Here is a 71,303-nt window from a genome sequence, read left to right on the forward strand (position 1 = left end):
GTTTGATTTGATTTGGTAATTGGTGATTTGGTGTTTGCAAACCCCAAAGCCAGAGGATTCGTGTATTCATGAGACTATCGTAATCGATAATCCTTTGACGTTTGGATCTAGACTAGTGAGCGAAGATGCCTGGTTCTGGACTATTTGGTAGATTATTCTGTTTGGGTTGTGGAAAAGATTTCCAGCTAGAGGAATCATGTCCGGTTCCTCCGGTTGGAACTCCAACTTATGAGCTCTATGTGAAACATGGCGTAGGCCCCATTGCATATAACGAAGTGTGGATCCACTACACCAGGAAAGATGGTGTTTTAAAATGGCCCCAAAATGGTAGTTTTGATACTGATATTTTAGATAATCTGGAAATTAAATTGTTTAAGAAGAAAGCCCGGCCGGCGATGTTTGACTCTTTCCGCTTATGGCGAAAGGAAGCCAAACAGAAGGAAATTAAGTTAGCGAAAAAGAATAAGAGAGAGAGAGGTATGTCAGTAATGCAAACAGCTGTACAATTTAAAGACAATGAAGAGGAGCAAATGGATGAGCAATTGCACAGGCAGCGTAAGTTAGGGATTGACAAATGCTACCCAGCTTTGCCACATTCTAAGCAGGATGAGTCAGAAGAAAAGGAGAAAGATCCCCTGATGTCACATTTGTTGAGTTCGCCACCCCCGTATGCTCAAACTGCCACGACGCCTCCCCAGCTTGTAAATATGCCGCCTCCAGTGCATATACTGCAAGCCTTGCCGCAACCGCCAGTTGCTTTGCAACCAGTTCCTATTCCTGTAGCGCAGTCCTCTCAAGCGCCGCCAGTTGTGCTTCCAACTGCCCCCGCACTCCCTGCAACTTTGCCTAATCCAGTAACTGCCTCCCCTAACACTCTTCCTTCCACCACTCCAGTACCTGTCTCTACATCCTCTTTTCTTCCCTCTGTTTTTCCCCCTGTTCTCGCCTCAGCTTCTCCTTCAGCGCGACAGCGCTTAGCTAATGTGGTTACTACATTAATGTCTCCTCTCTTTGGGTCATCTGGTGCAACTCCTGGTGTACAGCGTAAGCAGTTGCGCAGCCAATTGCCTAACCCCGATGAGAAAAAGGTAATAGATCACATGGCGCGTAGATGGATCGTTTTTCCTTCACTGTATGATGTGGAATCGGTTGTTAACACTTTCCATCAATGGGATGCCCCGAAACAGAGATATGTATTTGAGAAAATGTGCGAAATTCTCTGTGAAGAATTGGAGGATAGTGGTAGAAATCCGAACCCGCAGGAATTGTGTAGAGTGAGGTTCGATTTTGGAACTGGTATAATTGTGGACCGCGAAGTAGATAAAGCAGTTGCGGTTGTATTGTCCTTAAGGAATGACGATTGCCAACAGTCATTGTTTGAACAAGAGGTCCTTGTGGGGAAAAAGGCAAAAGCGCGACAATACCCTATGAGAGAAGTTCCCCCGGTATGGAAGGAAGCGGTTGCAGCTGCCGGTGGTAACCCCGCTGTGGCAGCGCATTTCCAGCGTGTTTGGGTGCATGTTCCATGGAAGCGCTCTGAGGTGTTAGCGCTTAAGCAGTCCTTGCCTGATCCCCGTAAAAACCCAGCAGGTTATTATAAAGAGTTGTCACAGACGGCAGGGTCATGCATTATAAATCTGGCCGACATAGACATGTTGTTTGGTAATGTTGTTCCACAGCCTCTATGGGGATCAATTCGTAATGTAGATCACAATGCAGAACTAGGGGATACATGGGCTAACATTGTTGCTGCTGATGCTAGACAAACGGGTGGCGCGAAACCAGAACCTTTAGTAGCTGAATTGCCTGGTAGAATCATCACGTATATGAAGACAATAATGCCTGCGATGCGCGTAAATTGGGACAAGTTATCCGCATGTAAGCAGAAGAAAGATGAGACAGTGTCAGACTTCTTTACTAGGTTTGAAGAAACGTTTATTGACCACAGTGGGCAAGATATGAGTACTGAGGGTGGCCAACGGCTGTTTGTGGATAAGTTTGTGCAGAATTTACTTCCTGACCTGTGTAAAAAGTTAAAAGATTCAGAAAGTTCTTGGGCTGTTTCTTCTTCAGCGCAAATACTGGCTACTGCACAGTATTATGAAAATAGAGATAAAGACGAGAAAGATAGAACGGAGAAGAAAACGAAGGAACTAAAGACAAAGGTCCTTTTACAGCAGGCCTATCCGCCACGTGGAGGTGGTAATAATTATAGACAACCCCAAGGTGTCTATCACCAACCCCAACAGTTTCAAAACAATCAGCAAATGAACGGGTATTACCAACCACGTGTCCCTGTAGGTCCCAACCAATGTTCATACTGTAAAGAGGAAGGTCATTTTAAATACAGTTGCCCTAAATTAATGCAGCGGAACGGTAATGCGTATGGCGCAAAAGGAAGGGGTGGTCAGCAAGCTCCTAGAGGCCGAGGGCGTGGAAGTGTTCTCCAGAACGCGCGTCCTCTGCCGCCTCAAAGTACCATCAATAGCTTTGATCAGCAAGCTAACGCGATTAGCAATACGGCTCAGTATTATAATAATGATTATTATGCAGAAGACGGTGATGCAGAGAGTAATGATTACTAGGACAGCCATAGACAGAGAGAGGGAGTTGTTTCAGTGCCAGTGGATCAGAGTGGACCGTATGTTGAGGTGACTACAGCAAATGTAACGGAGCCTTTTCTGCTAGACACTGGTGCTGCAAAGAGTTCAATCATGCATTCAAAACTCCCTGGCGCACCTTTGTCTGGCGATATAAATGTTTCAGTAGGTTTTTCTGGCGCCCCAGTTAGGAACCCGATTTCCAGTCCCATGTCACTTTCTGTTGGACCTTGCGAGCTGAAAGCGCCCCTGATCCTGACAACAGGTTGTGGTGAGAATTTGCTGGGATTAGATTTGTTGAAAAGATTGCACGCTACACTGTATTGTTCTCCTTCAGGAGTACAACTTACATTAGGCAAGAAAGTGGTTTCCCCAATGTATTTGTCTAAAAACACGATGCCACCTGAATTGTCATCCCTTCCGGATGCCCTTTGGGCTACTGGTCCCAATGATGTGGGCCTCTTGGAAATACCGCCATATGTGGTGACTCTAAAGGCTAATGTCAGACTGCCACGTATTCCCCAGTACAAGATCTCTAATGAAGGGCAGAAAGCATTGTTAGACATTGTCAGCGACTTGATTAATAAGGGTGTGATCGAAGAGACAAGAGGCAACGTTTGCAATAGTCCGATTTTACCTGTCTTAAAACGAACGGACCCTTCACAGCCACCTGTTTACAGATTTGTGATTGATCTTAGAGAGGTTAATAAGATTGTTGTGCCACAGTTTCCGGTTGTCCCTGATATAACTGCCTTGTTAACGATGATTCCAGCCTCTGCTGCATGTTTTTCAGTGATCGATTTAAAGAATGCTTTCTTTAGTATCCCAATTGCAGAAGAGAGCAGAGATATTTTTGGTTTTAGTCTGGGAGGCCGAAGCTTCCGCTTCAAACGCGCTCCCCAGGGCTACTGTGAGAGTCCATCCATATATAGTCAGGCTCTGAAAGCGCAGCTTGATGCACTTGTTTTACCTAGTGGCGCTATCCTGATTCAATATGTGGACGATTTACTGATCGCCGCGGATACTGAGAAGATTTGTAAAGACGCCACATTGTCACTATTGCGTCATTTATCCGCTTTCCATCACAAAGTGTCTCTCTCTAAGCTGCAATATTGTCGACAAGAAGTGACCTACTTAGGTCATCTCTTATCGAAGGAGGGAAGGAAACTGACCCCAGAGAGAATTCAAGCTATTGCACAGTTAAGTGTGCCGAAAACACAGAGAGAAGTGCGTGCTTTCTTGGGCATCACTTCATACTGTAGGCATTGGATCCCTAGTTTTTCCTTATTGGCAAAACCTTTGTTAGCTTTAACATGCAAAGACACACCGAATCCTATCCCATGGTCTGAAGAGTGCCAGAGAAGTTTTGTGGAATTGCGTAATGCATTATGTTCAGCACCTGTGTTGGGTACTCCCGACTACAGTAAGCCTTTTACATTGTATGTTCACGAGAAAGACGGATGTGCGTTGTCAGTGTTAACACAGCCTTTTGGCGACAGACCGCGCCCATGCGCATATTTTTCATCTACCTTGGACCCTGTAGCAAGGGCATTGCCAAGCTGTCTGAGAGCGACAGCTGCTGCAGCGATGTCTATCCGACAATCTGCTGGTTTGGTAATGGACAACACATTGATTGTCATGGTTCCACACGCTGTAGACACATTATTAAATAGAACCAAGACACTACACTTGACCAGTGCACGATTATCGGGCTACGAACTTACACTGTTAGCTAATCACATACACATAAAGAGATGCAATACGCTGAATCCAGCTACATTGTTGCCAATTCCGGCAGACTCAGATGAGATTGAGCAACATGACTGTCTGTTCAGAACAGAAGAAGAGACGAAAGGGAGAGTAGATCTGAAAGATACTCCCCTGACTGAGTGTGATGGCACTTTATGGGTAGATGGGTCATGTTTCAAGCTCCCTAATGGTGACACGACTGCTGCATATGCTATCACGACTTTGCACACGGTCGTGGAAACTGCACGAGTGCCACATAATTCGGCCCAAGCAGCAGAATTAATCGCCCTCACGAGAGCATGTGTGTTGTCTGAAGGAATGAGAGTGAACATATACACAGATAGCCAGTACGCCTTTGGCGTGGCTCATAATTTTGGGCGTTTGTGGAAAGAGCGTGGGTTCCTGACGTCACATGGAGCTAAAATTCAGAATGGCAAGTTGGTGAATGATCTCCTTGAGTCACTGACCCTACCGTTGCAAGTTGCGATCATGAAATGTAGTGCGCACAGGAAAGTCACAGATGATGTTGGACGTGGGAATGCGTTTGCTGATGAGACCGCGAGAGAAACCGCACAGAATGTGAGGACTAGAATGTATGTTGCAGGTCCCGCAAGATGGGTTAATGATGTGGGAATGTGTGAGAACACAATAGAGAGTGTGAAGTCGCTTCAAGCTGAAGCCACAGAGGAAGAGTTAAGCAAGTGGAGAGAAAGTATGGGTAAGTTGGATGAGAATGGTTGTTGGACTCATCTGACAGAACATAGGCGATGGTTGTTGCCTGATGCATATGTGCTTCCAGTGGTTACTATGGCACATGGAATGGCACATATCAGTACGAAAGGTATATGCAAGTTGTTGGCTCCAGTATGGCAGAATGCTGGGATTCCCAAGTGTGCAGAGAACGTGGTCAAGAATTGCATAGTATGCTTGAAGTACAACCCTGGTAGGGGAACCCCAACTCCGGCTGGTCACTTTGCACCCCCATCATGTCCATTTGAAGTTTTGCAGCTGGACTTTATTCACATGGAAAGATGCAACAACCTGAAATATGTATTGGTGGTTGTTTGTGCTTTCTCAAAATGGATTGAGGCTTATCCTCTGAAAGATAATACTGCCCTATCCACAGCCAAAGCCCTTGTGAAAGAGTTTTTCCCTAGGTTTGGGATGCCAAGAATGGTGTGGTGTGATAACGGAAGTGAGTTTGTGGGTAAAGTGATGAAGAATGTATGTGAAGGGCTAGGGATAAAGCAGAAGTTCCACGCTGCAAATCACCCCCAATCAGCTGGATTAGTAGAACGCTACAATGGAGCCTTAAAGCTCAAGCTGGCTAAAATCCAGGCGAGCACTGGTCTTGAATGGCCTGACGCTCTGCCCCTAGCACTCCTGTCCACCAGAATGACCATACACTCACGAGTGGGACTTAGCCCTTATGAGGTCGTCTTTGGCCGCCCGGCTAATGTATGGGGCGTGCCAAGACCGGCGAAATTTAGCGAAATAGAGCATCCAGTACTGCTCGATTACCTGTATGATTTGACTGTTAAACTGCGTGTTTTGCACCAACAGGTACATGATACCCTTCCCCAAGCCTCTGAACCTCCTGGACACCCTATCAACCCTGGTACGTGGGTCCTGGTACGAAATTTCCAGCGCAAGAGCAACGACGAGCCTCGCTGGATCGGCCCTCATCTTGTTCTTCTTTCGACAAGATCAGCAGTGCGAGTGAAAGGGAAGAAACACTGGATTCATGGTACTCACTGCAAGGTAGTTCCCTTGCCTCTGCCATATGACCAGTGGGTCAAGGAGGGTATCGCCGACTCAGAGACAGACATTGTACCTCGCTTTGTACCATTCAGTGACGCACGCTTAAGAGGCACAGTTTCAGACCAAGAGAGTGACAATATTCTGCAGGAAGCTGTGCCACCATCAAGTCGACTGGACACCACTGAGCCTGAACTTTTGTTTCAAGACCAAACAGCACCTGGCCGTCTCCGCTATAATTTGAGACCTAGGCCCATGGACAAATAAAGATTTCCTCATTATTTCCCTTTTGACATTTTTTGCTCTCCCATCTGAAGGACTTTCTTGATTTTTGTTTTTCGAACCACCATCCGGGTTCTGCCGCAGGGTCGCGGTGCCAAGACTTTGGGGTACAGGCCGAAGACGCTAGGTCGACGGTTCTGGTTGGTCTAGGGCGTTTCCCTGGACTGACAGGCGTACTCCTTAGCAGAAGAAACTCATCCACCGCGAGCGGCCCGAGTAGAGGATGGAGTTTTGTAAGATGGAGAGACCGATTGAGGAAATGAACTTTAAAGCCAGGATGTGTAGAATTGTAAAAAGTAAATGTTTTGTCTTTTTGTGCTTTTTTACACTGTGTAGTATCATGATGTTTATTGTAGGGTTTGTGTTTTTCTCCGCTCAAAAGCCCATTGCACCCACTCAACAGCCTATATCTCTTTCTACTGCCTCCTCTCACTCTTTTCACCCTTTGCCTGAGCACGAACAGACCAGACGATCAGAGTTCGTAAATAACTCGTTTATCCAGCTCTTGCACCAGCACCAACTGGTAATGAATACGACCAATTGCTGGGTGTGTGGGTTAATGCCCCATACCATTAACAAGGGTATTCCCTACCTGGTGCTGCCGTACAGTTACAATGGATCGTCATGGGCATTCCAGACCATGTTTCTCTATGCTCTAGATACGTACTCCCCTCGCCAACCGCATTCCATCAGACCCATCACCAATAATAAGGCTTTGATGAAAGGAGTTGCCGACATGAGTAGAGATATTGACGCGTACTCATCCATTCCCAAAGAAGAGTTCAGACCTTATGTAGGATGGAACGCGACGGGGTATAGTATTAGTCTGGGTGAAAGACAGCGAAAAATCTCATCTCCAATCTGGGTCGTACCCCACATGGGTCGGTTCTGCTTACAGGGTAATGGTCAGAATCCTAGAGCTCAACTGGGAAGGAGTGACTGTACTGAAACGTACACCTTCCCGTCGCAGTTTTCCCCTGCGTTTTTGGCTGCTAAGGGCACATATTTCATCTGTCATGACCGAGCATATACGTGGTTGCCCCCTGATTTCTCGGGCACATGTTATATTGCGAACTTGCTACCGCCGACATTTACTGCCGCCTCTGACTATCACAAGACCAGAGTCGTGAGAGGTGTGATTAGTAAGGAGGACACTGCCGGTCAGGAAGCAGGAGACTTCTTCTTGGGTTTCCTGCCGTTTTGGGGACCTATGGTCAATAGTAGGAACCTGAGACAGCTGACTCGTGTGGTTGAATCCACTGTCAATGTAACGGCTGGTGCCCTTAGTAATTTGACAGCTGAGCTCCAAGCGGATCGCCTTATGACTCTGCAGAACCGCATGGTTCTAGACGTTATTCTTGCAGACCGCGGTGGGGTATGCAAGGTCATCCAATCCAGTTGCTGCATTTTCATACCAGATAATGCTCCAACAGTGTATCAAGCCATCTCCAAACTCCATAAAATATCTGAAGCCATACACGTGGATAAGGGAGATTGGTCACTGATGGGATGGTTCTGGGAACTGATATCTGCCTGGGGATGGAAAGTTCTGATGGTCATTGGAATGATCTTAGCCATTCTTTTCCTGTTCTGTCTGTGTATACAGTGTGCTCCCGCGATATGTGGCCTCTGTGCTACCTTATGTGTAAGGAAACCTGTATCGAGGGACGAGCTAAGTAATAGGATGATGCTACAGCAACATCTCCATGACTTCGTGAACATTGACCTAGACTCGGATTAAGATGAGTATAGTGATTGCCTATGTAAGGGCAAAAGGAGGGTCTGTCGTACTTTAATATTCGGGACCGCGTAGGGGACAGGGCCCTACCCCTGTCTATCTTGGTATTAGCGAACCGCAAATGGTAAATGCGGCATGTACGAGTGCTTTATAGATCGTTCTAGCTATAAACGCACTGTTTACACGTTATTCGGCTTCACTACGCGGGTTCCATTTTGGAAGCAGTGGCCATCTTGTCATTGCCCTCACATAGGCTATGATGGAGTTAATAAGGGCCTCACAGTACATGGGCTTTCCCTCTGACTTCTCTGTGACCTGGGCAGCCGGCTCTGCTGCCCCGGGTCAAACCGGTCTCACGAGCTCCCCTTCCTCCGTCCACCTGTGATTAGCATCAGGGCTCGACCCATCATAAAACCCTTCTCATCCTACACAAGCCCCCGGCTAATCTCTTCCACACCTGCTTGTTCCTGCTTTATGACTTGTTTCCCAAAACAGGAGATGCTCATGTTTATTGGGGGGGTCTATTTACTTCAAATGTGGGATCTGAACCTTACTGTGTAAATCATTGTGGGCTGGCCGAACTGGAATGTGGGATGGTCATCATGACTCTGCCTTTTCTTTGTAATGTACACTTGCATATTGCCGTATCATAAAACCTAGGAATGTATGCTTGAGGCAGGAAAAAGCGTATTTAAGATGAAGTCCGTTCCTATGATTTTCAGCAGTCTCCTGAGAACATACACGCTGTTGTACTTCTAGGATACCTGTCATTGGTCTGCAGCCAATAAACGATTCTTTGACTTCACCCAGAAGACTCTGTGTTTCTGTAGGTCCGGAACAGGGTGAACCCAGAAGTCATAGGGTGTGTGCCCCTGCACCGCTGGGTCTAAAATACCCAGTACTTCAGTAGGCCAGAGAAAGAGCTAAGACCTTAACCAGTAGGCCAGAGTAAGAGTTAAGACCTTAACCATTAGGCCAGAGTACGAGTCTAGACTTTAGCTATTAGGCCAGAGTAAGAGTTAAGACCTTAACCATTAGGCAAGAGTAAGAGTTAAGACCTTAACCATTAGGCCAGAGTACGAGTCTAAGACCTTAGCTATTAGGCCAGATTAAGAGTTAAGGCCTTAACCATTAGGCCATAGTACGAGTCTAAGACCTTAACTATTAGGCCAGAGTAAGAGTTAAGACCTTAACCATTAGGCCAGAGTACGAGTCTAAGACCTTAGCTATTAGGCCAGAGTAAGAGTTAAGACCTTAGCTATTAGGCCAGAGTAAGAGTAAAGACCTTAACTATTAGGCCAGAGTAAGAGTTAAGACCTTAACCAGTAGGCCAGAGTAAGAGTTAAGACATTAGCTATTAGGCCAGAGTACGAGTCTAAGACCTTAGCTATTAGGCAAGAGTAAGAGTTAAGACCTTAACCAATAGGCCAGAGTACGAGTCTAAGACCTTAGCTATTAGGCCAGATTAACAGATAAGGCCTTAACCATTAGGCCATAGTACGAGTCTAAGACCTTAACTATTAGGCCAGAGTAAGAGTTAAGACCTTAACCATTAGGCCAGAGTACGAGTCTAAGACCTTAGCTATTAGGCTAGAGTAAGAGTTAAGACCTTAGTTATTAGGCCAGAGTAAGAGTTAAGACCTTAACTATTAGGCCAGAGTAAGAGTTAAGACATTAACCAGTAGGCCAGAGAAAGAGCTAAGACCTTAACCAGTAGGCCAGAGTAAGAGTGAAGAACTTAACCATTAGGCCAGAGTACGAGTCTAAGACCTTAGCTATTAGGCCAGAGTAAGAGTTAAGACCTTAACCAGTAGGCCAAATTAAGAGTTAAGACCTTAACCAGTAGGCCATAGTACGAGTCTAAATCCTTAACTATTAGGCCAGAGTGAGAGTTAAGACCTTAGCTATTAGGCCAGAGTAAGAGTTAAGACCTTAGCTATTAGGCCAGATTACCAGTCTAAGAACTTTGCTATTAGGCCAGAGTAAGAGTTAAGACCTTAGCTATTAGGCCAGAATAAGAGTTAAGACCTTAACCATTAGGCCAGAGTACGAGTCTAAGACCTTAGCTATTAGGCCAGAGTAAGAGTTAAGACCTTAATCATTAGGCCAGAGTACGAGTCTAAGACCTTAGCTATTAGGCCAGAGTAAGAGTTAAGACCTTAACCAGTAGGCCAGAGTACGAGTCTCAGACCTTAGCTATTAGGCCAGAGTACTAGTCTAAGACCTTAGCTATTAGGACAGATTAAGAGTTAAGACCTTAACCAGTAGGCCAGAGTACGAGTCTAAGACCTTAGCTATTAGGCCAGAGTACGCGTCTAAGACCTTAGCTATTAGGCCACAGTAAGAGTTAAGACCTTAACCAGTAGGCCAGAGTACGAGTCTAAGACCTTAGCTATTAAGCCAGAGTACGAGTCTAAGACCTTATCTATTAGGCCAGAGTAAGAGTTAAGACCTTAGCTATTAGGCCAGAGTAAGAGTTAAGACCTTAGCTATTAGGCCAGAGTAAGGGTTAAGACCTTAACCAGTAGGCCAGAGAAAGAGCTAAGACCTTAACCAGTAGGCCAGAGTAAGAGTTAAGACCTTAACCATTAGGCCAGAGTACGAGTCTAGACTTTAGCTATTAGGCCAGAGTAAGAGTTAAGACCTTAACCATTAGGCAAGAGTAAGAGTTAAGACCTTAACCATTAGGCCAGAGTACGAGTCTAAGACCTTAGCTATTATGCCAGATTAAGAGTTAAGGCCTTAACCATTAGGCCATAGTACGAGTCTAAGACCTTAACTATTAGGCCAGAGTAAGAGTTAAGACCTTAACAATTAGGCCAGAGTACGAGTCTAAGACCTTAGCTATTAGGCCAGAGTAAGAGTTAAGACCTTAGCTATTAGGCCAGAGTAAGAGTAAAGACATTAACTATTAGGCCAGAGTAAGAGTTAAGACCTTAACCAGTAGGCCAGAGTAAGAGTTAAGACCTTAGCTATTAGGCCAGAGTACGAGTCTAAGACCTTAGCTATTAGGCAAGAGTAAGAGTTAAGACCTTAACCATTAGGCCAGAGTACGAGTCTAACACCTTAGCTATTAGGCCAGATTAAGAGTTAAGGCCTTAACCATTAGGCCATAGTACGCGTCTAAGACCTTAACTATTAGGCCAGAGTAAGAGTTAAGACCTTAACCATTAGGCCAGAGTACGAGTCTAAGACCTTAGCTATTAGGCCAGAGTAAGAGTTAAGACCTTAGCTATTAGGCCAGAGTAAGAGTTAAGACCTTAACTATTAGGCCAGAGTAAGAGTTAAGACATTAACCAGTAGGCAAGAGAAAGAGCTAAGACCTTAACCAGTAGGCCAGAGTAAGAGTTAAGAACTTAGCCATTAGGCCAGAGTACGAGTCTAAGACCTTAGCTATTAGGCCAGAGTAAGAATTAAGACCTTAGCTATTAGGCCAGAGTAAGAGTTAAGACCTTAACCATTAGGCCAGAGTACGAGTCTAAGACCTTAGCTATTAGGCCAGAGTACGCGTCTAAGACCTTAGCTATTAGGCTAGAGTAAGAGTTAAGACCTTAACCAGTAGGCCAGAGTACGAGTCTAAGACCTTAGCTATTAGGCCAGAGTACGAGTCTAAGACCTTAGCTATTAGGACAGAGTAAGAGTTAAGACCTTAACCAGTAGGCCAGAGTACGAGTCTAAGACCTTAGCTATTAGGCCAGAGTACGAGTCTAAGACCTTAGCTATTAGGCCAGAGTAAGAGTTAAGACCTTAACCATTAGGCCAGAGTACGAGTCTAAGACCTTAGCTATTAGGCCAGAGTAAGAGTTAAGACCTTAGATATTAGGCCAGAGTAAGAGTTAAGACCTCAGCTATTAGGCCAGAATAAGAGTTAAGACCTTAACCATTAGGCAAGAGTACGAGTCTAAGACCTTAGCTATTAGGCCAGAGTAAGAGTTAAGACCTTAATCATTAGGCCAGAGTACGAGTTAAGACCTTAGCTATTAGGCCAGAGTAAGAGTTAAGACCTTAGCTATTAGGCCAGAGTAAGAGTTAAGACCTTAACCATTAGGCCAGAGTAAGAGTTAAGACCTTAGCTATTAGGCCAGAGTAAGAGTTAAGACCTTAACCAGTATGCCAGAGTGAGAGTTGAGACCTTAACCAGTCAGCCAGAGTAAGAGTTAAGACCTTAACCATTAGGCCAGAGTACGAGTCTAAGACCTTAGCTATTAGGCCAGAGTAAGAGTTAAGACCTTAACCAGTAGGCCAGAGTCAGAGTTAAGACCTTAACCATTAGGCCAGAGTACGAGTCTAAGACCTTAGCTATTAGGACAGAGTAAGAGTTAAGACCTTAACCAGTAGGCCAGAGTAAGAGTTAAGACCTTAACCATTAGGCCAGAGTACGAGTCTAAGACCTTAACTATTAGGCAAGAGTAAGAGTTAAGACCTTAGATATTAGGTAACAGTAAGAGTTAAGACCTTAACCATTAGGCCAGAGTACGAGTCTAAGACCTTAGCTATTAGGGCAGAGTAAGAGTTAAGACCGTAGCTATTAGGCCAGAGTAAGAGTTATGACCTTAACCATTAGGCCAGAGTACGAGTCTAAGACCTTAGCTATTAGGCCAGAGTACACGTCAAAGACCTTAGCTATTAGGCCAGAGTAAGAGTTAAGACCTTAACCATTAGGCCAGAGTAAGAGTCTAAGACCTTAGCTATTAGGCCAGAGTAAGAGTTAAGACCTTAGGTATTAGGCCAGAGTAGGAGTTAAGACCTTAGCTATTAGGCCAGAGTAAGGGTTAAGACCTTAACCAGTAGGCCAGAGAAAGAGCTAAGACCTTAACCAGTAGGCCAGAGTAAGAGTTAAGACCTTAACCATTAGGCCAGAGTACGAGTCTAGACCTTAGCTATTAGGCCAGAGTAAGAGTTAAGACCTTAGCTATAAGGCCAGAGTAAGAGTTAAGACCTTAACCAGTAGGCCAGAGTACGAGTCTAAGACCTTAGCTATTAGGCCAGAGTAAGAGTTAAGACCTTAGCTATTAGGCCAGAGTATGAGTCTGAGACCTTAGCTATTAGGCAAGAGTAAGAGTTAAGACCTTAACCATTAGGCCAGAGTACGAGTCTAAGACCTTAGCTATTAGGCCAGATTAAGAGTTAAGGCCTTAACCATTAGGCCATAGTACGAGTCTAAGACCTTAACTATTAGGCCAGAGTAAGAGTTAAGACCTTAACCATTAGGCCAGAGTACGAGTCTAAGACCTTAGCTATTAGGCCAGAGTAAGAGTTAAGACCTTAGCTATTAGGCCAGAGTAAGAGTTAAGACCTTAACTATTAGGCCAGAGTAAGAGTTAAGACCTTAACCAGTAGGCCAGAGAAAGAGCTAAGACCTTAACCAGTAGGCCAGAGTAAGAGTTAAGAACTTAACCATTAGGCCAGAGTACGAGTCTAAGACCTTAGCTATTAGGCCAGAGTAAGAGTTAAGACCTTAACCAGTAGGCCAGAGTAAGAGTTAAGACCTTCACCATTAGGCCAGAGTACGAGTTAAGACATTAACCAGTAGGCCAGAGAAAGAGCTAAGACCTTAACCAGTAGGCCAGAGTATGAGTCTAAGACCTTAGCTATTAGGCCAGAGTAAGAGTTAAGACCTTAGCTATTAGGCCAGAATAAGAGTTAAGACCTTAACCATTAGGCCAGAATACGAGTCTAAGACCTTAGCTATTAGGCCAGAGTAAGAGTTAAGACCTTAATCATTAGGTCAGAGTACGAGTCTAAGACCTTAGCTATTAGGCCAGAGTAAGAGTTAAGACCTTAAGCAGTTGGCCAGAGTACGAGTCTAAGACCTTAGCTATTAGGCCAGAGTAAGAGTTAAGACCTTAACCAGTAGGCCAGAGTACGAGTCTAAGACCTTAGCTATTAGGCCAGAGTAAGAGTTAAGACATTAACCATTATGCCAGAGTAAGAGTTAAGACCTTAACCAGTAGGCCAGAGTAAGAGTTAAGACCTTAGCTATTAGGCAAGAGTAAGAGTTAAGACCTTAACCAATAGGCCAGAGTACGAGTCTAAGACCTTAGCTATTAGGCCAGATTAAGAGATAAGGCCTTAACCATTAGGCCATAGTACGAGTCTAAGACCTTAACCATTAGGCCAGAGTACAAGTCTAAGACCTTAGCTATTAGGCTAGAGTAAGAGTTAAGACCTTAGTTATTAGGCCAGAGTAAGAGTTAAGACCTTAACTATTAGGCCAGAGTAAGAGTTAAGACATTAACCAGTAGGCCAGAGAAAGAGCTAAGACCTTAACCAGTAGGCCAGAGTAAGAGTGAAGAACTTAACCATTAGGCCAGAGTACGAGTCTAAGACCTTAGCTATTAGGCCAGAGTAAGAGTTAAGACCTTAACCAGTAGGCCAAATTAAGAGTTAAGACCTTAACCAGTAGGCCATAGTACGAGTCTAAAACCTTAACTATTAGGCCAGAGTGAGAGTTAAGACCTTAGCTATTAGGCCAGAGTAAGAGTTAAGACCTTAGCTATTAGGCCAGATTACCAGTCTAAGAACTTTGCTATTAGGCCAGAGTAAGAGTTAAGACCTTAGCTATTAGGCCAGAATAAGAGTTAAGACCTTAACCATTAGGCCAGAGTACGAGTCTAAGACCTTAGCTATTAGGACAGAGTAAGAGTTAGGACCTTAACCAGTAGGCCAGAGTAAGAGTTAAGACCTTAACCATTAGGCCAGAGTACGAGTCTAAGACCTTAGCTATTAGGCCAGAGTAAGAGTTAAGACCTTAGCTATTAGGCCAGAGTAAGAGTTAAGACCTTAACCAGTAGGCCAGAGTAAGAGTTAAGACCTTAACCATTAGGCCAGAGTACGAGTCTAAGACCTTAACCATTAGGCAAGAGTAAGAGTTAAGACCTTAGCTATTAGGTCACAGTAAGAGTTAAGACCTTAACCATTAGGCCAGAGTACGAGTCTAAGACCTTAGCTATTGGGGCAGAGTAAGAGTTAAGACCGTAGCTATTAGGCCAGAGTAAGAGTTATGACCTTAACCATTAGGCCAGAGTACGAGTCTAAGGCCTTAGCTATTAGGCCTGAGTACGCGTCAAAGACCTTAGCTATTAGGCCAGAGTAAGGGTTAAGACCTTAAACAGTAGGCCAGAGTAAGAGTTAAGAACTTAACCAGTAGGCCAGAGTACGAGTCTAAGACCTTAGCTATTGGGCCAGAGTAAGAGTTAAGACCTTAGCTATTAGGCCAGAGTAAGAGTTAAGACCTTAACCAGTAGGCCAGAGTATGAGTCTAAGACCTTAGCTATTAGGCCAGAGTACGAGTCTAAGACCTTAGCTATTAGGACAGAGTAAGAGTTAAGACCTTAACCAATAGGCCAGAGTACGAGTCTAAGACCTTAGCTATTAGGCCTGAGTACGCGTCAAAGACCTTAGCTATTAGGCCAGAGTAAGGGTTAAGACCTTAAACAGTAGGCCAGAGTAAGAGTTAAGAACTTAACCAGTAGGCCAGAGTACGAGTCTAAGACCTTAGCTATTGGGCCAGAGTAAGAGTTAAGACCTTAGCTATTAGGCCAGAGTAAGAGTTAAGACCTTAACCAGTAGGCCAGAGTATGAGTCTAAGACCTTAGCTATTAGGCCAGAGTACGAGTCTAAGACCTTAGCTATTAGGACAGAGTAAGAGTTAAGACCTTAACCAATAGGCCAGAGTACGAGTCTAAGACCTTAGCTATTAGGCCAGAGTGCGAGTCTAAGACCTTAGCTATTAGGCCAGAGTAAGAGTTAAGACCTTAACCAGTAGGCCAGAGTACGAGTCTAAGACCTTAGCTAGTAGGCCAGAGTATGAGTCTAAGACCTTAGCTATTAGGCCAGAGTACGAGTCTAAGACCTTAGCTATTAGGCCAGAGTAAGAGTTAAGACCTTAACCATTAGGCCAGAGTACGAGTCTAAGACCTTAGCTATTAGGCCAGAGTAAGAGTTAAGACCTTAGCTATTAGGCCAGAGTAAGAGTTAAGACCTTAGCTATTAGGCCAGAGTAAGGGTTAAGACCTTAACCAGTAGGCCAGAGAAATAGCTAAGACCTTAACCAGTAGGCCAGAGTAAGAGTTAAGACCCTAACCATTAGGCCAGAGTACGAGTCTAGACCTTAGCTATTAGGCCAGAGTAAGAGTTAAGACCTTAACCAGTAGGCCAGAGTAAGAGTTAAGACCTTAACCATTAGGCCAGAGTACAAGTCTAAGACCTTAGCTATTAGGACAGATTAAGAGTTAAGACCTTAACCAGTAGGCCAGAGTACGAGTCTAAGAATTTAGCTATTAGGCCAGAGTACGCGTCTAAGACCTTAGCTATTAGGCCAGAGTAAGAGTTAAGACCTTAACCAGTAGGCCAGAGTACGAGTCTAAGACCTTAGCGCTATTAGGCCAGAGTACGAGTCTAAGACCTTAGCTATTAGGCCAGAGTAAGAGTTAAGACCTTAACCATTAGGCCAGAGTACGAGTCTAAGACCTTAGCTATTAGGCCAGAGTAAGAGTTAAGACCTTAGCTATTAGGCCAGAGTAAGAGTTAAGACCTTAGCTATTAGGCCAGAATAAGAGTTAAGACCTTAACCATTAGGCCAGAATACGAGTCTAAGACCTTAGCTATTAGGCCAGAGTAAGAGTTAAGACCTTAATCATTAGGCCAGAGTACGAGTCTAACACCTTAGCTATTAGGCCAGAGTAAGAGTTAAGACCTTAGCTATTAGGCCAGAGTAAGAGTTAAGACCTTAACCATTAGGCCAGAGTAAGAGTTAAGACCTTAGCTATTAGGCCAGAGTAAGAGTTAAGACCTTAACCAGTATGCCAGAGTGAGAGTTGAGACCTTAAACAGTCAGCCAGAGTAAGAGTTAAGACCTTAACCATTAGGCCAGAGTACGAGTCTAAGACCTTAGCTATTAGGCCAGAGTAAGAGTTAAGACCTTAACCAGTAGGCCAGAGTCAGAGTTAAGACCTTAACCATTAGGCCAGAGTACGAGTCTAAGACCTTAGCTATTAGGACAGAGTAAGAGTTAAGACCTTAACCAGTAGGCCAGAGTAAGAGTTAAGACCTTAACCATTAGGCCAAAGTACAAGTCTAAGACCTTAGCTATTAGGCCAGAGTAAGAGTTAAGACCTTAGCTATTAGGCCAGAGTAAGAGTTAAGACCTTAACCAGTAGGCCAGAGTAGGAGTTAAGACCTTAACCATTAGGCCAGAGTACGAGTCTAAGACCTTAACTATTAGGCAAGAGTAAGAGTTAAGACCTTAGCTATTAGGTCACAGTAAGAGTTAAGACCTTAACCATTAGGCCAGAGTACGAGTCTAAAACCTTAGCTATTAGGGCAGAGTAAGAGTTAAGACCGTAGCTATTAGGCCAGAGTAAGAGTTATGACCTTAACCATTAGGCCAGAGTACGAGTCTAAGACCTTAGCTATTAGGCCAGAGTACACGTCAAAGACCTTAGCTATTAGACCAGAGTAAGAGTTAAGACCTTAACCATTAGGCCAGAGTACGAGTCTAAGACCTTAGCTATTAGGCCAGAGTAAGAGTTAAGACCTTAGCTATTAGGCCAGAGTAGGAGTTAAGACCTTAGCTATTAGGCCAGAGTAAGGGTTAAGATCTTAATCAGTAGGCCAGAGAAAGAACTAAGACCTTAACCAGTAGGCCAGAGTAAGAGTTAAGACCTTAACCATTAGGCCAGAGTACGAGTCTAGACCTTAGCTATTAGGCCAGAGTAAGAGTTAAGACCTTAGCTATGAGGCCAGAGTAAGAGTTAAGACCTTAACCAGTAGGCCAGAGTACGAGTCTAAGACTTTAGCTATTAGGCCAGAGTAAGAGTTAAGACCTTAGCTATTAGGCCAGAGTATGAGTCTAAGACCTTAGCTATTAGGCCAGATTAAGAGTTAAGGCCTTAACCATTAGGCCATAGTACGAGTCTAAGACCTTAACTATTAGGCCAGAGTAAGAGTTAAGACCTTAACCATTAGGCCAGAGTACGAGTCTAAGACCCTAGCTATTAGGCCAGAGTAAGAGTTAAGACCTTAGCTATTAGGCCAGAGTAAGAGTTAAGACCTTAACTATTAGGCCAGAGTAAGAGTTAAGACCTTAACCAGTAGGCCAGCGAAAGAGCTAAGACCTTAACCAGTAGGCCAGAGTAAGAGTTAAGAACTTAACCATTAGGCCAGAGTACGAGTCTAAGACCTTAGCTATTAGGCCAGAGTAAGAGTTAAGACCTTAACCAGTAGGCCAGAGTAAGAGTTAAGACCTTAACCATTAGGCCAGAGTACGAGTCTAAGACATTAGCTATTAGGCCAGAGTAAGAGTTAAGACCTTAGCTATAAGGCCAGAGTAAGAGTTGAGACCTTAACCAGTAGGCCAGAGTATGAGTCCAAGACCTTAGCTATTAGGCCAGAGTAAGAGTTAAGACCTTAGCTAATAGGCCAGAATAAGAGTTAAGACCTTAACCATTAGGCCAGAGTACGAGTCTAAGACCTTAGCTATTAGGCCAGAGTAAGAGTTAAGACCTTAATCATTAGGCCAGAGTACGAGTCTAAGACCTTAGCTATTAGGCCAGAGTAAGAGTTAAGACCTTAACCAGTTGGCCAGAGTACGAGTCTAAGACCTTAGCTATTAGGCCAGAGTACGAGTCTAAGACCTTAGCTATTAGGACAGAGTAAGAGTTAAGACCTTAACCAGTAGGCCAGAGTATGAGTCTAAGACCTTAGCTATTAGGCCAGAGTGCGAGTCTAAGACCTTAGCTATTAGGCCAGAGTAAGAGTTAAGACCTTAACCAGTAGGCCAGAGTACGAGTCTAAGACCTTAGCTATTAGGCCAGAGTACGAGTCTAAGACCTTAGCTATTAGGCCAGAGTACGAGTCTAAGACCTTAGCTATTAGGCCAGAGTAAGAGTTAAGACCTTAACCATTAGGCCAGAGTACGAGTCTAAGACCTTAGCTATTAGGCCAGAGTAAGAGTTAAGACCTTAGCTATTAGGCCAGAGTAAGAGTTAAGACCTTAGCTATTAGGCCAGATTAAGGGTTAAGACCGTAACCAGTAGGCCAGAGAAATAGCTAAGACCTTAACCAGTAGGCCAGAGTTAGTGTTAAGACCTTAACCATTAGGCCAGAGTACGAGTCTAGACCTTAGCTATTAGGCCAGAGTAAGAGTTAAGACCTTAACCAGTAGGCCAGAGTAAGAGTTAAGACCTTAACCATTAGGCCAGAGTACGAGTCTAAGACATTAGCTATTAGACCAGAGTAAGAGTTAAGACCTTAGCTATAAGGCCAGAGTAAGAGTTGAGACCTTAACCAGTAGGCCAGAGTACGAGTCTAAGACCTTAGCTATTAGGCCAGAGTAAGAGTTAAGACCTTATCCAGTAAGCCAGAGTAAGAGTTAAGACGTTAACCTGTAGGCCATAGTACGAGTCTAAGACCATAGCTATTAGGCCAGAGTAAGAGTTAAGACCTTAGCTATTAGGCCAGAGTAAGAGTTAAGACCTTAACCATTAGGCCAGAGTATGAGTCTAAGACCTTAGCTATTAGGCCAGAGTAAGAGTTAAGACCTTAACCAGTAGGCCAGAGTAAGAGTTAAGACCTTAACCATTAGGCCAGAGTACGAGTCTAAGATCTTAGCTATTAGGCCAGAGTAAGAGTTAAGACCTGAACCAGTAGGCGAGAGTCAGAGTTAAGACCTTAACCATTAGGCCAGAGTACGAGTCTAAGACCTTAGCTATTAGGACAGAGTAAGAGTTAAGACCTTAACCAGTAGGCCAGAGTAAGAGTTAAGACCTTAACCATTAGGCCAGAGTACGGGTCTAAGACCTTAGCTATTAGGCCAGAGTAAGAGTTAAGACCTTAGCTATTAGGCCAGAGTAAGTGTTAAGACCTTAACCATTAGGCCAGAGTACGAGTCTAAGACCTTAGCTATTAGGCCAGAGTACGCGTCAAAGACCTTAGCTATTAGGCCAGAGTAAAGGTTAAGACCTTAACCAGTAGGCCAGAGTAAGAGTTAAGACCTTAACCAGTAGGCCAGAGTACAAGTCTAAGACCTTAGCTATTAGGCCAGAGTAAGAGTTAAGACCTTAGCTATTAGGCCAGAGTACGAGTCTAAGACCTTAGCTATTAGGCAAGAGTAAGAGTTAAGACCTTAACCATTAGGCCAGAGTACGAGTCTAAGACCTTAGCTATTAGGCCAGATTAAGAGATAAGGCCTTAACCATGAGGCCATAGTACGAGTCTAAGACCTTAACTATTAGGCCAGAGTAAGAGTTAAGACCTTAACCATTAGGCCAGAGTACGAGTCTAAGACCTTAGCTATTAGGCTAGAGTAAGAGTTAAGACCTTAGTTATTAGGCCAGAGTAAGAGTTAAGACCTTAACTATTAGGCCAGAGTAAGAGTTAAGACATTAACCAGTAGGCCAGAGAAAGAGCTAAGACCTTAACCAGTAGGCCAGAGTAAGAGTGAAGAACTTAACCATTAGGCCAGAGTACGAGTCTAAGACCTTAGCTATTAGGCCAGAGTAAGAGTTAAGACCTTAACCAGTAGGCCAAATTAAGAGTTAATACCTTAACCAGTAGGCCATAGTACGAGTCTAAAACCTTAACTATTAGGCCAGAGTAAGAGTTAAGACCTTAGCTATTAGGCCAGAGTAAGAGTTAAGACCTTAGCTATTAGGCCAGATTACCAGTCTAAGAACTTTGCTATTAGGCCAGAGTAAGAGTTAAGACCTTAGCTATTAGGCCAGAATAAGAGTTAAGACCTTAACCATTAGGCCAGAGTACGAGTCTAAGACCTTAGCTATTAGGCCAGAGTAAGAGTTAAGACCTTAATCATTAGGCCAGAGTACGAGTCTAAGACCTTAGCTATTAGGCCAGAGTAAGAGTTAAGACCTCAACCAGTAGGCCAGAGTACGACTCTCAGACCTTAGCTATTAGGCCAGAGTACGAGTCTAAGACCTTAGCTATTAGGATAGTGTAGGAGAGTGGAATCTGACTAATGGTTGCCCCCAACTTTTTGCCTGGTATTTAAGTGGTTTTTGACTAGTCTGGCTGGGATCCTGCTATCCAGGACCCCAGCCTATCTGCTTTCTCCCTAAAACTGTTGTGAGTACTCTAGGTACAAACATAATTGGATGCTGGGCATGCCCTTCCAGTCCCTTGTAGATGGTACCCTAGGTACCCAGGGCATGGGTTCCCCAGTAGGCCTACCAGGGCTGCAGCACTGATTGTGCCACCCTGGGACAGCCACCCAAACTGACACCACCAGGCCACTACTGTAGCCTGGGTAAGGTGGTGCTAGCACCCCTTACAGGGATGTAGGTATCCTATGTCCCATACCATTACAACACATAGACTCTCATAGGTCACCCCTATGGCAGGCCCTGGTAATCCTACAGGGCTGGGTGCTGAGGTATGTGTGAGGGGGGACCCCTACAGGAGTAGGACCTCCCTGCAACCTTCGTAAAACCGTTACTGGGTTGTTTGTAGTGTAGCCATACCATATACTCTTACCGCATTATAAGTTATTGCGTCATCGCTATAACTTGGGACTGGCTACACAGAACCATATCGTGTTTGGTGTCAAACATGAAGGAATCATACCCCCAGTCCAGCCATGGGCATGGGGGCACGATTCCCCCTTGCTAGGAGGGTGATATGGGAAAAGCGGTATATTTTAGACACCAATTTAAAAGTGCACGTGTACCACAAAATGGCTACTGTTCGCCACCTACACGACTCTGGCTGGCTGTTGCTGGGGAAAATCCCAGCCTCGCCAGCTGGACAATAGGGCTCCTGTGGCAGGGAGGTGCCAGCACCTCCCCAGACAGGATAATGTGGATTGGAACAGGGTGGGTGCACCAAATGTTCATTCAGAGTTGCACGTAGGCAGCTGCAGAGCCCCAATTCTGCATACACCGCCTGGAACCGGTTCAGGGGCATCCTGCCCCTCGGCCAGGCGGGAAACACACAAAGGGGAGTGGGTGTAGCCACCCTTTCCCGCCTCTACTCTGATTGGCAGGCGCTATTTTGGACCATCCCCTAATCTTGGGGATATATGGGAATAACTTTGCCCTAGAGCATTAGATTCGTACAGGACTTCACAGAACTGACCTTCGACGAGCTGCTGCCCAGCTGACTGAAGAAATCTCCCTTGGGATAAAGGAGTTATCCCCCTGCTTGGCAGGCACCTAAAAGACTACAAGATACCCGGTTGGAACTTCGTTGCTCTCACGACCTTCGACGCCTTCCAGCAACCTCGAGGTGGGTCTCCAGTGCATCCCAGCGTCCTGTGAGCGTGCCCAGCAAGTCTGAGCACCCTGGACCACGTGGGTGTCGAGATCCCCGCATACCCCGAGACACCGGCCACCTCTTGTCCAGCACACGACACCGACCAGTGGGGAAGTTGTGCTTTGGCCCATTCTTGAGCCAACCTTCAAGCAGCATTTGTGCCGACCCTCAGCTCCCTGGCCCGCTCCGGTGGCCCGTGGGAGCCCTTTTACGCACTCCATTTTGCTGCCTTCCGCGGTCCCTTGTCTCTCGACTTGTGGGCCCTGACGGAGGACAATCTTCTTTTCTAAGAGTTCCCCTGATTGCTCCAGGCCTGCTCTACGCTCCCTGCAAAGGAGAGCACCCTCAGACCACGTGGGTCTGCACCAGCAGCTGCTTTGTTCATCTTGCGTGGGTTGCGGTTGCCAATGCTTAGTGGATCCAATCGGGACACTAACACCGCAGCGACCCTCAGCCGACGTGGGACAGTCGCCCTCCAGAAGCTGGCCTTCCTTGAAGCCTCCCGGAGCCCGTGACTGCAGAGCCCAGCTGTACCTTCCACACCTGAAGCACCCGACATCCACGAGCTCCTTCCTGTGAGCTCCCTGGTCACTGTGCTGTGACCCAGACTCTGTCCCCTCTGCTTTCAGGTTCATCTTTGTCTTTTCTTCAACTTCAATCTTCACGACTTCAGCGACACTTCCAGCTAGCAGCAGTTTGGACTCCTTTTCCATAGAAAATCAGCCCGCGACCCGACACCAGAATCGACCTATGCACCCGGCTTCCCTGGGGCAGGTAACAGTGGTACTTCGGTACTTCCGTGGTGGTGGGCTCTCCAAAGCCTTAAGTCTCAAGCCTTAACTTTGTACTGTTGTTAGAAGTGTCCTTAAACCTTAATTATTCAACCGCGACATTCTCCATAGGCTAACATTGCGATCCCGACAGCAGCTTCTCGCACTGCACACGCCTCCCGTGGGTCCCCTTCCTCTTAACTGTGGGTGGATTCTTAAGGGGCCAGCGATCCTGAATGCCCTAGGCATTGCCTGTAGAATTGTCGTGGTTCTTATACCACTATTTTAGTATATGGTTTGGTCCCCCCCTGGGGCCCATTGATTTCTGTGCTATTTATTGTGTTTAGAAATGCTTGTTTGAATTGTAACTTTGCCACTAGCCACATAAAGTGACTGTGGGATTCTGTCTAGAATAAATACATATATTTTATATATATACCTGTGTGGGCTACTCTTTCATTTGGTTATTCAAGAGGTTATTATGGTAAAACAATAAGCTTAACACTCCTTCAAGACTTAGCCTGAAGGCTGCTCTCCACAGCTACCACTAGGATAGCTTTCTTTAAAGGTTGTCTTAAACCTACCATCAATAGGAGTCGAATTGGACTGGTGCAAGGTGTCCCTATAACTAGGAACAGCATATGCCAGGCCAACTTCTCACATTGGTGTGCAGCGGTTGGATTCAAGCTTGCCATTGTTTTACCAGATAACACATTGAATTTCTAAAGTGAAAGCCACAAGGTACCAAAGGTACATATAAATTCAAGCTAGAATACAATAAGTTCTACTGAACTTGGAGTTGTGTGTAAAGGGTCTAGCACACCTTGACTACAACTCAAGAGAGGGTTCAGTAGGCCACACTTAGTGTAGGTAGATACATCACTACACTAAACATGTCTTCAAGTGGCACTAAGGCTATGGAAGGACCCCAGAGGGTCCCAGTAGATAAGTATGATAATTTCACCTTTGCTGAGCTCAGGGAAATGTGCACCCTTAGGAGACTGAAGACAGAAAGAGGTGCCAACACAAAACGTCTCAAAGAGATCCTGCTCATAGCAGACTTTATGGAGTCCATAGGATCCAGAGGGACGGACAACGTGGGTGGGCACCCCTCAGAAGAGGACACTCCCAGAGTGGAATCTGAAGAGGAACAGGAAGAGGATGAAAATCCTGACCTGGAAGACACAAACCACTCACAGCATGGAGGTGGTGGCCCAAGAGGCACTCCCTCCACCCTTAAAAGGAGAGTGGTGGACCCCAGAAGGAACAGATCCCCCTCAGTGGGATCCAACCATTCTAAGGGATCCAAAGGGTCCTCTGCCTCTTCTCAGAGAAGAGAAACCTCTCATGAGAGGAAATGCAGACTGATCAAATTTGAGCAGGCTAAGCTTGAGCTTAAAAGAGAACAGTTAGCATTGGACAGGGAAACCCTGGAGCTTCAGAAAGCTTCAAGAAAGTGGGGTCTAGAGATCCCTGGTGGCAGTAATGAAACCCCTAGAGTTAGAGAGAGAGTCCCTGACAATAGGAACCTCCACAAGATTGTGCCCCCTATCAGAATGGGGATGATATCCACAAATGGATATCTGCTCTTGAAAGGGCCTGTAGAGTACAGAGGGTCCCTGTAGAGCAGTGGGCAGCAATCCTGTGGCTCTCCTTTTCAGATAAAGGTAGAGACAAGCTCCTCTCTGTAAGAGAAGAGGATGCTGATGATTATTACATCTTGAAAGCTGCTTTAATAGATGGGTTTGGCTTAACCACTGATCAATACAGACTTAAGTTCAGAGACACCCAGAAAGCACAGAATCAAGATTGGGTAGACTTTGTGGATTGTGCAACCAAGGCACTGGAAGGTTGGTTAAATGGCAGTACAGTTAATGATTATCAAGGATTGTATAATCTCATTATGAGGGAGCAGATTCTTAATAATTGTCAGAACCAACTTTTACACCAGCACCTGGTGGACTCTGATCTGACCTCTCCCCAAGAATTGGGAAAGAAGGCAGACAAATGGGTCAGAACCAGGATCAGGCCTAAGAACCAAGTTGGTGACCAGAAGAAGGATTCCACTAAGCCCAAAGAGAAAGGTGGGGATGATAAACAAGAAAAGTCCTCTGAAGGGCCCCAACAAACCAGTGCTGGGGGTGGGTCCCAAAATCCTTCCTCTAATATCAAGAAACCCTATTGCCATGTCTGTAAGAAACCTGGCCACTGGAAAACTGACTCCAGCTGTCCTAAAAATGGCAATAAAGAAAATGTTCCTCCAAAACCAGCTCCAACACCTCCTGTTACTACTAGTAGTAATCCCCCAGGCGGTGGGAGTGCACCCAAAAACTTAGTTGGGTTCTCTTTGGGGACACCAGTGGACTCTGGCCTAGCCAGGTCCCCTGCATTAGCAACTATGGTCTGTGATGGTGGCATGGGGTTTGCCAACTTTACCATGAGCCCCAGTATTCTGGGCAGGTACAGACAAGAACCAATAATCAATGGTCAGAAGGCTGTGGCCTATAAGGACACAGGGGCCACTGTCACCATGGTGACCAAGAGGCTAGTGCCCCTAGATCAGCTTTTACCTGGGTTTAGCTATCAGGTGACCAATATTGATGGAATCAGGACAGATCATCCCATGGCAGTGGTAAATCTCAGCTGGGGAGGAGTCACTGGCCCCAAGAGAGTGGCAGTGTCCCCAAACTTGCCTGTAGATTGTTTACTGGGGAATGATCTAGAAATCTCAGCCTGGGCTGAGGTTGACCACAAGGCCCATTTGAAAATGGTAGGAATTCCTGAGAGAGTGGATAAGACCCTGAGGGCCTCACCTCCACCCCAGGAGAAAATAGAAAGAGTGAAGCCTGAAACTATGGATCACTCTACACAAACAGAGAGCATAGGGGAGGAAGAGCAGTCTTCCCCCCACCAGACTACAGGTAAAGGGCAAGTTTCTCAGGGAACTGACCCTGCCCCTTGTGAAGTAACTGCCCCAGAAGTGGACAGGCTTGGCCTGCCCACCTCTCTGATGGCAGGGGATCCTTCCAAGGTGGTACCCAGTCTGGAGCAGGTATCCTGCCCCTCTCTACCCTGCCTCAGTCAGCCCAGGGCTGCAGAGGTCAGGGAGGTCAGTGGACCCTTACTGGGCCCCTGTCCAGAGGAACCCCCTCATCAACAGATTAGGGACACCCAGCAGAGTAGTTTCAGCCAGGTGAATATTCCTCTACAAACTGAGGGATCCCCCTTACCCCTAGGTATAGGCACCCCTCAAATGGATGTTGTTGAGCACAGGGAAACCTGGGGCCTAGCTGCCCCAAACCTTCCAGTGCCCTCCACTATTCCAGCCAAAGGGATCCAACCCCCAGCTGTAGGCAGCCAGAGGTTGACCCTTAGGGCCAGATATGACACCGTCCTGGGCAGAAAGGCTTCCATAGTGGCCAGTGATCTGAGGAGGTTGAGACCAACCCAAGTAGGGTCTCACTTCCAGACTCAGACACCCCACCAGCCCACCTCTGACCCAAAAACCAATACAGGTAATTTCCCTAGACTTTGGAGAAACTCTAGAACCCCTTGGGGTATGATTTCCCAAGTGGACCATGACACAGGGAGCAACCATGTTAGTACAGGTTCTTCCTTATATGGCCACTCAGGAAATAAAGGCTTATCTGGACAAGGTTAGCCTTATCTCCTTTCGTTTGGGGGGGGGGGTTATGTAGGAGAGTGGAATCTGACTAATGGTTGCCCCCAACTTTTTGCCTGGTATTTAAGTGGTTTTTGACTAGTCTGGCTGGGATCCTGCTATCCAGGACCCCAGCCTATCTGCTTTCTCCCTAAAACTGTTGTGAGTACTCTAGGTACAAACATAATTGGATGCTGGGCATGCCCTTCCAGTCCCTTGTAGATGGTACCCTAGGTACCCAGGGCATGGGTTCCCCAGTAGGCCTACCAGGGCTGCAGCACTGATTGTGCCACCCTGGGACAGCCACCCAAACTGACACCACCAGGCCACTACTGTAGCCTGGGTAAGGTGGTGCTAGCACCCCTTACAGGGATGTAGGTATCCTATGTCCCATACCATTACAACACATAGACTCTCATAGGTCACCCCTATGGCAGGCCCTGGTAATCCTACAGGGCTGGGTGCTGAGGTATGTGTGAGGGGGGACCCCTACAGGAGTAGGACCTCCCTGCAACCTTCGTAAAACCGTTACTGGGTTGTTTGTAGTGTAGCCATACCATATACTCTTACCGCATTATAAGTTATTGCGTCATCGCTATAACTTGGGACTGGCTACACAGACCTCCCAAACGGCTCAGACTTCACATCGAGGTACCGACGGAGAGGGCGGGGCCTCCTTCTAACCTGAGTCTTTACCGGGTGAGGTGAGGCTCACTTCTCGTGCTGATCAGATGTTCATAAACACACTGACAATACGAAGAAGTTGTACACCATAATAAGGTTGTATTTTTTAACACTGTCTCACAATTTATAATTTTTTCACTCACTTTTGCTGCAGTAGCGATAATAAAATGAAGGTCCTGACGAAAGCCATTTGACCCTCCAGGCAAGCAGGCTGAAACATGTCGACCCTATTGTCAAACAGCCTATTTGTTAGAAGCTGTTTCTGCACCATTTTTAGATAAGGATTGGCAGGAATATTTCTCAATAAACTTGCTTTTTTCCTCCTTATCCTTTTTTAACATCTCACCTTACTGCACTGCACCACTTATATATCATTTTTTGGTATATATTTCATATCTTGCCCTTACTAGTGGCTTGGCTGTCCTTCTCTCCTTCCCTTTCCATGGGCCTCATAAAAATGTGCTCCGGTTACTAACTAACCACGAATGAAACTCCAAGATGGAGTGAATCACAGTGGTGGGAAGGAGTGGATATCCAGATGATGATATACACCAATCACTGGTTTTTGATGGTAATCCTAATAAATCCTACAGCACTCTGAGGCTCCCTTTTCAAACTCTTCGCTTATTCTAAACTTTCCTAGCGACTGTGCCCTTGTTTCTCAGACTGACAGATTCCTTGTGATATTAGTATATTGGATGGGGGATTGAGTCTGTCTTGGTCTTTAAATTTTCCCTCGGACCCTCCCCTTTTTGTTATTATTACTGGCTACACAGAACCATATCGTGTTTGGTGTCAAACATGAAGGAATCATACCCCCAGTCCAGCCATGGGCATGGGGGCACGATTCCCCCTTGCTAGGAGGGTGATATGGGAAAAGCGGTATATTTTAGACACCAATTTAAAAGTGCACGTGTACCACAAAATGGCTACTGTTCGCCACCTACACGACTCTGGCTGGCTGTTGCTGGGGAAAATCCCAGCCTCGCCAGCTGGACAATAGGGCTCCTGTGGCAGGGAGGTGCCAGCACCTCCCCAGACAGGATAATGTGGATTGGAACAGGGTGGGTGCACCAAATGTTCATTCAGAGTTGCACGTAGGCAGCTGCAGAGCCCCAATTCTGCATACACCGCCTGGAACCGGTTCAGGGGCATCCTGCCCCTCGGCCAGGCGGGAAATACACAAAGGGGAGTGGGTGTAGCCACCCTTTCCCGCCTCTACTCTGATTGGCAGGCGCTATTTTGGACCATCCCCTAATCTTGGGGATATATGGGAATAACTTTGCCCTAGAGCATTAGATTCGTACAGGACTTCACAGAACTGACCTTCGACGAGCTGCTGCCCAGCTGACTGAAGAAATCTCCCTTGGGATAAAGGAGTTATCCCCCTGCTTGGCAGGCACCTAAAAGACTACAAGATACCCGGTTGGAACTTCGTTGCTCTCACGACCTTCGACGCCTTCCAGCAACCTCGAGGTGGGTCTCCAGTGCATCCCAGCGTCCTGTGAGCGTGCCCAGCAAGTCTGAGCACCCTGGACCACGTGGGTGTCGAGATCCCCGCATACCCCGAGACACCGGCCACCTCTTGTCCAGCACACGACCCCGACCAGTGGGGAAGTTGTGCTTTGGCCCATTCTTGAGCCAACCTTCAAGCAGCATTTGTGCTGACCCTCAGCTCCCTGGCCCGCTCCGGTGGCCCGTGGGAGCCCTTTTACGCACTCCATTTTGCTGCCTTCCGCGGTCCCTTGTCTCTCGACTTGTGGGCCCTGACGGAGGACAATCTTCTTTTCTAAGAGTTCCCCTGGTTGCTCCAGGCCTGCTCTACGCTCCCTGCAAAGGAGAGTACCCTCAGACCACGTGGGTCTGCACCAGCAGCTGCTTTGTTCATCTTGCGTGGGTTGCGGTTGCCAATGCTTAGTGGATCCAATCGGGACACTAACACCGCAGCGACCCTCAGCCGACGTGGGACAGTCGCCCTCCAGAAGCTGGCCTTCCTTGAAGCCTCCCGGAGCCCGTGACTGCAGAGCCCAGCTGTACCTTCCACACCTGAAGCACCCGACATCCACGAGCTCCTTCCTGTGAGCTCCCTGGTCACTGTGCTGTGACCCAGACTCTGTCCCCTCTGCTTTCAGGTTCATCTTTGTCTTTTCTTCAACTTCAATCTTCACGACTTCAGCGACACTTCCAGCTAGCAGCAGTTTGGACTCCTTTTCCATAGAAAATCAGCCCGCGACCCGACACCAGAATCGACCTATGCACCCGGCTTCCCTGGGGCAGGTAACAGTGGTACTTCGGTACTTCCGTGGTGGTGGGCTCTCCAAAGCCTTAAGTCTCAAGCCTTAACTTTGTACTGTTGTTAGAAGTGTCCTTAAACCTTAATTATTCAACCGCGACATTCTCCATAGGCTAACATTGCGATCCCGACAGCAGCTTCTCGCACTGCACACGCCTCCCGTGGGTCCCCTTCCTCTTAACTGTGGGTGGATTCTTAAGGGGCCAGCGATCCTGAATGCCCTAGGCATTGCCTGTAGAATTGTCGTGGTTCTTATACCACTATTTTAGTATATGGTTTGGTCCCCCCCCTGGGGCCCATTGATTTCTGTGCTATTTATTGTGTTTAGAAATGCTTGTTTGAATTGTAACTTTGCCACTAGCCACATAAAGTGACTGTGGGATTCTGTCTAGAATAAATACATATATTTTATATATATACCTGTGTGGGCTACTCTTTCATTTGGTTATTCAAGAGGTTATTATGGTAAAACAATAAGCTTAACACTCCTTCAAGACTTAGCCTGAAGGCTGCTCTCCACAGCTACCACTAGGATAGCTTTCTTTAAAGGTTGTCTTAAACCTACCATCAATAGGAGTCGAATTGGACTGGTGCAAGGTGTCCCTATAACTAGGAACAGCATATGCCAGGCCAACTTCTCACAGATAGATTAAGAGTTAAGACCTTAACCAGTAGGCCAGAGTACGAGTCTAAGACCTTAGCTATTAGGCCAGAGTACGCGTCTAAGACCTTAGCTATTAGGCCACAGTAAGAGTTAAGACCTTAACCAGTAGGCCAGAGTACGAGTCTAAGACCTTAGCTATTAGGCCAGAGTACGAGTCTAAGACCTTATCTATTAGGCCAGAGTAAGAGTTAAGACCTTAGCTATTAGGCCAGAGTAAGGGTTAAGACCTTAACCAGTAGGCCAGAGAAAGAGCTAAGACCTTAACCAGTAGGCCAGAGTAAGAGTTAAGACCTTAACCATTAGGCCAGAGTACGAGTCTAGACTTTAGCTATTAGGCCAGAGTAAGAGTTAAGACCTTAACCATTAGGCAAGAGAAAGAGTTAAGACCTTAACCATTAGGCCAGAGTACGAGTCTAAGACCTTAGCTATTAGGCCAGATTAAGAGTTAAGGCCTTAACCATTAGGCCATAGTACGAGTCTAAGACCTTAACTATTAGGCCAGAGTAAGAGTTAAGACCTTAACCATTAGGCCAGAGTACGAGTCTAAGACCTTAGCTATTAGGCCAGAGTAAGAGTTAAGACCTTAGCTATTAGGCCAGAGTAAGAGTAAAGACCTTAACTATTAGGCCAGAGTAAGAGTTAAGACCTTAACCAGTAGGCCAGAGTAAGAGTTAAGACCTTAGCTATTAGGCCAGAGTACGAGTCTAAGACCTTAGCTATTAGGCAAGAGTAAGAGTTAAGACCTTAACCAATAGGCCAGAGTACGAGTCTAAGACCTTAGCTATTAGGCCAGATTAAGAGATAAGGCCTTAACCATTAGGCCATAGTACGAGTCTAAGACCTTAACTATTAGGCCAGAGTAAGAGTTAAGACCTTAACCATTAGGCCAGAGTACGAGTCTAAGACCTTAGCTATTAGGCTAGAGTAAGAGTTAAGACCTTAGTTATTAGGCCAGAGTAAGAGTTAAGACCTTAACTATTAGGCCAGAGTAAGAGTTAAGACATTAACCAGTAGGCCAGAGAAAGAGCTAAGACCTTAACCAGTAGGCCAGAGTAAGAGTGAAGAACTTAACCATTAGGCCAGAGTACGAGTCTAAGACCTTAGCTATTAGGCCAGAGTAAGAGTTAAGACCTTAACCAGTAGGCCAAATTAAGAGTTAAGACCTTAACCAGTAGGCCATAGTACGAGTCTAAAACCTTAACTATTAGGCCAGAGTGAGAGTTAAGACCTTAGCTATTAGGCCAGAGTAAGAGTTAAGACCTTAGCTATTAGGCCAGATTACCAGTCTAAGAACTTTGCTATTAGGCCAGAGTAAGAGTTAAGACCTTAGCTATTAGGCCAGAATAAGAGTTAAGACCTTAACCATTAGGCCAGAGTACGAGTCTAAGACCTTAGCTATTAGGCCAGAGTAAGAGTTAAGACCTTAATCATTAGGCCAGAGTACGAGTCTAAGACCTTAGCTATTAGGCCAGAGTAAGAGTTAAGACCTTAACCAGTAGGCCAGAGTACGAGTCTCAGACCTTAGCTATTAGGCCAGAGTACGAGTCTAAGACCTTAGCTATTAGGACAGATTAAGAGTTAAGACCTTAACCAGTAGGCCAGAGTACGAGTCTAAGACCTTAGCTATTAGGCCAGAGTACGCGTCTAAGACCTTAGCTATTAGGCCACAGTAAGAGTTAAGACCTTAACCAGTAGGCCAGAGTACGAGTCTAAGACCTTAGCTATTAAGCCAGAGTACGAGTCTAAGACCTTATCTATTAGGCCAGAGTAAGAGTTAAGACCTTAGCTATTAGGCCAGAGTAAGAGTTAAGACCTTAGCTATTAGGCCAGAGTAAGGGTTAAGACCTTAACCAGTAGGCCAGAGAAAGAGCTAAGACCTTAACCAGTAGGCCAGAGTAAGAGTTAAGACCTTAACCATTAGGCCAGAGTACGAGTCTAGACGTTAGCTATTAGGCCAGAGTAAGAGTTAAGACCTTAACCATTAGGCAAGAGTAAGAGTTAAGACCTTAACCATTAGGCCAGAGTACGAGTCTAAGACCTTAGCTATTATGCCAGATTAAGAGTTAAGGCCTTAACCATTAGGCCATAGTACGAGTCTAAGACCTTAACTATTAGGCCAGAGTAAGAGTTAAGACCTTAACCATTAGGCCAGAGTACGAGTCTAAGACCTTAGCTATTAGGCCAGAGTAAGAGTTAAGACCTTAGCTATTAGGCCAGAGTAAGAGTAAAGACATTAACTATTAGGCCAGAGTAAGAGTTAAGACCTTAACCAGTAGGCCAGAGTAAGAGTTAAGACCTTAGCTATTAGGCCAGAGTACGAGTCTAAGACCTTAGCTATTAGGCAAGAGTAAGAGTTAAGACCTTAACCATTAGGCCAGAGTACGAGTCTAATACCTTAGCTATTAGGCCAGATTAAGAGTTAAGGCCTTAACCATTAGGCCATAGTACGCGTCTAAGACCTTAACTATTAGGCCAGAGTAAGAGTTAAGACCTTAACCATTAGGCCAGAGTACGAGTCTAAGACCTTAGCTATTAGGCCAGAGTAAGAGTTAAGACCTTAGCTATTAGGCCAGAGTAAGAGTTAAGACCTTAACTATTAGGCCAGAGTAAGAGTTAAGACATTAACCAGTAGGCGAGAGAAAGAGCTAAGACCTTAACCAGTAGGCCAGAGTAAGAGTTAAGAACTTAACCATTAGGCCAGAGTACGAGTCTAAGACCTTAGCTATTAGGCCAGAGTAAGAATTAAGACCTTAGCGATTAGGCCAGAGTAAGAGTTAAGACCTTAACCATTAGGCCAGAGTATGAGTCTAAGACCTTAGCTATTAGGCCAGAGTAAGGGTTAAGACCTTAACCAGTAGGCCAGAGAAATAGCTAAGACCTTAACCAGTAGGCCAGAGTAAGAGTTAAGACCTTAACCATTAGGCCAGAGTACGAGTCTAGACCTTAGCTATGAGGCCAGAGTAAGAGTTAAGACCTTAACCAGTAGGCCAGAGTAAGAGTTAAGACCTTAACCATTAGGCCAGAGTACGAGTCTAAGACATTAGCTATTAGGCCAGAGTAAGTGTTAAGACCTTAGCTATAAGGCCAGAGTAAGAGTTGAGACCTTAACCAGTAGGCCAGAGTATGAGTCTAAGACCTTAGCTATTAGGCCAGAGTAAGAGTTAAGATCTTAACCAGTAAGCCAGAGTAAGAGTTAAGACGTTAACCTGTAGGCCATAGTACAAGTCTAAGACCATAGCTATTAGGCCAGAGTAAGAGTTAAGACCTTAGCTATTAGGCCAGAGTAAGAGTTAAGACCTTAACCATTAGGCCAGAGTATGAGTCTAAGACCTTAGCTATTAGGCCAGAGTAAGAGTTAAGACCTTAACCAGTAGGCCAGAGTAAGAGTTAAGACCTTAACCATTAGGCCAGAGTACGAGTCTAAGATCTTAGCTATTAGGCCAGAGTAAGATTTAAGACCTTAACCAGTAGGCCAGAGTCAGAGTTAAGACCTTAACCATTAGGCCAGAGTACGAGTCTAAGACCTTAGCTATTAGGACAGAGTAAGAGTTAAGACCTTAACCAGTAGGCCAGAGTACGAGTCTAAGACCTTAGCTATTAGGCCAGAGTACGCGTCTAAGACCTTAGCTGTTAGGCTAGAGTAAGAGTTAAGACCTTAACCAGTAGGCCAGAGTACGAGTCTAAGACCTTAGCTATTAGGCCAGAGTACGAGTCTAAGACCTTAGCTATTAGGACAGAGTAAGAGTTAAGACCTTAACCAGTAGGCCAGAGTACGAGTCTAAGACCTTAGCTATTAGGCCAGAGTACGAGTCTAAGACCTTAGCTATTAGGCCAGAGTAAGAGTTAAGACCTTAACCATTAGGCCAGAGTACGAGTCTAAGACCTTAGCTATTAGGCCAGAGTAAGAGTTAAGACCTTAGATATTAGGCCAGAGTAAGAGTTAAGACCTTAGCTATTAGGCCAGAATAAGAGTTAAGACCTTAACCATTAGGCCAGAGTACGAGTCTAAGACCTTAGCTATTAGGCCAGAGTAAGAGTTAAGACCTTAATCATTAGGCCAGAGTACGAGTCTAAGACCTTAGCTATTAGGCCAGAGTAAGAGTTAAGACCTTAGCTATTAGGCCAGAGTAAGAGTTAAGACCTTAACCATTAGGCCAGAGTAAGAGTTAAGACCTTAGCTATTAGGCCAGAGTAAGAGTTAAGACCTTAACCAGTATGCCAGAGTGAGAGTTGAGACCTTAACCAGTCAGCCAGAGTAAGAGTTAAGACCTTAACCATTAGGCCAGAGTACGAGTCTAAGACCTTAGCTATTAGGCCAGAGTAAGAGTTAAGACCTTAACCAGTAGGCCAGAGTCAGAGTTAACACCTTAACCATTAGGCCAGAGTACGAGTCTAAGACCTTAGCTATTAGGACAGAGTAAGAGTTAAGACCTTAACCAGTAGGCCAGAGTAAGAGTTAAGACCTTAACCATTAGGCCAGAGTACGAGTCTAAGACCTTAGCTATTAGGCCAGAGTAAGAGTTAAGACCTTAGCTATTAGGCCAGAGTAAGAGTTAAGACCTTAACCAGTAGGCCAGAGTAAGAGTTGAGACCTTAACCATTAGGCCAGAGTACGAGTCTAAGACCTTAACTATTAGGCAAGAGTAAGAGTTAAGACCTTAGCTATTAGGTAACAGTAAGAGTTAAGACCTTAACCATTAGGCCAGAGTACGAGTCTAAGACCTTAGCTATTAGGGCAGAGTAAGAGTTAAGACCGTAGCTATTAGGCCAGAGTAAGAGTTATGACCTTAACCATTAGGCCAGAGTACGAGTCTAAGACCTTAGCTATTAGGCCAGAGTACACGTCAAAGACCTTAGCTATTAGGCCAGAGTAAGAGTTAAGACCTTAACCATTAGGCCAGAGTACGAGTCTAAGACCTTAGCTATTAGGCCAGAGTAAGAGTTAAGACCTTAGGTATTAGGCCAGAGTAGGAGTTAAGACCTTAGCTATTAGGCCAGAGTAAGGGTTAAGACCTTAACCAGTAGGCCAGAGAAAGAGCTAAGACCTTAACCAGTAGGCCAGAGTAAGAGTTAAGACCTTAACCATTAGGCCAGAGTACGAGTCTAGACCTTAGCTATTAGGCCAGAGTAAGAGTTAAGACCTTAGCTATAAGGCCAGAGTAAGAGTTAAGACCTTAACCAGTAGGCCAGAGTACGAGTCTAAGACCTTAGCTATTAGGCCAGAGTAAGAGTTAAGACCTTAGCTATTAGGCCAGAGTATGAGTCTGAGACCTTAGCTATTAGGCAAGAGTAAGAGTTAAGACCTTAACCATTAGGCCAGAGTACGAGTCTAAGACCTTAGCTATTAGGCCAGATTAAGAGTTAAGGCCTTAACCATTAGGCCATAGTACGAGTCTAAGACCTTAACTATTAGGCCAGAGTAAGAGTTAAGACCTTAACCATTAGGCCAGAGTACGAGTCTAAGACCTTAGCTATTAGGCCAGAGTAAGAGTTAAGACCTTAGCTATTAGGCCAGAGTAAGAGTTAAGACCTTAACTATTAGGCCAGAGTAAGAGTTAAGACCTTAACCAGTAGGCCAGAGAAAGAGCTAAGACCTTAACCAGTAGGCCAGAGTAAGAGTTAAGAACTTAACCATTAGGCCAGAGTACGAGTCTAAGACCTTAGCTATTAGGCCAGAGTAAGAGTTAAGACCTTAACCAGTAGGCCAGAGTAAGAGTTAAGACCTTAACCATTAGGCCAGAGTACGAGTTAAGACATTAACCAGTAGGCCAGAGAAAGAGCTAAGACCTTAACCAGTAGGCCAGAGTATGAGTCTAGACCTTAGCTATTAGGCCAGAGTAAGAGTTAAGACCTTAGCTATTAGGCCAGAATAAGAGTTAAGACCTTAATCATTAGGCCAGAGTACGAGTCTAAGACCTTAGCTATTAGGCCAGAGTAAGAGTTAAGACCTTAACCAGTTGGCCAGAGTACGAGTCTAAGACCTTAGCTTTTAGGCCAGAGTAAGAGTTAAGACCTTAACCAGTAGGCCAGAGTACGAGTCTAAGACCTTAGCTATTAGGCCAGAGTACGAGTCTAAGACCTTAGCTATTAGGCCAGAGTAAGAGTTAAGACATTAACCATTAGGCCAGAGTAAGAGTTAAGACCTTAACCAGTAGGCCAGAGTAAGAGTTAAGACCTTAGCTATTAGGCCAGAGTACGAGTCTAAGACCTTAGCTATTAGGCAAGAGTAAGAGTTAAGACCTTAACCAATAGGCCAGAGTACGAGTCTAAGACCTTAGCTATTAGGCCAGATTAAGAGATAAGGCCTTAACCATTAGGCCATAGTACGAGTCTAAGACCTTAACCATTAGGCCAGAGTACAAGTCTAAGACCTTAGCTATTAGGCTAGAGTAAGAGTTAAGACCTTAACTATTAGGCCAGAGTAAGAGTTAAGACATTAACCAGTAGGCCAGAGAAAGAGCTAAGACCTTAACCAGTAGGCCAGAGTAAGAGTGAAGAACTTAACCATTAGGCCAGAGTACGAGTCTAAGACCTTAGCTATTAGGCCAGAGTAAGAGTTAAGACCTTAACCAGTAGGCCAAATTAAGAGTTAAGACCTTAACCAGTAGGCCATAGTACGAGTCTAAAACCTTAACTATTAGGCCAGAGTGAGAGTTAAGACCTTAGCTATTAGGCCAGAGTAAGAGTTAAGACCTTAGCTATTAGGCCAGATTACCAGTCTAAGAACTTTGCTATTAGGCCAGAGTAAGAGTTAAGACCTTAGCTATTAGGCCAGAATAAGAGTTAAGACCTTAACCATTAGGCCAGAGTACGAGTCTAAGACCTTAGCTATTAGGACAGAGTAAGAGTTAGGACCTTAACCAGTAGGCCAGAGTAAGAGTTAAGACCTTAACCATTAGGCCAGAGTACGAGTCTAAGACCTTAGCTATTAGGCCAGAGTAAGAGTTAAGACCTTAGCTATTAGGCCAGAGTAAGAGTTAAGACCTTAACCAGTAGGCCAGAGTAAGAGTTAAGACCTTAACCATTAGGCCAGAGTACGAGTCTAAGACCTTAACCATTAGGCAAGAGTAAGAGTTAAGACCTTAGCTATTAGGTCACAGTAAGAGTTAAGACCTTAACCATTAGGCCAGAGTACGAGTCTAAGACCTTAGCTATTGGGGCAGAGTAAGAGTTAAGACCGTAGCTATTAGGCCAGAGTAAGAGTTATGACCTTAACCATTAGGCCAGAGTACGAGTCTAAGGCCTTAGCTATTAGGCCTGAGTACGCGTCAAAGACCTTAGCTATTAGGCCAGAGTAAGGGTTAAGACCTTAAACAGTAGGCCAGAGTAAGAGTTAAGAACTTAACCAGTAGGCCAGAGTACGAGTCTAAGACCTTAGCTATTAGGCCAGAGTAAGAGTTAAGACCTTAGCTATTAGGCCAGAGTAAGAGTTAAGACCTTAACCAGTAGGCCAGAGTATGAGTCTAAGACCTTAGCTATTAGGCCAGAGTACGAGTCTAAGACCGTAGCTATTAGGCCAGAGTAAGAGTTATGACCTTAACCATTAGGCCAGAGTACGAGTCTAAGGCCTTAGCTATTAGGCCTGAGTACGCGTCAAAGACCTTAGCTATTAGGCCAGAGTAAGGGTTAAGACCTTAAACAGTAGGCCAGAGTAAGAGTTAAGAACGTAACCAGTAGGCCAGAGTACGAGTCTAAGACCTTAGCTATTAGGCCAGAGTAAGAGTTAAGACCTTAGCATTAGGCCAGAGTAAGAGTTAAGACCTTAACCAGTAGGCCAGAGTATGAGTCTAAGACCTTAGCTATTAGGCCAGAGTGCGAGTCTAAGACCTTAGCTATTAGGACAGAGTAAGAGTTAAGACCTTAACCATTAGGCCAGAGTACAAGTCTAAGACCTTAGCTATTAGGACAGATTAAGAGTTAAGACCTTAACCAGTAGGCCAGAGTACGAGTCTAAGAATTTAGCTATTAGGCCAGAGTACGCGTCTAAGACCTTAGCTATTAGGCCAGAGTAAGAGTTAAGACCTTAACCAGTAGGCCAGAGTACGAGTCTAAGACCTTAGCTATTAGGCCAGAGTACGAGTCTAAGACCTTAGCTATTAGGCCAGAGTAAGAGTTAAGACCTTAGCTATTAGGCCAGAGTAAGAGTTAAGACCTTAGCTATTAGGCCAGAATAAGAGTTAAGACCTTAACCATTAGGCCAGAGTACGAGTCTAAGACCTTAGCTATTAGGCCAGAGTAAGAGTTAAGACCTTAACCATTAGGCCAGAGTACGAGTCTAAGACCTTAGCTATTAGGCCAGAGTAAGAGTTAAGACCTTAGCTATTAGGCCAGAGTAAGAGTTAAGACCTTAGCTATTAGGCCAGAATAAGAGTTAAGACCTTAACCATTAGGCCAGAGTACGAGTCTAAGACCTTAGCTATTAGGCCAGAGTAAGAGTTAAGACCTTAATCATTAGGCCAGAGTACGAGTCTAAGACCTTAGCTATTAGGCCAGAGTAAGAGTTAAGACCTTAGCTATTAGGCCAGAGTAAGAGTTAAGACCTTAACCATTAGGCCAGAGTAAGAGTTAAGACCTTAGCTATTAGGCCAGAGTAAGAGTTAAGACCTTAACCAGTATGCCAGAGTGAGAGTTGAGACCTTAAACAGTCAGCCAGAGTAAGAGTCAAGACCTTAACCATTAGGCCAGAGTACGAGTCTAAGACCTTAGCTATTAGGCCAGAGTAAGAGTTAAGACCTTAACCAGTAGGCCAGAGTCAGAGTTAAGACCTTAACCATTAGGCCAGAGTACGAGTCTAAGACCTTAGCTATTAGGACAGAGTAAGAGTTAAGACCTTAACCAGTAGGCCAGAGTAAGAGTTAAGACCTTAACCATTAGGCCAAAGTACGAGTCTAAGACCTTAGCTATTAGGCCAGAGTAAGAGTTAAGACCTTAGCTATTAGGCCAGAGTAAGAGTTAAGACCTTAACCAGTAGGCCAGAGTAAGAGTTAAGACCTTAACCATTAGGCCAGAGTACGAGTCTAAGACCTTAACTATTAGGCAAGAGTAAGAGTTAAGACCTTAGCTATTAGGTCACAGTAAGAGTTAAGACCTTAACCATTAGGCCAGAGTACGAGTCTAAGACCTTAGCTATTAGGGCAGAGTAAGAGTTAAGACCGTAGCTATTAGGCCAGAGTAAGAGTTATGACCTTAACCATTAGGCCAGAGTACGAGTCTAAGACCTTAGCTATTAGGCCAGAGTACACGTCAAAGACCTTAGCTATTAGGCCAGAGTAAGAGTTAAGACCTTAGCCATTAGGCCAGAGTACGAGTCTAAGACCTTAGCTATTAGGCCAGAGTAAGAGTTAAGACCTTAGCTATTAGGCCAGAGTAGGAGTTAAGACCTTAGTTATTAGGCTAGAGTAAGAGTTAAGACCTTAGTTATTAGGCCAGAGTAAGAGTTAAGACCTTAACTATTAGGCCAGAGTAAGAGTTAAGACATTAACCAGTAGGCCAGAGAAAGAGCTAAGACCTTAACCAGTAGGCCAGAGTAAGAGTGAAGAACTTAACCATTAGGCCAGAGTAGGAGTCTAAGACCTTAGCTATTAGGCCAGAGTAAGAGTTAAGACCTTAACCAGTAGGCCAAATTAAGAGTTAAGACCTTAACCAGTAGGCCATAGTACGAGTCTAAAACCTTAACTATTAGGCCAGAGTGAGAGTTAAGACCTTAGCTATTAGGCCAGAGTAAGAGTTAAGACCTTAGCTATTAGGCCAGATTACCAGTCTAAGAACTTTGCTATTAGGCCAGAGTAAGAGTTAAGACCTTAGCTATTAGGCCAGAATAAGAGTTAAGACCTTAACCATTAGGCCAGAGTACGAGTCTAAGACCTTAGCTATTAGGCCAGAGTAAGAGTTAAGACCTTAATCATTAGGCCAGAGTACGAGTCTAAGACCTTAGCTATTAGGCCAGAGTAAGAGTTAAGACCTTAACCAGTAGGCCAGAGTACGAGTCTCAGACCTTAGCTATTAGGCCAGAGTACGAGTCTAAGACCTTAGCTATTAGGACAGATTAAGAGTTAAGACCTTAACCAGTAGGCCAGAGTACGAGTCTAAGACCTTAGCTATTAGGCCAGAGTACGCGTCTAAGACCTTAGCTATTAGGCCACAGTAAGAGTTAAGACCTTAACCAGTAGGCCAGAGTACGAGTCTAAGACCTTAGCTATTAAGCCAGAGTACGAGTCTAAGACCTTATCTATTAGGCCAGAGTAAGAGTTAAGACCTTAGCTATTAGGCCAGAGTAAGAGTTAAGACCTTAGCTATTAGGCCAGAGTAAGGGTTAAGACCTTAACCAGTAGGCCAGAGAAAGAGCTAAGACCTTAACCAGTAGGCCAGAGTAAGAGTTAAGACCTTAACCATTAGGCCAGAGTACGAGTCTAGACGTTAGCTATTAGGCCAGAGTAAGAGTTAAGACCTTAACCATTAGGCAAGAGTAAGAGTTAAGACCTTAACCATTAGGCCAGAGTACGAGTCTAAGACCTTAGCTATTATGCCAGATTAAGAGTTAAGGCCTTAACCATTAGGCCATAGTACGAGTCTAAGACCTTAACTATTAGGCCAGAGTAAGAGTTAAGACCTTAACCATTAGGCCAGAGTACGAGTCTAAGACCTTAGCTATTAGGCCAGAGTAAGAGTTAAGACCTTAGCTATTAGGCCAGAGTAAGAGTAAAGACATTAACTATTAGGCCAGAGTAAGAGTTAAGACCTTAACCAGTAGGCCAGAGTAAGAGTTAAGACCTTAGCTATTAGGCCAGAGTACGAGTCTAAGACCTTAGCTATTAGGCAAGAGTAAGAGTTAAGACCTTAACCATTAGGCCAGAGTACGAGTCTAATACCTTAGCTATTAGGCCAGATTAAGAGTTAAGGCCTTAACCATTAGGCCATAGTACGCGTCTAAGACCTTAACTATTAGGCCAGAGTAAGAGTTAAGACCTTAACCATTAGGCCAGAGTACGAGTCTAAGACCTTAGCTATTAGGCCAGAGTAAGAGTTAAGACCTTAGCTATTAGGCCAGAGTAAGAGTTAAGACCTTAACTATTAGGCCAGAGTAAGAGTTAAGACATTAACCAGTAGGCGAGAGAAAGAGCTAAGACCTTAACCAGTAGGCCAGAGTAAGAGTTAAGAACTTAACCATTAGGCCAGAGTACGAGTCTAAGACCTTAGCTATTAGGCCAGAGTAAGAATTAAGACCTTAGCGATTAGGCCAGAGTAAGAGTTAAGACCTTAACCATTAGGCCAGAGTATGAGTCTAAGACCTTAGCTATTAGGCCAGAGTAAGGGTTAAGACCTTAACCAGTAGGCCAGAGAAATAGCTAAGACCTTAACCAGTAGGCCAGAGTAAGAGTTAAGACCTTAACCATTAGGCCAGAGTACGAGTCTAGACCTTAGCTATGAGGCCAGAGTAAGAGTTAAGACCTTAACCAGTAGGCCAGAGTAAGAGTTAAGACCTTAACCATTAGGCCAGAGTACGAGTCTAAGACATTAGCTATTAGGCCAGAGTAAGTGTTAAGACCTTAGCTATAAGGCCAGAGTAAGAGTTGAGACCTTAACCAGTAGGCCAGAGTATGAGTCTAAGACCTTAGCTATTAGGCCAGAGTAAGAGTTAAGATCTTAACCAGTAAGCCAGAGTAAGAGTTAAGACGTTAACCTGTAGGCCATAGTACAAGTCTAAGACCATAGCTATTAGGCCAGAGTAAGAGTTAAGACCTTAGCTATTAGGCCAGAGTAAGAGTTAAGACCTTAACCATTAGGCCAGAGTATGAGTCTAAGACCTTAGCTATTAGGCCAGAGTAAGAGTTAAGACCTTAACCAGTAGGCCAGAGTAAGAGTTAAGACCTTAACCATTAGGCCAGAGTACGAGTCTAAGATCTTAGCTATTAGGCCAGAGTAAGATTTAAGACCTTAACCAGTAGGCCAGAGTCAGAGTTAAGACCTTAACCATTAGGCCAGAGTACGAGTCTAAGACCTTAGCTATTAGGACAGAGTAAGAGTTAAGACCTTAACCAGTAGGCCAGAGTACGAGTCTAAGACCTTAGCTATTAGGCCAGAGTACGCGTCTAAGACCTTAGCTGTTAGGCTAGAGTAAGAGTTAAGACCTTAACCAGTAGGCCAGAGTACGAGTCTAAGACCTTAGCTATTAGGCCAGAGTACGAGTCTAAGACCTTAGCTATTAGGACAGAGTAAGAGTTAAGACCTTAACCAGTAGGCCAGAGTACGAGTCTAAGACCTTAGCTATTAGGCCAGAGTACGAGTCTAAGACCTTAGCTATTAGGCCAGAGTAAGAGTTAAGACCTTAACCATTAGGCCAGAGTACGAGTCTAAGACCTTAGCTATTAGGCCAGAGTAAGAGTTAAGACCTTAGATATTAGGCCAGAGTAAGAGTTAAGACCTTAGCTATTAGGCCAGAATAAGAGTTAAGACCTTAACCATTAGGCCAGAGTACGAGTCTAAGACCTTAGCTATTAGGCCAGAGTAAGAGTTAAGACCTTAATCATTAGGCCAGAGTACGAGTCTAAGACCTTAGCTATTAGGCCAGAGTAAGAGTTAAGACCTTAGCTATTAGGCCAGAGTAAGAGTTAAGACCTTAACCATTAGGCCAGAGTAAGAGTTAAGACCTTAGCTATTAGGCCAGAGTAAGAGTTAAGACCTTAACCAGTATGCCAGAGTGAGAGTTGAGACCTTAACCAGTCAGCCAGAGTAAGAGTTAAGACCTTAACCATTAGGCCAGAGTACGAGTCTAAGACCTTAGCTATTAGGCCAGAGTAAGAGTTAAGACCTTAACCAGTAGGCCAGAGTCAGAGTTAAGACCTTAACCATTAGGCCAGAGTACGAGTCTAAGACCTTAGCTATTAGGACAGAGTAAGAGTTAAGACCTTAACCAGTAGGCCAGAGTAAGAGTTAAGACCTTAACCATTAGGCCAGAGTACGAGTCTAAGACCTTAGCTATTAGGCCAGAGTAAGAGTTAAGACCTTAGCTATTAGGCCAGAGTAAGAGTTAAGACCTTAACCAGTAGGCCAGAGTAAGAGTTGAGACCTTAACCATTAGGCCAGAGTACGAGTCTAAGACCTTAACTATTAGGCAAGAGTAAGAGTTAAGACCTTAGCTATTAGGTAACAGTAAGAGTTAAGACCTTAACCATTAGGCCAGAGTACGAGTCTAAGACCTTAGCTATTAGGGCAGAGTAAGAGTTAAGACCGTAGCTATTAGGCCAGAGTAAGAGTTATGACCTTAACCATTAGGCCAGAGTACGAGTCTAAGACCTTAGCTATTAGGCCAGAGTACACGTCAAAGACCTTAGCTATTAGGCCAGAGTAAGAGTTAAGACCTTAACCATTAGGCCAGAGTACGAGTCTAAGACCTTAGCTATTAGGCCAGAGTAAGAGTTAAGACCTTAGGTATTAGGCCAGAGTAGGAGTTAAGACCTTAGCTATTAGGCCAGAGTAAGGGTTAAGACCTTAACCAGTAGGCCAGAGAAAGAGCTAAGACCTTAACCAGTAGGCCAGAGTAAGAGTTAAGACCTTAACCATTAGGCCAGAGTACGAGTCTAGACCTTAGCTATTAGGCCAGAGTAAGAGTTAAGACCTTAGCTATAAGGCCAGAGTAAGAGTTAAGACCTTAACCAGTAGGCCAGAGTACGAGTCTAAGACCTTAGCTATTAGGCCAGAGTAAGAGTTAAGACCTTAGCTATTAGGCCAGAGTATGAGTCTGAGACCTTAGCTATTAGGCAAGAGTAAGAGTTAAGACCTTAACCATTAGGCCAGAGTACGAGTCTAAGACCTTAGCTATTAGGCCAGATTAAGAGTTAAGGCCTTAACCATTAGGCCATAGTACGAGTCTAAGACCTTAACTATTAGGCCAGAGTAAGAGTTAAGACCTTAACCATTAGGCCAGAGTACGAGTCTAAGACCTTAGCTATTAGGCCAGAGTAAGAGTTAAGACCTTAGCTATTAGGCCAGAGTAAGAGTTAAGACCTTAACTATTAGGCCAGAGTAAGAGTTAAGACCTTAACCAGTAGGCCAGAGAAAGAGCTAAGACCTTAACCAGTAGGCCAGAGTAAGAGTTAAGAACTTAACCATTAGGCCAGAGTACGAGTCTAAGACCTTAGCTATTAGGCCAGAGTAAGAGTTAAGACCTTAACCAGTAGGCCAGAGTAAGAGTTAAGACCTTAACCATTAGGCCAGAGTACGAGTTAAGACATTAACCAGTAGGCCAGAGAAAGAGCTAAGACCTTAACCAGTAGGCCAGAGTAAGAGTTAAGAACTTAACCATTAGGCCTGAGTACGCGTCAAAGACCTTAGCTATTAGGCCAGAGTAAGGGTTAAGACCTTAAACAGTAGGCCAGAGTAAGAGTTAAGAACTTAACCAGTAGGCCAGAGTACGAGTCTAAGACCTTAGCTATTAGGCCAGAGTAAGAGTTAAGACCTTAGCATTAGGCCAGAGTAAGAGTTAAGACCTTAACCAGTAGGCCAGAGTATGAGTCTAAGACCTTAGCTATTAGGCCAGAGTGCGAGTCTAAGACCTTAGCTATTAGGACAGAGTAAGAGTTAAGACCTTAACCATTAGGCCAGAGTACAAGTCTAAGACCTTAGCTATTAGGACAGATTAAGAGTTAAGACCTTAACCAGTAGGCCAGAGTACGAGTCTAAGAATTTAGCTATTAGGCCAGAGTACGCGTCTAAGACCTTAGCTATTAGGCCAGAGTAAGAGTTAAGACCTTAACCAGTAGGCCAGAGTACGAGTCTAAGACCTTAGCTATTAGGCCAGAGTACGAGTCTAAGACCTTAGCTATTAGGCCAGAGTAAGAGTTAAGACCTTAGCTATTAGGCCAGAGTAAGAGTTAAGACCTTAGCTATTAGGCCAGAATAAGAGTTAAGACCTTAACCATTAGGCCAGAGTACGAGTCTAAGACCTTAGCTATTAGGCCAGAGTAAGAGTTAAGACCTTAACCATTAGGCCAGAGTACGAGTCTAAGACCTTAGCTATTAGGCCAGAGTAAGAGTTAAGACCTTAGCTATTAGGCCAGAGTAAGAGTTAAGACCTTAGCTATTAGGCCAGAATAAGAGTTAAGACCTTAACCATTAGGCCAGAGTACGAGTCTAAGACCTTAGCTATTAGGCCAGAGTAAGAGTTAAGACCTTAATCATTAGGCCAGAGTACGAGTCTAAGACCTTAGCTATTAGGCCAGAGTAAGAGTTAAGACCTTAGCTATTAGGCCAGAGTAAGAGTTAAGACCTTAACCATTAGGCCAGAGTAAGAGTTAAGACCTTAGCTATTAGGCCAGAGTAAGAGTTAAGACCTTAACCAGTATGCCAGAGTGAGAGTTGAGACCTTAAACAGTCAGCCAGAGTAAGAGTCAAGACCTTAACCATTAGGCCAGAGTACGAGTCTAAGACCTTAGCTATTAGGCCAGAGTAAGAGTTAAGACCTTAACCAGTAGGCCAGAGTCAGAGTTAAGACCTTAACCATTAGGCCAGAGTACGAGTCTAAGACCTTAGCTATTAGGACAGAGTAAGAGTTAAGACCTTAACCAGTAGGCCAGAGTAAGAGTTAAGACCTTAACCATTAGGCCAAAGTACGAGTCTAAGACCTTAGCTATTAGGCCAGAGTAAGAGTTAAGACCTTAGCTATTAGGCCAGAGTAAGAGTTAAGACCTTAACCAGTAGGCCAGAGTAAGAGTTAAGACCTTAACCATTAGGCCAGAGTACGAGTCTAAGACCTTAACTATTAGGCAAGAGTAAGAGTTAAGACCTTAGCTATTAGGTCACAGTAAGAGTTAAGACCTTAACCATTAGGCCAGAGTACGAGTCTAAGACCTTAGCTATTAGGGCAGAGTAAGAGTTAAGACCGTAGCTATTAGGCCAGAGTAAGAGTTATGACCTTAACCATTAGGCCAGAGTACGAGTCTAAGACCTTAGCTATTAGGCCAGAGTACACGTCAAAGACCTTAGCTATTAGGCCAGAGTAAGAGTTAAGACCTTAACCATTAGGCCAGAGTACGAGTCTAAGACCTTAGCTATTAGGCCAGAGTAAGAGTTAAGACCTTAGCTATTAGGCCAGAGTAGGAGTTAAGACCTTAGTTATTAGGCTAGAGTAAGAGTTAAGACCTTAGTTATTAGGCCAGAGTAAGAGTTAAGACCTTAACTATTAGGCCAGAGTAAGAGTTAAGACATTAACCAGTAGGCCAGAGAAAGAGCTAAGACCTTAACCAGTAGGCCAGAGTAAGAGTGAAGAACTTAACCATTAGGCCAGAGTAGGAGTCTAAGACCTTAGCTATTAGGCCAGAGTAAGAGTTAAGACCTTAACCAGTAGGCCAAATTAAGAGTTAAGACCTTAACCAGTAGGCCATAGTACGAGTCTAAAACCTTAACTATTAGGCCAGAGTGAGAGTTAAGACCTTAGCTATTAGGCCAGAGTAAGAGTTAAGACCTTAGCTATTAGGCCAGATTACCAGTCTAAGAACTTTGCTATTAGGCCAGAGTAAGAGTTAAGACCTTAGCTATTAGGCCAGAATAAGAGTTAAGACCTTAACCATTAGGCCAGAGTACGAGTCTAAGACCTTAGCTATTAGGCCAGAGTAAGAGTTAAGACCTTAATCATTAGGCCAGAGTACGAGTCTAAGACCTTAGCTATTAGGCCAGAGTAAGAGTTAAGACCTTAACCAGTAGGCCAGAGTACGAGTCTCAGACCTTAGCTATTAGGCCAGAGTACGAGTCTAAGACCTTAGCTATTAGGACAGATTAAGAGTTAAGACCTTAACCAGTAGGCCAGAGTACGAGTCTAAGACCTTAGCTATTAGGCCAGAGTACGCGTCTAAGACCTTAGCTATTAGGCCACAGTAAGAGTTAAGACCTTAACCAGTAGGCCAGAGTACGAGTCTAAGACCTTAGCTATTAAGCCAGAGTACGAGTCTAAGACCTTATCTATTAGGCCAGAGTAAGAGTTAAGACCTTAGCTATTAGGCCAGAGTAAGAGTTAAGACCTTAGCTATTAGGCCAGAGTAAGGGTTAAGACCTTAACCAGTAGGCCAGAGAAAGAGCTAAGACCTTAACCAGTAGGCCAGAGTAAGAGTTAAGACCTTAACCATTAGGCCAGAGTACGAGTCTAGACGTTAGCTATTAGGCCAGAGTAAGAGTTAAGACCTTAACCATTAGGCAAGAGTAAGAGTTAAGACCTTAACCATTAGGCCAGAGTACGAGTCTAAGACCTTAGCTATTATGCCAGATTAAGAGTTAAGGCCTTAACCATTAGGCCATAGTACGAGTCTAAGACCTTAACTATTAGGCCAGAGTAAGAGTTAAGACCTTAACCATTAGGCCAGAGTACGAGTCTAAGACCTTAGCTATTAGGCCAGAGTAAGAGTTAAGACCTTAGCTATTAGGCCAGAGTAAGAGTAAAGACATTAACTATTAGGCCAGAGTAAGAGTTAAGACCTTAACCAGTAGGCCAGAGTAAGAGTTAAGACCTTAGCTATTAGGCCAGAGTACGAGTCTAAGACCTTAGCTATTAGGCAAGAGTAAGAGTTAAGACCTTAACCATTAGGCCAGAGTACGAGTCTAATACCTTAGCTATTAGGCCAGATTAAGAGTTAAGGCCTTAACCATTAGGCCATAGTACGCGTCTAAGACCTTAACTATTAGGCCAGAGTAAGAGTTAAGACCTTAACCATTAGGCCAGAGTACGAGTCTAAGACCTTAGCTATTAGGCCAGAGTAAGAGTTAAGACCTTAGCTATTAGGCCAGAGTAAGAGTTAAGACCTTAACTATTAGGCCAGAGTAAGAGTTAAGACATTAACCAGTAGGCGAGAGAAAGAGCTAAGACCTTAACCAGTAGGCCAGAGTAAGAGTTAAGAACTTAACCATTAGGCCAGAGTACGAGTCTAAGACCTTAGCTATTAGGCCAGAGTAAGAATTAAGACCTTAGCGATTAGGCCAGAGTAAGAGTTAAGACCTTAACCATTAGGCCAGAGTATGAGTCTAAGACCTTAGCTATTAGGCCAGAGTAAGGGTTAAGACCTTAACCAGTAGGCCAGAGAAATAGCTAAGACCTTAACCAGTAGGCCAGAGTAAGAGTTAAGACCTTAACCATTAGGCCAGAGTACGAGTCTAGACCTTAGCTATGAGGCCAGAGTAAGAGTTAAGACCTTAACCAGTAGGCCAGAGTAAGAGTTAAGACCTTAACCATTAGGCCAGAGTACGAGTCTAAGACATTAGCTATTAGGCCAGAGTAAGTGTTAAGACCTTAGCTATAAGGCCAGAGTAAGAGTTGAGACCTTAACCAGTAGGCCAGAGTATGAGTCTAAGACCTTAGCTATTAGGCCAGAGTAAGAGTTAAGATCTTAACCAGTAAGCCAGAGTAAGAGTTAAGACGTTAACCTGTAGGCCATAGTACAAGTCTAAGACCATAGCTATTAGGCCAGAGTAAGAGTTAAGACCTTAGCTATTAGGCCAGAGTAAGAGTTAAGACCTTAACCATTAGGCCAGAGTATGAGTCTAAGACCTTAGCTATTAGGCCAGAGTAAGAGTTAAGACCTTAACCAGTAGGCCAGAGTAAGAGTTAAGACCTTAACCATTAGGCCAGAGTACGAGTCTAAGATCTTAGCTATTAGGCCAGAGTAAGATTTAAGACCTTAACCAGTAGGCCAGAGTCAGAGTTAAGACCTTAACCATTAGGCCAGAGTACGAGTCTAAGACCTTAGCTATTAGGACAGAGTAAGAGTTAAGACCTTAACCAGTAGGCCAGAGTACGAGTCTAAGACCTTAGCTATTAGGCCAGAGTACGCGTCTAAGACCTTAGCTGTTAGGCTAGAGTAAGAGTTAAGACCTTAACCAGTAGGCCAGAGTACGAGTCTAAGACCTTAGCTATTAGGCCAGAGTACGAGTCTAAGACCTTAGCTATTAGGACAGAGTAAGAGTTAAGACCTTAACCAGTAGGCCAGAGTACGAGTCTAAGACCTTAGCTATTAGGCCAGAGTACGAGTCTAAGACCTTAGCTATTAGGCCAGAGTAAGAGTTAAGACCTTAACCATTAGGCCAGAGTACGAGTCTAAGACCTTAGCTATTAGGCCAGAGTAAGAGTTAAGACCTTAGATATTAGGCCAGAGTAAGAGTTAAGACCTTAGCTATTAGGCCAGAATAAGAGTTAAGACCTTAACCATTAGGCCAGAGTACGAGTCTAAGACCTTAGCTATTAGGCCAGAGTAAGAGTTAAGACCTTAATCATTAGGCCAGAGTACGAGTCTAAGACCTTAGCTATTAGGCCAGAGTAAGAGTTAAGACCTTAGCTATTAGGCCAGAGTAAGAGTTAAGACCTTAACCATTAGGCCAGAGTAAGAGTTAAGACCTTAGCTATTAGGCCAGAGTAAGAGTTAAGACCTTAACCAGTATGCCAGAGTGAGAGTTGAGACCTTAACCAGTCAGCCAGAGTAAGAGTTAAGACCTTAACCATTAGGCCAGAGTACGAGTCTAAGACCTTAGCTATTAGGCCAGAGTAAGAGTTAAGACCTTAACCAGTAGGCCAGAGTCAGAGTTAAGACCTTAACCATTAGGCCAGAGTACGAGTCTAAGACCTTAGCTATTAGGACAGAGTAAGAGTTAAGACCTTAACCAGTAGGCCAGAGTAAGAGTTAAGACCTTAACCATTAGGCCAGAGTACGAGTCTAAGACCTTAGCTATTAGGCCAGAGTAAGAGTTAAGACCTTAGCTATTAGGCCAGAGTAAGAGTTAAGACCTTAACCAGTAGGCCAGAGTAAGAGTTGAGACCTTAACCATTAGGCCAGAGTACGAGTCTAAGACCTTAACTATTAGGCAAGAGTAAGAGTTAAGACCTTAGCTATTAGGTAACAGTAAGAGTTAAGACCTTAACCATTAGGCCAGAGTACGAGTCTAAGACCTTAGCTATTAGGGCAGAGTAAGAGTTAAGACCGTAGCTATTAGGCCAGAGTAAGAGTTATGACCTTAACCATTAGGCCAGAGTACGAGTCTAAGACCTTAGCTATTAGGCCAGAGTACACGTCAAAGACCTTAGCTATTAGGCCAGAGTAAGAGTTAAGACCTTAACCATTAGGCCAGAGTACGAGTCTAAGACCTTAGCTATTAGGCCAGAGTAAGAGTTAAGACCTTAGGTATTAGGCCAGAGTAGGAGTTAAGACCTTAGCTATTAGGCCAGAGTAAGGGTTAAGACCTTAACCAGTAGGCCAGAGAAAGAGCTAAGACCTTAACCAGTAGGCCAGAGTAAGAGTTAAGACCTTAACCATTAGGCCAGAGTACGAGTCTAGACCTTAGCTATTAGGCCAGAGTAAGAGTTAAGACCTTAGCTATAAGGCCAGAGTAAGAGTTAAGACCTTAACCAGTAGGCCAGAGTACGAGTCTAAGACCTTAGCTATTAGGCCAGAGTAAGAGTTAAGACCTTAGCTATTAGGCCAGAGTATGAGTCTGAGACCTTAGCTATTAGGCAAGAGTAAGAGTTAAGACCTTAACCATTAGGCCAGAGTACGAGTCTAAGACCTTAGCTATTAGGCCAGATTAAGAGTTAAGGCCTTAACCATTAGGCCATAGTACGAGTCTAAGACCTTAACTATTAGGCCAGAGTAAGAGTTAAGACCTTAACCATTAGGCCAGAGTACGAGTCTAAGACCTTAGCTATTAGGCCAGAGTAAGAGTTAAGACCTTAGCTATTAGGCCAGAGTAAGAGTTAAGACCTTAACTATTAGGCCAGAGTAAGAGTTAAGACCTTAACCAGTAGGCCAGAGAAAGAGCTAAGACCTTAACCAGTAGGCCAGAGTAAGAGTTAAGAACTTAACCATTAGGCCAGAGTACGAGTCTAAGACCTTAGCTATTAGGCCAGAGTAAGAGTTAAGACCTTAACCAGTAGGCCAGAGTAAGAGTTAAGACCTTAACCATTAGGCCAGAGTACGAGTTAAGACATTAACCAGTAGGCCAGAGAAAGAGCTAAGACCTTAACCAGTAGGCCAGAGTATGAGTCTAGACCTTAGCTATTAGGCCAGAGTAAGAGTTAAGACCTTAGCTATTAGGCCAGAATAAGAGTTAAGACCTTAATCATTAGGCCAGAGTACGAGTCTAAGACCTTAGCTATTAGGCCAGAGTAAGAGTTAAGACCTTAACCAGTTGGCCAGAGTACGAGTCTAAGACCTTAGCTTTTAGGCCAGAGTAAGAGTTAAGACCTTAACCAGTAGGCCAGAGTACGAGTCTAAGACCTTAGCTATTAGGCCAGAGTACGAGTCTAAGACCTTAGCTATTAGGCCAGAGTAAGAGTTAAGACATTAACCATTAGGCCAGAGTAAGAGTTAAGACCTTAACCAGTAGGCCAGAGTAAGAGTTAAGACCTTAGCTATTAGGCCAGAGTACGAGTCTAAGACCTTAGCTATTAGGCAAGAGTAAGAGTTAAGACCTTAACCAATAGGCCAGAGTACGAGTCTAAGACCTTAGCTATTAGGCCAGATTAAGAGATAAGGCCTTAACCATTAGGCCATAGTACGAGTCTAAGACCTTAACCATTAGGCCAGAGTACAAGTCTAAGACCTTAGCTATTAGGCTAGAGTAAGAGTTAAGACCTTAACTATTAGGCCAGAGTAAGAGTTAAGACATTAACCAGTAGGCCAGAGAAAGAGCTAAGACCTTAACCAGTAGGCCAGAGTAAGAGTGAAGAACTTAACCATTAGGCCAGAGTACGAGTCTAAGACCTTAGCTATTAGGCCAGAGTAAGAGTTAAGACCTTAACCAGTAGGCCAAATTAAGAGTTAAGACCTTAACCAGTAGGCCATAGTACGAGTCTAAAACCTTAACTATTAGGCCAGAGTGAGAGTTAAGACCTTAGCTATTAGGCCAGAGTAAGAGTTAAGACCTTAGCTATTAGGCCAGATTACCAGTCTAAGAACTTTGCTATTAGGCCAGAGTAAGAGTTAAGACCTTAGCTATTAGGCCAGAATAAGAGTTAAGACCTTAACCATTAGGCCAGAGTACGAGTCTAAGACCTTAGCTATTAGGACAGAGTAAGAGTTAGGACCTTAACCAGTAGGCCAGAGTAAGAGTTAAGACCTTAACCATTAGGCCAGAGTACGAGTCTAAGACCTTAGCTATTAGGCCAGAGTAAGAGTTAAGACCTTAGCTATTAGGCCAGAGTAAGAGTTAAGACCTTAACCAGTAGGCCAGAGTAAGAGTTAAGACCTTAACCATTAGGCCAGAGTACGAGTCTAAGACCTTAACCATTAGGCAAGAGTAAGAGTTAAGACCTTAGCTATTAGGTCACAGTAAGAGTTAAGACCTTAACCATTAGGCCAGAGTACGAGTCTAAGACCTTAGCTATTGGGGCAGAGTAAGAGTTAAGACCGTAGCTATTAGGCCAGAGTAAGAGTTATGACCTTAACCATTAGGCCAGAGTACGAGTCTAAGGCCTTAGCTATTAGGCCTGAGTACGCGTCAAAGACCTTAGCTATTAGGCCAGAGTAAGGGTTAAGACCTTAAACAGTAGGCCAGAGTAAGAGTTAAGAACTTAACCAGTAGGCCAGAGTACGAGTCTAAGACCTTAGCTATTAGGCCAGAGTAAGAGTTAAGACCTTAGCTATTAGGCCAGAGTAAGAGTTAAGACCTTAACCAGTAGGCCAGAGTATGAGTCTAAGACCTTAGCTATTAGGCCAGAGTACGAGTCTAAGACCGTAGCTATTAGGCCAGAGTAAGAGTTATGACCTTAACCATTAGGCCAGAGTACGAGTCTAAGGCCTTAGCTATTAGGCCTGAGTACGCGTCAAAGACCTTAGCTATTAGGCCAGAGTAAGGGTTAAGACCTTAAACAGTAGGCCAGAGTAAGAGTTAAGAACTTAACCAGTAGGCCAGAGTACGAGTCTAAGACCTTAGCTATTAGGCCAGAGTAAGAGTTAAGACCTTAGCATTAGGCCAGAGTAAGAGTTAAGACCTTAACCAGTAGGCCAGAGTATGAGTCTAAGACCTTAGCTATTAGGCCAGAGTGCGAGTCTAAGACCTTAGCTATTAGGACAGAGTAAGAGTTAAGACCTTAACCATTAGGCCAGAGTACAAGTCTAAGACCTTAGCTATTAGGACAGATTAAGAGTTAAGACCTTAACCAGTAGGCCAGAGTACGAGTCTAAGAATTTAGCTATTAGGCCAGAGTACGCGTCTAAGACCTTAGCTATTAGGCCAGAGTAAGAGTTAAGACCTTAACCAGTAGGCCAGAGTACGAGTCTAAGACCTTAGCTATTAGGCCAGAGTACGAGTCTAAGACCTTAGCTATTAGGCCAGAGTAAGAGTTAAGACCTTAGCTATTAGGCCAGAGTAAGAGTTAAGACCTTAGCTATTAGGCCAGAATAAGAGTTAAGACCTTAACCATTAGGCCAGAGTACGAGTCTAAGACCTTAGCTATTAGGCCAGAGTAAGAGTTAAGACCTTAACCATTAGGCCAGAGTACGAGTCTAAGACCTTAGCTATTAGGCCAGAGTAAGAGTTAAGACCTTAGCTATTAGGCCAGAGTAAGAGTTAAGACCTTAGCTATTAGGCCAGAATAAGAGTTAAGACCTTAACCATTAGGCCAGAGTACGAGTCTAAGACCTTAGCTATTAGGCCAGAGTAAGAGTTAAGACCTTAATCATTAGGCCAGAGTACGAGTCTAAGACCTTAGCTATTAGGCCAGAGTAAGAGTTAAGACCTTAGCTATTAGGCCAGAGTAAGAGTTAAGACCTTAACCATTAGGCCAGAGTAAGAGTTAAGACCTTAGCTATTAGGCCAGAGTAAGAGTTAAGACCTTAACCAGTATGCCAGAGTGAGAGTTGAGACCTTAAACAGTCAGCCAGAGTAAGAGTCAAGACCTTAACCATTAGGCCAGAGTACGAGTCTAAGACCTTAGCTATTAGGCCAGAGTAAGAGTTAAGACCTTAACCAGTAGGCCAGAGTCAGAGTTAAGACCTTAACCATTAGGCCAGAGTACGAGTCTAAGACCTTAGCTATTAGGACAGAGTAAGAGTTAAGACCTTAACCAGTAGGCCAGAGTAAGAGTTAAGACCTTAACCATTAGGCCAAAGTACGAGTCTAAGACCTTAGCTATTAGGCCAGAGTAAGAGTTAAGACCTTAGCTATTAGGCCAGAGTAAGAGTTAAGACCTTAACCAGTAGGCCAGAGTAAGAGTTAAGACCTTAACCATTAGGCCAGAGTACGAGTCTAAGACCTTAACTATTAGGCAAGAGTAAGAGTTAAGACCTTAGCTATTAGGTCACAGTAAGAGTTAAGACCTTAACCATTAGGCCAGAGTACGAGTCTAAGACCTTAGCTATTAGGGCAGAGTAAGAGTTAAGACCGTAGCTATTAGGCCAGAGTAAGAGGTATGACCTTAACCATTAGGCCAGAGTACGAGTCTAAGACCTTAGCTATTAGGCCAGAGTACACGTCAAAGACCTTAGCTATTAGGCCAGAGTAAGAGTTAAGACCTTAACCATTAGGCCAGAGTACGAGTCTAAGACCTTAGCTATTAGGCCAGAGTAAGAGTTAAGACCTTAGCTATTAGGCCAGAGTAGGAGTTAAGACCTTAGTTATTAGGCTAGAGTAAGAGTTAAGACCTTAGTTATTAGGCCAGAGTAAGAGTTAAGACCTTAACTATTAGGCCAGAGTAAGAGTTAAGACATTAACCAGTAGGCCAGAGAAAGAGCTAAGACCTTAACCAGTAGGCCAGAGTAAGAGTGAAGAACTTAACCATTAGGCCAGAGTAGGAGTCTAAGACCTTAGCTATTAGGCCAGAGTAAGAGTTAAGACCTTAACCAGTAGGCCAAATTAAGAGTTAAGACCTTAACCAGTAGGCCAGAGTGAGAGTTAAGACCTTAGCTATTAGGCCAGAGTAAGAGTTAAGACCTTAGCTATTAGGCCAGATTACCAGTCTAAGAACTTTGCTATTAGGCCAGAGTAAGAGTTAAGACCTTAGCTATTAGGCCAGAATAAGAGTTAAGACCTTAACCATTAGGCCAGAGTACGAGTCTAAGACCTTAGCTATCAGGCCAGAGTAAGAGTTAAGACCTTAATCATTAGGCCAGAGTACGAGTCTAAGACCTTAGCTATTAGGCCAGAGTAAGAGTTAAGACCTTAACCAGTAGGCCAGAGTACGAGTCTCAGACCTTAGCTATTAGGCCAGAGTACGAGTCTAAGACCTTAGCTATTAGGACAGATTAAGAGTTAAGACCTTAACCAGTAGGCCAGAGTACGAGTCTAAGACCTTAGCTATTAGGCCAGAGTACGCGTCTAAGACCTTAGCTATTAGGCCACAGTAAGAGTTAAGACCTTAACCAGTAGGCCAGAGTACGAGTCTAAGACCTTAGCTATTAAGCCAGAGTACGAGTCTAAGACCTTATCTATTAGGCCAGAGTAAGAGTTAAGACCTTAGCTATTAGGCCAGAGTAAGAGTTAAGACCTTAGCTATTAGGCCAGAGTAAGGGTTAAGACCTTAACCAGTAGGCCAGAGAAAGAGCTAAGACCTTAACCAGTAGGCCAGAGTAAGAGTTAAGACCTTAACCATTAGGCCAGAGTACGAGTCTAGACGTTAGCTATTAGGCCAGAGTAAGAGTTAAGACCTTAACCATTAGGCAAGAGTAAGAGTTAAGACCTTAACCATTAGGCCAGAGTACGAGTCTAAGACCTTAGCTATTATGCCAGATTAAGAGTTAAGGCCTTAACCATTAGGCCATAGTACGAGTCTAAGACCTTAACTATTAGGCCAGAGTAAGAGTTAAGACCTTAACCATTAGGCCAGAGTACGAGTCTAAGACCTTAGCTATTAGGCCAGAGTAAGAGTTAAGACCTTAGCTATTAGGCCAGAGTAAGAGTAAAGACATTAACTATTAGGCCAGAGTAAGAGTTAAGACCTTAACCAGTAGGCCAGAGTAAGAGTTAAGACCTTAGCTATTAGGCCAGAGTACGAGTCTAAGACCTTAGCTATTAGGCAAGAGTAAGAGTTAAGACCTTAACCATTAGGCCAGAGTACGAGTCTAAGACCTTAGCTATTAGGCCAGATTAAGAGTTAAGGCCTTAACCATTAGGCCATAGTACGCGTCTAAGACCTTAACTATTAGGCCAGAGTAAGAGTTAAGACCTTAACCATTAGGCCAGAGTACGAGTCTAAGACCTTAGCTATTAGGCCAGAGTAAGAGTTAAGACCTTAGCTATTAGGCCAGAGTAAGAGTTAAGACCTTAACTATTAGGCCAGAGTAAGAGTTAAGACATTAACCAGTAGGCGAGAGAAAGAGCTAAGACCTTAACCAGTAGGCCAGAGTAAGAGTTAAGAACTTAACCATTAGGCCAGAGTACGAGTCTAAGACCTTAGCTATTAGGCCAGAGTAAGAATTAAGACCTTAGCGATTAGGCCAGAGTAAGAGTTAAGACCTTAACCATTAGGCCAGAGTATGAGTCTAAGACCTTAGCTATTAGGCCAGAGTAAGGGTTAAGACCTTAACCAGTAGGCCAGAGAAATAGCTAAGACCTTAACCAGTAGGCCAGAGTAAGAGTTAAGACCTTAACCATTAGGCCAGAGTACGAGTCTAGACCTTAGCTATTAGGCCAGAGTAAGAGTTAAGACCTTAACCAGTAGGCCAGAGTAAGAGTTAAGACCTTAACCATTAGGCCAGAGTACGAGTCTAAGACATTAGCTATTAGGCCAGAGTAAGAGTTAAGACCTTAGCTATAAGGCCAGAGTAAGAGTTGAGACCTTAACCAGTAGGCCAGAGTATGAGTCTAAGACCTTAGCTATTAGGCCAGAGTAAGAGTTAAGACCTTAACCAGTAAGCCAGAGTAAGAGTTAAGACGTTAACCTGTAGGCCATAGTACAAGTCTAAGACCATAGCTATTAGGCCAGAGTAAGAGTTAAGACCTTAGCTATTAGGCCAGAGTAAGAGTTAAGACCTTAACCATTAGGCCAGAGTATGAGTCTAAGACCTTAGCTATTAGGCCAGAGTAAGAGTTAAGACCTTAACCAGTAGGCCAGAGTAAGAGTTAAGACCTTAACCATTAGGCCAGAGTACGAGTCTAAGATCTTAGCTATTAGGCCAGAGTAAGATTTAAGACCTTAACCAGTAGGCCAGAGTCAGAGTTAAGACCTTAACCATTAGGCCAGAGTACGAGTCTAAGACCTTAGCTATTAGGACAGAGTAAGAGTTAAGACCTTAACCAGTATGCCAGAGTACGAGTCTAAGACCTTAGCTATTAGGCCAGAGTACGCGTCTAAGACCTTATCTATTAGGCTAGAGTAAGAGTTAAGACCTTAACCAGTAGGCCAGAGTACGAGTCTAAGACCTTAGCTATTAGGCCAGAGTACGAGTCTAAGACCTTAGCTATTAGGACAGAGTAAGAGTTAAGACCTTAACCAGTAGGCCAGAGTACGAGTCTAAGACCTTAGCTATTAGGCCAGAGTACGAGTCTAAGACCTTAGCTATTAGGCCAGAGTAAGAGTTAAGACCTTAACCATTAGGCCAGAGTACGAGTCTAAGACCTTAGCTATTAGGCCAGAGTAAGAGTTAAGACCTTAGATATTAGGCCAGAGTAAGAGTTAAGACCTTAGCTATTAGGCCAGAATAAGAGTTAAGACCTTAACCATTAGGCCAGAGTACGAGTCTAAGACCTTAGCTATTAGGCCAGAGTAAGAGTTAAGACCTTAATCATTAGGCCAGAGTACGAGTCTAAGACCTTAGCTATTAGGCCAGAGTACGAGTCTAAGACCGTAGCTATTAGGCCAGAGTAAGAGTTAAGACCTTAACCAGTTGGCCAGAGTACGAGTCTAAGACCTTAGCTTTTAGGCCAGAGTAAGAGTTAAGACCTTAACCAGTAGGCCAGAGTACGAGTCTAAGACCTTAGCTATTAGGCCAGAGTACGAGTCTAAGACCTTAGCTATTAGGCCAGAGTAAGAGTTAAGACATTAACCATTAGGCCAGAGTAAGAGTTAAGACCTTAACCAGTAGGCCAGAGTAAGAGTTAAGACCTTAGCTATTAGGCCAGAGTACGAGTCTAAGACCTTAGCTATTAGGCAAGAGTAAGAGTTAAGACCTTAACCAATAGGCCAGAGTACGAGTCTAAGACCTTAGCTATTAGGCCAGATTAAGAGATAAGGCCTTAACCATTAGGCCATAGTACGAGTCTAAGACCTTAACCATTAGGCCAGAGTACAAGTCTAAGACCTTAGCTATTAGGCTAGAGTAAGAGTTAAGACCTTAACTATTAGGCCAGAGTAAGAGTTAAGACATTAACCAGTAGGCCAGAGAAAGAGCTAAGACCTTAACCAGTAGGCCAGAGTAAGAGTGAAGAACTTAACCATTAGGCCAGAGTACGAGTCTAAGACCTTAGCTAGTAGGCCAGAGTAAGAGTTAAGACCTTAACCAGTAGGCCAAATTAAGAGTTAAGACCTTAACCAGTAGGCCATAGTACGAGTCTAAAACCTTAACTATTAGGCCAGAGTGAGAGTTAAGACCTTAGCTATTAGGCCAGAGTAAGAGTTAAGACCTTAGCTATTAGGCCAGATTACCAGTCTAAGAACTTTGCTATTAGGCCAGAGTAAGAGTTAAGACCTTAGCTATTAGGCCAGAATAAGAGTTAAGACCTTAACCATTAGGCCAGAGTACGAGTCTAAGACCTTAGCTATTAGGACAGAGTAAGAGTTAGGACCTTAACCAGTAGGCCAGAGTAAGAGTTAAGACCTTAACCATTAGGCCAGAGTACGAGTCTAAGACCTTAGCTATTAGGCCAGAGTAAGAGTTAAGACCTTAGCTATTAGGCCAAAGTAAGAGTTAAGACCTTAACCAGTAGGCCAGAGTAAGAGTTAAGACCTTAACCATTAGGCCAGAGTACGAGTCTAAGACCTTAACCATTAGGCAAGAGTAAGAGTTAAGACCTTAGCTATTAGGTCACAGTAAGAGTTAAGACCTTAACCATTAGGCCAGAGTACGAGTCTAAGACCTTAGCTATTGGGGCAGAGTAAGAGTTAAGACCGTAGCTATTAGGCCAGAGTAAGAGTTATGACCTTAACCATTAGGCCAGAGTACGAGTCTAAGGCCTTAGCTATTAGGCCTGAGTACGCGTCAAAGACCTTAGCTATTAGGCCAGAGTAAGGGTTAAGACCTTAAACAGTAGGCCAGAGTAAGAGTTAAGAACTTAACCAGTAGGCCAGAGTACGAGTCTAAGACCTTAGCTATTAGGCCAGAGTAAGAGTTAAGACCTTAGCTATTAGGCCAGAGTAAGAGTTAAGACCTTAACCAGTAGGCCAGAGTATGAGTCTAAGACCTTAGCTATTAGGCCAGAGTACGAGTCTAAGACCGTAGCTATTAGGCCAGAGTAAGAGTTATGACCTTAACCATTAGGCCAGAGTACGAGTCTAAGGCCTTAGCTATTAGGCCTGAGTACGCGTCAAAGACCTTAGCTATTAGGCCAGAGTAAGGGTTAAGACCTTAAACAGTAGGCCAGAGTAAGAGTTAAGAACTTAACCAGTAGGCCAGAGTACGAGTCTAAGACCTTAGCTATTAGGCCAGAGTAAGAGTTAAGACCTTAGCTATTAGGCCAGAGTAAGAGTTAAGACCTTAACCAGTAGGCCAGAGTATGAGTCTAAGACCTTAGCTATTAGGCCAGAGTGCGAGTCTAAGACCTTAGCTATTAGGACAGAGTAAGAGTTAAGACCTTAACCATTAGGCCAGAGTACAAGTCTAAGACCTTAGCTATTAGGACAGATTAAGAGTTAAGACCTTAACCAGTAGGCCAGAGTACGAGTCTAAGAATTTAGCTATTAGGCCAGAGTACGCGTCTAAGACCTTAGCTATTAGGCCAGAGTAAGAGTTAAGACCTTAACCAGTAGGCCAGAGTACGAGTCTAAGACCTTAGCTATTAGGCCAGAGTACGAGTCTAAGACCTTAGCTATTAGGCCAGAGTAAGAGTTAAGACCTTAGCTATTAGGCCAGAGTAAGAGTTAAGACCTTAGCTATTAGGCCAGAATAAGAGTTAAGACCTTAACCATTAGGCCAGAGTACGAGTCTAAGACCTTAGCTATTAGGCCAGAGTAAGAGTTAAGACCTTAATCATTAGGCCAGAGTACGAGTCTAAGACCTTAGCTATTAGGCCAGAGTAAGAGTTAAGACCTTAGCTATTAGGCCAGAGTAAGAGTTAAGACCTTAACCATTAGGCCAGAGTAAGAGTTAAGACCTTAGCTATTAGGCCAGAGTAAGAGTTAAGACCTTAACCAGTATGCCAGAGTGAGAGTTGAGACCTTAAACAGTCAGCCAGAGTAAGAGTCAAGACCTTAACCATTAGGCCAGAGTACGAGTCTAAGACCTTAGCTATTAGGCCAGAGTAAGAGTTAAGACCTTAACCAGTAGGCCAGAGTCAGAGTTAAGACCTTAACCATTAGGCCAGAGTACGAGTCTAAGACCTTAGCTATTAGGACAGAGTAAGAGTTAAGACCTTAACCAGTAGGCCAGAGTAAGAGTTAAGACCTTAACCATTAGGCCAAAGTACGAGTCTAAGACCTTAGCTATTAGGCCAGAGTAAGAGTTAAGACCTTAGCTATTAGGCCAGATTAAGAGTTAAGACCTTAACCAGTAGGCCAGAGTAAGAGTTAAGACCTTAACCATTAGGCCAGAGTACGAGTCTAAGACCTTAACTATTAGGCAAGAGTAAGAGTTAAGACCTTAGCTATTAGGTCACAGTAAGAGTTAAGACCTTAACCATTAGGCCAGAGTACGAGTCTAAGACCTTAGCTATTAGGGCAGAGTAAGAGTTAAGACCGTAGCTATTAGGCCAGAGTAAGAGTTATGACCTTAACCATTAGGCCAGAGTACGAGTCTAAGACCTTAGCTATTAGGCCAGAGTACACGTCAAAGACCTTAGCTATTAGGCCAGAGTAAGAGTTAAGACCTTAACCATTAGGCCAGAGTACGAGTCTAAGACCTTAGCTATTAGGCCAGAGTAAGAGTTAAGACCTTAGCTATTAGGCCAGAGTAGGAGTTAAGACCTTAGCTATTAGGCTAGAGTAAGAGTTAAGACCTTAGTTATTAGGCCAGAGTAAGAGTTAAGACCTTAACTATTAGGCCAGAGTAAGAGTTAAGACATTAACCAGTAGGCCAGAGAAAGAGCTAAGACCTTAACCAGTAGGCCAGAGTAAGAGTGAAGAACTTAACCATTAGGCCAGAGTACGAGTCTAAGACCTTAGCTATTAGGCCAGAGTAAGAGTTAAGACCTTAACCAGTAGGCCAAATTAAGAGTTAAGACCTTAACCAGTAGGCCAGAGTGAGAGTTAAGACCTTAGCTATTAGGCCAGAGTAAGAGTTAAGACCTTAGCTATTAGGCCAGATTACCAGTCTAAGAACTTTGCTATTAGGCCAGAGTAAGAGTTAAGACCTTAGCTATTAGGCCAGAATAAGAGTTAAGACCTTAACCATTAGGCCAGAGTACGAGTCTAAGACCTTAGCTATCAGGCCAGAGTAAGAGTTAAGACCTTAATCATTAGGCCAGAGTACGAGTCTAAGACCTTAGCTATTAGGCCAGAGTAAGAGTTAAGACCTTAACCAGTAGGCCAGAGTACGAGTCTCAGACCTTAGCTATTAGGCCAGAGTACGAGTCTAAGACCTTAGCTATTAGGACAGATTAAGAGTTAAGACCTTAACCAGTAGGCCAGAGTACGAGTCTAAGACCTTAGCTATTAGGCCAGAGTACGCGTCTAAGACCTTAGCTATTAGGCCACAGTAAGAGTTAAGACCTTAACCAGTAGGCCAGAGTACGAGTCTAAGACCTTAGCTATTAAGCCAGAGTACGAGTCTAAGACCTTATCTATTAGGCCAGAGTAAGAGTTAAGACCTTAGCTATTAGGCCAGAGTAAGAGTTAAGACCTTAGCTATGAGGCCAGAGTAAGGGTTAAGACCTTAACCAGTAGGCCAGAGAAAGAGCTAAGACCTTAACCAGTAGGCCAGAGTAAGAGTTAAGACCTTAACCATTAGGCCAGAGTACGAGTCTAGACGTTAGCTATTAGGCCAGAGTAAGAGTTAAGACCTTAACCATTAGGCAAGAGTAAGAGTTAAGACCTTAACCATTAGGCCAGAGTACGAGTCTAAGACCTTAGCTATTATGCCAGATTAAGAGTTAAGGCCTTAACCATTAGGCCATAGTACGAGTCTAAGACCTTAACTATTAGGCCAGAGTAAGAGTTAAGACCTTAACCATTAGGCCAGAGTACGAGTCTAAGACCTTAGCTATTAGGCCAGAGTAAGAGTTAAGACCTTAGCTATTAGGCCAGAGTAAGAGTAAAGACATTAACTATTAGGCCAGAGTAAGAGTTAAGACCTTAACCAGTAGGCCAGAGTAAGAGTTAAGACCTTAGCTATTAGGCCAGAGTACGAGTCTAAGACCTTAGCTATTAGGCAAGAGTAAGAGTTAAGACCTTAACCATTAGGCCAGAGTACGAGTCTAAGACCTTAGCTATTAGGCCAGATTAAGAGTTAAGGCCTTAACCATTAGGCCATAGTACGCGTCTAAGACCTTAACTATTAGGCCAGAGTAAGAGTTAAGACCTTAACCATTAGGTCAGAGTACGAGTCTAAGACCTTAGCTATTAGGCCAGAGTAAGAGTTAAGACCTTAGCTATTAGGCCAGAGTAAGAGTTAAGACCTTAACTATTAGGCCAGAGTAAGAGTTAAGACATTAACCAGTAGGCGAGAGAAAGAGCTAAGACCTTAACCAGTAGGCCAGAGTAAGAGTTAAGAACTTAACCATTAGGCCAGAGTACGAGTCTAAGACCTTAGCTATTAGGCCAGAGTAAGAATTAAGACCTTAGCGATTAGGCCAGAGTAAGAGTTAAGACCTTAACCATTAGGCCAGAGTATGAGTCTAAGACCTTAGCTATTAGGCCAGAGTAAGGGTTAAGACCTTAACCAGTAGGCCAGAGAAATAGCTAAGACCTTAACCAGTAGGCCAGAGTAAGAGTTAAGACCTTAACCATTAGGCCAGAGTACGAGTCTAGACCTTAGCTATTAGGCCAGAGTAAGAGTTAAGACCTTAACCAGTAGGCCAGAGTAAGAGTTAAGACCTTAACCATTAGGCCAGAGTACGAGTCTAAGACATTAGCTATTAGGCCAGAGTAAGAGTTAAGACCTTAGCTATAAGGCCAGAGTAAGAGTTGAGACCTTAACCAGTAGGCCAGAGTATGAGTCTAAGACCTTAGCTATTAGGCCAGAGTAAGAGTTAAGACCTTAACCAGTAAGCCAGAGTAAGAGTTAAGACGTTAACCTGTAGGCCATAGTACAAGTCTAAGACCATAGCTATTAGGCCAGAGTAAGAGTTAAGACCTTAGCTATTAGGCCAGAGTAAGAGTTAAGACCTTAACCATTAGGCCAGAGTATGAGTCTAAGACCTTAGCTATTAGGCCAGAGTACGAGTCTAAGACCTTAGCTATTAGGCCAGAGTAAGAGTTAAGACCTTAACCATTAGGCCAGAGTACGAGTCTAAGACCTTAGCTATTAGGCCAGAGTAAGAGTTAAGACCTTAGATATTAGGCCAGAGTAAGAGTTAAGACCTTAGCTATTAGGCCAGAATAAGAGTTAAGACCTTAACCATTAGGCCAGAGTACGAGTCTAAGACCTTAGCTATTAGGCCAGAGTAAGAGTTAAGACCTTAATCATTAGGCCAGAGTACGAGTCTAAGACCTTAGCTATTAGGCCAGAGTAAGAGTTAAGACCTTAGCTATTAGGCCAGAGTAAGAGTTAAGACCTTAACCATTAGGCCAGAGTAAGAGTTAAGACCTTAGCTATTAGGCCAGAGTAAGAGTTAAGACCTTAACCAGTGTGCCAGAGTGAGAGTTGAGACCTTAACCAGTCAGCCAGAGTAAGAGTTAAGACCTTAACCATTAGGCCAGAGTACGAGTCTAAGACCTTAGCTATTAGGCCAGAGTAAGAGTTAAGACCTTAACCAGTAGGCCAGAGTCAGAGTTAAGACCTTAACCATTAGGCCAGAGTACGAGTCTAAGACCTTAGCTATTAGGACAGAGTAAGAGTTAAGACCTTAACCAGTAGGCCAGAGTAAGAGTTAAGACCTTAACCATTAGGCCAGAGTACGAGTCTAAGACCTTAGCTATTAGGCCAGAGTAAGAGTTAAGACCTTAGCTATTAGGCCAGAGTAAGAGTTAAGACCTTAACCAGTAGGCCAGAGTAAGAGTTAAGACCTTAACCATTAGGCCAGAGTACGAGTCTAAGACCTTAACTATTAGGCAAGAGTAAGAGTTAAGACCTTAGCTATTAGGTAACAGTAAGAGTTAAGACCTTAACCATTAGGCCAGAGTACGAGTCTAACACCTTAGCTATTAGGGCAGAGTAAGAGTTAAGACCGTAGCTATTAGGCCAGAGTAAGAGTTATGACCTTAACCATTAGGCCAGAGTACGAGTCTAAGACCTTAGCTATTAGGCCAGAGTACACGTCAAAGACCTTAGCTATTAGGCCAGAGTAAGAGTTAAGACCTTAACCATTAGGCCAGAGTACGAGTCTAAGACCTTAGCTATTAGGCCAGAGTAAGAGTTAAGACCTTAGGTATTAGGCCAGAGTAGGAGTTAAGACCTTAGCTATTAGGCCAGAGTAAGGGTTAAGACCTGAACCAGTAGGCCAGAGAAAGAGCTAAGACCTTAACCAGTAGGCCAGAGTAAGAGTTAAGACCTTAACCATTAGGCCAGAGTACGAGTCTAGACCTTAGCTATTAGGCCAGAGTAAGAGTTAAGACCTTAGCTATAAGGCCAGAGTAAGAGTTAAGACCTTAACCAGTAGGCCAGAGTACGAGTCTAAGACCTTAGCTATTAGGCCAGAGTAAGAGTTAAGACCTTAGCTATTAGGCCAGAGTATGAGTCTGAGACCTTAGCTATTAGGCAAGAGTAAGAGTTAAGACCTTAACCATTAGGCCAGAGTACGATTCTAAGACCTTAGCTATTAGGCCAGATTAAGAGTTAAGGCCTTAACCATTAGGCCATAGTACGAGTCTAAGACCTTAACTATTAGGCCAGAGTAAGAGTTAAGACCTTAACCATTAGGCCAGAGTACGAGTCTAAGACCTTAGCTATTAGGCCAGAGTAAGAGTTAAGACCTTAGCTATTAGGCCAGAGTAAGAGTTAAGACCTTAACTATTAGGCCAGAGTAAGAGTTAAGACCTTAACCAGTAGGCCAGAGAAAGAGCTAAGACCTTAACCAGTAGGCCAGAGTAAGAGTTAAGAACTTAACCATTAGGCCAGAGGACGAGTCTAAGACCTTAGCTATTAGGCCAGAGTAAGAGTTAAGACCTTAACCAGTAGGCCAGAGTAAGAGTTAAGACCTTAACCATTAGGCCAGAGTACGAGTTAAGACATTAACCAGTAGGCCAGAGAAAGAGCTAAGACCTTAACCAGTAGGCCAGAGTATGAGTCTAGACCTTAGCTATTAGGCCAGAGTAAGAGTTAAGACCTTAGCTATTAGGCCAGAATAAGAGTTAAGACCTTAACCATTAGGCCAGAATACGAGTCTAAGACCTTAGCCATTAGGCCAGAGTAAGAGTTAAGACCTTAATCATTAGGCCAGAGTACGAGTCTAAGACCTTAGCTATTAGGCCAGAGTAAGAGTTAAGACCTTAACCAGTTGGCCAGAGTACGAGTCTAAGACCTTAGCTTTTAGGACAGAGTAAGAGTTAAGACCTTAACCAGTAGGCCAGAGTACGAGTCTAAGACCTTAGCTATTAGGCCAGAGTACGAGTCTAAGACCTTAGCTATTAGGCCAGAGTAAGAGTTAAGACATTAACCATTAGGCCAGAGTAAGAGTTAAGACCTTAACCAGTAGGCCAGAGTAAGAGTTAAGACCTTAGCTATTAGGCCAGAGTACGAGTCTAAGACCTTAGCTATTAGGCAAGAGTAAGAGTTAAGACCTTAACCAATAGGCCAGAGTACGAGTCTAAGACCTTAGCTATTAGGCCAGATTAAGAGATAAGGCCTTAACCATTAGGCCATAGTACGAGTCTAAGACCTTAACCATTAGGCCAGAGTACAAGTCTAAGACCTTAGCTATTAGGCTAGAGTAAGAGTTAAGACCTTAGTTATTAGGCCAGAGTAAGAGTTAAGACCTTAACTATTAGGCCAGAGTAAGAGTTAAGACATTAACCAGTAGGCCAGAGAAAGAGCTAAGACCTTAACCAGTAGGCCAGAGTAAGAGTGAAGAACTTAACCATTAGGCCAGAGTACGAGTCTAAGACCTTAGCTATTAGGCCAGAGTAAGAGTTAAGACCTTAACCAGTAGGCCAAATTAAGAGTTAAGACCTTAACCAGTAGGCCATAGTACGAGTCTAAAACCTTAACTATTAGGCCAGAGTGAGAGTTAAGACCTTAGCTATTAGGCCAGAGTAAGAGTTACAACCTTAGCTATTAGGCCAGATTACCAGTCTAAGAACTTTGCTATTAGGCCAGAGTAAGAGTTAAGACCTTAGCTATTAGGCCAGAATAAGAGTTAAGACCTTAACCATTAGGCCAGAGTACGAGTCTAAGACCTTAGCTATTAGGACAGAGTAAGAGTTAGGACCTTAACCAGTAGGCCAGAGTAAGAGTTAAGACCTTAACCATTAGGCCAGAGTACGAGTCTAAGACCTTAGCTATTAGGCCAGAGTAAGAGTTAAGACCTTAGCTATTAGGCCAGAGTAAGAGTTAAGACCTTAACCAGTAGGCCAGAGTAAGAGTTGAGACCTTAACCATTAGGCCAGAGTACGAGTCTAAGACCTTAACCATTAGGCAAGAGTAAGAGTTAAGACCTTAGCTATTAGGTCACAGTAAGAGTTAAGACCTTAACCATTAGGCCAGAGTACGAGTCTAAGACCTTAGCTATTGGGGCAGAGTAAGAGTTAAGACCGTAGCTATTAGGCCAGAGTAAGAGTTATGACCTTAACCATTAGGCCAGAGTACGAGTCTAAGGCCTTAGCTATTAGGCCTGAGTACGCGTCAAAGACCTTAGCTATTAGGCCAGAGTAAGGGTTAAGACCTTAAACAGTAGGCCAGAGTAAGAGTTAAGAACTTAACCAGTAGGCCAGAGTACGAGTCTAAGACCTTAGCTATTAGGCCAGAGTAAGAGTTAAGACCTTAGCTATTAGGCCAGAGTAAGAGTTAAGACCTTAACCAGTAGGCCAGAGTATGAGTCTAAGACCTTAGCTATTAGGCCAGAGTACGAGTCTAAGACCTTAGCTATTAGGACAGAATAAGAGTTAAGACCTTAACCAGTAGGCCAGAGTACGAGTCTAAGACCTTAGCTATTAGGCCAGAGTGCGAGTCTAAGACCTTAGCTATTAGGCCAGAGTAAGAGTTAAGACCTTAACCAGTAGGCCAGAGTACGAGTCTAAGACCTTAGCTATTAGGCCAGAGTACGAGTCTAAGACCTTAGCTATTAGGCCAGAGTACGAGTCTAAGACCTTAGCTATTAGGCCAGAGTAAGAGTTAAGACCTTAACCATTAGGCCAGAGTACGAGTCTAAGACCTTAGCTATTAGGCCAGAGTAAGAGTTAAGACCTTAGCTATTAGGCCAGAGTAAGAGTTAAGACCTTAGCTATTAGGCCAGAGTAAGGGTTAAGACCTTAACCAGTAGGCCAGAGAAATAGCTAAGACCTTAACCAGTAGGCCAGAGTAAGAGTTAAGACCCTAACCATTAGGCCAGAGTACGAGTCTAGACCTTAGCTATTAGGCCAGAGTAAGAGTTAAGACCTTAACTAGTAGGCCAGAGTAAGAGTTAAGACCTTAACCATTAGGCCAGAGTACAAGTCTAAGACCTTAGCTATTAGGACAGATTAAGAGTTAAGACCTTAACCAGTAGGCCAGAGTACGAGTCTAAGAATTTAGCTATTAGGCCAGAGTACGCGTCTAAGACCTTAGCTATTAGGCCAGAGTAAGAGTTAAGACCTTAACCAGTAGGCCAGAGTACGAGTCTAAGACCTTAGCTATTAGGCCAGAGTACGAGTCTAAGACCTTAGCTATTAGGCCAGAGTAAGAGTTAAGACCTTAACCATTAGGCCAGAGTACGAGTCTAAGACCTTAGCTATTAGGCCAGAGTAAGAGTTAAGACCTTAGCTATTAGGCCAGAGTAAGAGTTAAGACCTTAGCTATTAGGCCAGAATAAGAGTTAAGACCTTAACCATTAGGCCAGAGTACGAGTCTAAGACCTTAGCTATTAGGCCAGAGTAAGAGTTAAGACCTTAATCATTAGGCCAGAGTACAAGTCTAAGACCTTAGCTATTAGGCCAGAGTAAGAGTTAAGACCTTAGCTATTAGGCCAGAGTAAGAGTTAAGACCTTAACCATTAGGCCAGAGTAAGAGTTAAGACCTTAGCTATTAGGCCAGAGTAAGAGTTAAGACCTTAACCAGTATGCCAGAGTGAGAGTTGAGACCTTAAACAGTCAGCCAGAGTAAGAGTCAAGACCTTAACCATTAGGCCAGAGTACGAGTCTAAGACCTTAGCTATTAGGCCAGAGTAAGAGTTAAGACCTTAACCAGTAGGCCAGAGTCAGAGTTAAGACCTTAACCATTAGGCCAGAGTACGAGTCTAAGACCTTAGCTATTAGGACAGAGTAAGAGTTAAGACCTTAACCAGTAGGCCAGAGTAAGAGTTAAGACCTTAACCATTAGGCCAAAGTACGAGTCTAAGACCTTAGCTATTAGGCCAGAGTAAGAGTTAAGACCTTAGCTATTAGGCCAGAGTAAGAGTTAAGACCTTAACCAGTAGGCCAGAGTAAGAGTTAAGACCTTAACCATTAGGCCAGAGTACGAGTCTAAGACCTTAACTATTAGGCAAGAGTAAGAGTTAAGACCTTAGCTATTAGGTCACAGTAAGAGTTAAGACCTTAACCATTAGGCCAGAGTACGAGTCTAAGACCTTAGCTATTAGGGCAGAGTAAGAGTTAAGACCGTAGCTATTAGGCCAGAGTAAGAGTTATGACCTTAACCATTAGGCCAGAGTACGAGTCTAAGACCTTAGCTATTAGGCCAGAGTACACGTCAAAGACCTTAGCTATTAGGCCAGAGTAAGAGTTAAGACCTTAACCATTAGGCCAGAGTACGAGTCTAAGACCTTAGCTATTAGGCCAGAGTAAGAGTTAAGACCTTAGCTATTAGGCCAGAGTAGGAGTTAAGACCTTAGCTATAAGGCCAGAGTAAGGGTTAAGACCTTAACCAGTAGGCCAGAGAAAGAACTAAGACCTTAACCAGTAGGCCAGAGTAAGAGTTAAGACCTTAACCATTAGGCCAGAGTACGAGTCTAGACCTTAGCTATTAGGCCAGAGTAAGAGTTAAGACCTTAGCTATAAGGCCAGAGTAAGAGTTAAGACCTTAACCAGTAGGCCAGAGTACGAGTCTAAGACTTTAGCTATTAGGCCAGAGTAAGAGTTAAGACCTTAGCTATTAGGCCAGAGTACGAGTCTAAGACCTTAGCTATTAGGCCAGATTAAGAGTTAAGGCCTTAACCATTAGGCCATAGTACGAGTCTAAGACCTTAACTATTAGGCCAGAGTAAGAGTTAAGACCTTAACCATTAGGCCAGAGTACGAGTCTAAGACCCTAGCTATTAGGCCAGAGTAAGAGTTAAGACCTTAGCTATTAGGCCAGAGTAAGAGTTAAGACCTTAACTATTAGGCCAGAGTAAGAGTTAAGACCTTAACCAGTAGGCCAGCGAAAGAGCTAAGACCTTAACCAGTAGGCCAGAGTAAGAGTTAAGAACTTAACCATTAGGCCAGAGTACGAGTCTAAGACCTTAGCTATTAGGCCAGGGTAAGAGTTAAGACCTTAACCAGTAGGCCAGAGTAAGAGTTAAGACCGTAACCATTAGGCCAGAGTACGATTCTAAGACATTAGCTATTAGGCCAGAGTAAGAGTTAAGACCTTAGCTATAAGGCCAGAGTAAGAGTTGAGACCTTAACCAGTAGGCCAGAGTATGAGTCCAAGACCTTAGCTATTAGGCCAGAGTAAGAGTTAAGACCTTAGCTATTAGGCCAGAATAAGAGTTAAGACCTTAACCATTAGGCCAGAGTACGAGTCTAAGACCTTAGCTATTAGGCCAGAGTAAGAGTTAAGACCTTAATCATTAGGCCAGAGTACGAGTCTAAGACCTTAGCTATTAGGCCAGAGTAAGAGTTAAGACCTTAACCAGTTGGCCAGAGTACGAGTCTAAGACCTTAGCTATTAGGCCAGAATACGAGTCTAAGACCTTAGCTATTAGGACAGAGTAAGAGTTAAGACCTTAACCAGTAGGCCAGAGTATGAGTCTAAGACCTTAGCTATTGGGCCAGAGTGCGAGTCTAAGACCTTAGCTATTAGGCCAGAGTAAGAGTTAAGACCTTAACCAGTAGGCCAGAGTACGAGTCTAAGACCTTAGCTATTAGGCCAGAGTACGAGTCTAAGACCTTAGCTATTAGGCCAGAGTACGAGTCTAAGACCTTAGCTATTAGGCCAGAGTAAGAGTTAAGACCTTAACCATTAGGCCAGAGTACGAGTCTAAGACCTTAGCTATTAGGCCAGAGTAAGAGTTAAGACCTTAGCTATTAGGCCAGAGTAAGAGTTAAGACCTAAGCTATTAGGCCAGATTAAGGGTTAAGACCGTAACCAATAGGCCAGAGAAATAGCTAAGACCTTAACCAGTAGGCCAGAGTTAGTGTTAAGACCTTAACCATTAGGCCAGAGTACGAGTCTAGACCTTAGCTATTAGGCCAGAGTAAGAGTAAAGACCTTAACCAGTAGGCCAGAGTAAGAGTTAAGACCTTAACCATTAGGCCAGAGTACGAGTCTAAGACATTAGCTATTAGACCAG

The sequence above is a fragment of the Triturus cristatus genome, chromosome 1_2 (assembly GCF_964204655.1).
Source record: "Triturus cristatus chromosome 1_2, aTriCri1.1, whole genome shotgun sequence".
Lineage (NCBI taxonomy): Eukaryota > Metazoa > Chordata > Amphibia > Caudata > Salamandridae > Triturus > Triturus cristatus.